We start from the raw sequence: 70,779 nt of genomic DNA on the forward strand, positions 1-70,779 counted from the left end.
TAGAAGTTTAGACTTAGGTATGATCTTAGAAATTATCTAGTTTACTTCTCATTTGAGCTAAGAGAACTGGGAACCACAGAGGTGAAGTGCTGTTCCTCAAGAGCAAGAATGGGATATTGTTCATAGTGAAACTTTCAGCACCTAGTGACACGTACATGGCAAGTGCTCAGTAAAAGTTTGTCAAATGGCTAAATCCATTCCTTGCTACACATAATATAATGCTTTGCATGCAGTAGGCACACCAATACATTTTTATATTGCAATTATTCAACCAGGTGCAAATATAGCCAGAGAGTGGTAAGGCTGGAACCAGACCACAGATGTGTGGGCTTCCTGGTTGGAACTCTCTCTACCCCACCTGATTGTGCCTCTGGAAATGCCTGCAGTCATCTAGTCTCCTTGAAATTGAATGCGGTTTAATCATGGAGTCTACTAAAGCCTACATCCTGTTCTTAGCCATCATCCTTATTCTAGAAAAGAATGATCACTGGATTTGAATGTGCATGGCAAGTTTCAGTGATAAGTTTTCTTGGCATTTGTTTATCAGGAATAAATTAACTTTAGAACTACAAAGAAGCCAAAATCCCTGGGTGTGGCCAGTGCTTCTCTCCCTTGACAACAGCTGACTTCCTAAAGTTTGCTTAGGAAAATAATAAAATCTGTTAACCTTCCTTGAATCCCCATTAACCAGATAGTGAGAAGAGGCCAGTGGAAGGATAAAGAATTGTTCAGAGTCAACAAGCGAACACACAGGTAATTATGAAGTAATTAGAGCTCTATCCACGGAGATAAAGGTCAAATAAACAGTGATCCTTGCAATTACTATGAGTGATTGTATGTAATATAAGAATGCCTCAGAAATCAAAATGATGTTTTATGTTCTATGTACAAGAGGTTAAACACTTGATATTTTTGCTAGAGATATTTTAGTTACAAGGGAAGAGAACCCCCAACTAGCTCAACAGTGAGTCGTTTATTATCTTCACAAGCATCTAGACATAAAGAAGCTAGATATACCAAGGTCAAATGGGTTGTAAGATCTATCAGGAATCAAAGTCACCCTTTGGTCTCTCAAGACCCATCCAGCCTGTCATTCCCGTCCCTGCATCTGTTTCACTCTTCTTCTCTTCCTATTTTACTCCCTTAGTATTCCAGTTTTAAGTTCTCCAGAGAGAAAATGTGGTTGGTCCAGCCACAAAGAGATGTCATTCTTGATCAAAACAGCTGCAGCTGTAGGTAAGATGTGACAGAGTTATCTAATCCCTAGAAGATCAAAGCTCCATCTTTGAGCAGATGCTAGTGAGGGAATAGATTAACTTAGAAGGGACTATGTGCAGAGGTACTGACTGTCATTTCTTTATTACAAAAGCAATGTATATTTGTTTTTAAAATTCAAAAAGCACAACATTGTGGGTAGAAGGTATGACTCTCTGATCACAAACTCAGCTATACAAGAATTACAATTTTGTTTTCCAGGATAATTTTTTTGTCTTAACTTCACAACCCAAGCACCTCACCCATAAAAAAGAATGAAACGTTGTCATTTACAACAACATGGATGGAGCTAGAGAATATTATGCTAAGTGAAATAAGTCAGAGACTTATTTAAATACCATCTGACTTAACTCATAAACATATTTATTTATTTGTGGGAGAAGTTGCATGCAAGTGGAGGGAGGGGGATAGGGAGAGGGAGAGAAATCCTCAAACAGAGTCCCTACTGAGTGTGGAGTCCCATGTGGGAATTGATCCCAAGACCTTGAGATCATGACCTGAGTCAAAAGCAAGAGTCAGCCACTTAACCAACTGAGCCACCTGGGCCCCCTTATATGGGGGCTACGTGGGATTTAAGAAACAAAATGGATGAACACAGGGAGAGCGGGGGAAAAAGAGAGAAGAGGGGGGAACCAAACCATAAGAGACCCTTAACTACAGAGAACAAACTGAGGGTTGATGGAGGGAGGGGAGTGGGGCATGGGCTAAATGAGTGGTGGGTATTAAGGAGGGCACTTGTGATGAGCACTGGGTATCCTATGTAAGTGATGAATCACTAAATTCTACTCTTGAATCCAATATTACCCTATATGTTAACTACCTAGGATTTTTTTTTTAGATTTTATTTATTTATTTATTCATGAGAGACACCGAGAGAGAGAGAGAGAGAGAGAGAGAGAGAGAGGCAGAGACACAGGCAGAGGAAGAAGCAGGCTCCCTGTGGGGAGCCCCATGTGGGACTTGATCCCGGGACCCCAGGATCACACCCTGAGCCGAAGGCAGACACTCAACCACTGAGCCACCCAGGCGTCCCAACTAACTAGAGTTTAAATGAAAACTTGAAACAAACAAGAAGGTTGTCCACTATCCTTCACGAACTTTGTTTTGGAGGGTCCAATGAATTCAATAAGGCAAGTTTTGTAAAGGAAGAGACAGGATAATTACTATTTGACAATAATAATAATGTTTACTTAGAAAACCCTAGAGAAGTAGCCAAATAACTCAGTCAAGTGGCTTGATAAAAGATAAATACATAGACAAAAGTAGCTGATTTATATGTTAGCGATAATAAATTAGAAGATGAAATAGGAAAAATGTGATTCATAAGAGCAAATGGGTTAATGTATGTAAAACACTTAGCGTGGCTACTAGTAGTTAAGAGGTATTAACAAGCTATAAAAATAATATTAAAAAAAGAAAAATTAATAATATTGAGGGGATTCCTGGATGGCTCAGTGGTTTGGCGCCTGCCTTTGGCCCAGGGCGCAATCCTGAAGTCCCAGGATGGAGTCCCACGTGGGGCTCCCTGCATGGAGCCTGCTTCTCCCTCTGCCTGTGTCTCTGCCTCTCTCTCTCTCTCTATCATAAATAAATAAATAAATAAATAAATAAATAAATAAATAAATAAATAAATAAACAAACTTGATTTCAGATTCCTAGAGGCAAAAATACTGAGAAGAAATTTAAATTTAAGATTCTTGATTTTATATATGCAAATAATTATTTTAACTTTTAAATTATTAAAGTATTATACATACAGAACTCTGGTAATCAATGCCCAGATCAAGAAATAGAACAATTTCCTGCTTCTCCAAATCCTCTTGTGTGTTCCCTCCTACCCCTAGTCATCTTCCTCCCAAGGGTATTTCTGACTTCTGACAACACAGATCAGTCTGGTTTCTTTTGCTCAGTAGTGTGTTCCTGAGATTCATCCATATGGCTTGTATGCTTGTAAATTATTCAAATTATTCATATTGCTATATAGTATTTATTTTATGTATGTATGTACCACAGTTTTCCATTCTTCTGTTGATGGCCAATTGAGTAGTTTCCAATTGGACTATTATGACAAGTGCTGCTCTGAACATTGTAATACATGTCTTTTGGTGGACATGTGGACACTTTTCTGTTGCCTACCTACCTATAATAAGAAGGTCATGTGTTTATTCAGCTCCAGCAGATATTGCCATGTAGTTTTTTAGCGATTATACCGATTTACACTCCCAACAGGAACGTATGAGGGTTCTAGTTGGTCTACATACTTGGCAACACTTTTTCATTTGAGCCATTCTGGTGGGTGTGTAGTGATATTGCATTATGTCTTTTTTTAAAAAAGATTTTATTTATTCATGAGAGACACAGAGAGAGAGAGAGAGGCAGAGACACAGGCAGAGGGAGAAGCAGGCTCCATGGAGAGAGCCTGATGTGGGACTCGATCCCAGGACTTTGCTGAAAGCCATTATTTTTTTTTTTGTATATTTTTTTTATTGGAGTTCAATTTGCCAACATATCGAAAAGGATGAAATAAAATTGTGTATAAGTTAAAGTTTATTATTTTCTCTATGTATTCATGATTAGAGACTACTTTTACTTAATTTTAGGTGTTATATGACTAAGAAGTCCAAATATACTATGCACTAAACACCATTCTAATGCTTTTCAAATATTAATTCATGTAAATCTCATAACTACCCTGGGAGAAAGGTACCATTACTCCCATTTCACATATAAGGAAATTGGTATAGGGAAGGTTAGATAATGGGCTCAACATCAGAGAGCTAGCAAGTAGTACCACCAACATTTTAATCAAGGCACAATCATAACTACTACTCTATTCTTATTAAGAATCATGTATCAGGATCCCTGGGTGGTGCAGCGGTTTGGCGCCTGCCTTTGGCCCAGGGCGCGATCCTGGAGACCCGGGATTGAGTCCCACATCAGGCTCCCGGTGCATGGAGCCTGCTTCTCCCTCTGCCTGTGTCTCTGCCTCTCTCTCTCTGTGAGACTATCATAAATAAATAAAAATTAAAAAAAAAAAGAATCATGTATCTCAAAAGTCATTAATTGTTAAACCAATCCAAAATTCCCAGGTGTCCCAGTGCATTATAGTTTAAATTTGCTTTTCCCTCATGACTAATAAATTACCCTGAGCACCTTTTTGTATGTTTATTGGCCGTTGTCATATCCGGCAAAATGTCAATTAAGGACTTTGCTCCTTTTTCTATCAGGTTGTCTCCCTCATTGATTTGTAAACGTTCTTTATATATTCCTATTATGAGTTTTTTTTTTATTAGATACACATATTGAAAAGATCTTACCCCACTCTGGATTGCCTCTTTATGTTCTCAGTGGTGTCTTCTAGTGAACAGAAGTTCTGTTTAAAAAAAATTCTTGACGGTGCCTGGGTGGCTCAGTCGGTGAAGTGTCTGCCTTCAGCTCGGGTCGTGATCCTGGGGTCCTGGAATCAAGCCCTCTGGGTGGCGCAGCGGTTTGGCGCCTGCCTTTGGCCCAGGGCGCGATCCTGGAGACCCGGGATTGAATCCCACATCGGGCTCCCGGTGCATGGAGCCTGCTTCTCCCTCTGCCTGTGTCTCTGCGCCTCTCTCTCTCTCTCTGTGACTATCATAAATAATAAATAAAAACATTTTTTAAAAAAGCCCTGAATGGGGCTCCCTGCTCATTGAGGAGTCTGCTTCTCCCTCTCCCCTCGCTGCTCCCCACTGCTTATGCTCTGTCTCACTTTCTATCAAATAAATACATGAACTCTTTTAAAAAATAAAAATAAAAACAATTCTTGGCTTACTACAAAGTCACAAACATATAACTCTGTTTTCTCCTAACGACACTGCTTTTTTTCAATGTTATGAAGTTATTTTGAGTCCTTTTTCTTCATGATGAAACATACACAGATAATGGAAGTAATGGAAGCATTCTTCTGCTGTGAAGATGGGTGGAATATATAAAAATTCTTTGTTGAACTTTCTTTAAGCAGTCCTCCAGAGCAATTCAAAGAAAAGCAGGAAATGTTTTCATGAGAACACTTTTGTCGAAAGGTCTAGCATGCTTTAAGTGCCCAGCATGCTGGGCCAGCAAGGACATAAATATTTCATCTCTCAGATTTATATCTTGGTTCTTCCAGAGAAACACCATGTATTGTGTTTGTCAAACATGCAAATATCCAAGGGAAGGAACACCCTTCTTCTGCTACCATGATAGGGCGTTGTTCTCAAGCATGTGACAATGCCCTGTGCTTTTCCAGTGTGACTTGGGCATGGTCTGTATGAAGTTCCTTTTTACCCCATACTTCCAGTGTTAAATGAAGAGAGAGTTTTGTGCATTTTCAGCATAATTTTTCAGTTCTTGGATGTTATGATATGCTTTGTCATCCGAATTTTGTCTCCTCTACCAATGGTTTTCATAAGCCATATTTTGATCAGAGTATATCTTTTGATAGCAGTTTCCCAGTCACTTTTTCTTCTCAGTCCCCCGTGGTGGGGATCTGACTTTTCATTCACCCTGGGGCTCTGCGAGGTCAGTCTGGGGCCCAGGGGTGGGGCCTGCCTCTGCTGGTGCCTCCCCGAGTTCACTGGCCACTGGCTGCTGTGGTGGAATGTTACACTATACACCATCCACATGTTTTTCCAAAACTGCATTCACATCAGTCCCATTGTTTTCTGAGAGTCTGAGTCCTTAACCAGCCTGAGCCAGTTCCACATAGAAGGGCATCAGTGCAAGAGCAGAGCTCCAGGGTTCTGCAGGGAGGGTGTGGGAGCATAAATAGCCCCCATAATCTGGTTTCTGCAGCAGCTCCACATTGTGTCAAGCTGATGCTAGAGGCTCAAGTTCCACCGGTTTCAGCCATGCCCCTCCTGGACCCCGCAGGCTCCAGGACAGTGGCTGCCACACAAGTGGGGGACCCCAAACTGCTTTTTAGAGTGGGGGAAATGGTGGGACTCTTGGGTGGCTCAGTGGTTGAGCTTTGATCCCGGGATCCGGGATCCAGGATGAAGTCCTGCATTGGGCTCCCTGCAGGGAACTGGCTTCTCCCTCTTCCTATGTCTCTGCTTCTCTCTCTCTCTCTATGTCTGTGATAGAATAAATAAATAAATCTTTTAAAAAAAAAAGAAAAGAAAGAACTGTAGGAAAAAATAAAGTAGGGAAATGGCAACATACCCAGCCACCAGTTAAGGACAAATGCTTGTTTTGTCATAGGCATGCAGGCCCCAGCAAGTTCCCGGCTCGCCAGAGCATCCTACCTTTCAGTCGACCTGACAGTCTAGTGGCCGTCTGACCTGTTCCTTCAATCCCTGGAGAGTTGCATCATTTACCACTGTTCACAAAATGACCTGTTACCCCACACTGCATCAATTTCATCTCTTTGGAAGTGTTCCGGTTCAGTGCTACTGGTGAACCAGGCAGGGGTGACATGTTCTAACCATCAACATTAGTATTCCACCTGTCTCAGTGTGGCCTGTGCCAAGGTCATGCTCAAGCAAACTTGGGAAGACAGTTTAAAAAATAATAATAAGGGATGCCTAGCTGGCTCAGTCGAGAGAGCATGCGACTCTTTATCCCAGGGTCATGAGTTTGAGCCCCACATTGGGTGTAGAGATTATTATAAAAATAAATAAACTTAAAAAAAAATTAAAGGGGGCACCTGGGTGCCTCAGATGGTTAAGCATCTGCCTTTGGCTCAGGTCATGATCTCAGGGTCCTGGCGTTGAGCCACAACATCTGGCTCCTGGCTCAGTGGGGAATCTGCTTCTTCTCCTCCTCCTCATGCTCTCTCTCTCTCTCTCTCTCGGTATCCCTCTGTCTCAAATGAATAAATAAGATCTTTAAAATAATAAAATAAATTTAAAAAGTAATAGTATTTACTGAGCACATATTAAGGCACTGTGCTAAGAGTTTTATGCATGTTATCTCATTTAATGCTCACAAAATTTTATGAGACAGGAATAATTATTGACCCAGTTTTAGACATGAAGAAACTGATGTTTAGTGAGGTTAAGGAAATTGTCCCCAAGGAACCCAGCCAGTGAGTGTTGGAACTAAGTAAGTGCTAGACCGGGAATTGAAAAGCAGGCCTGTGTATTCAATGCCTGTGTCTCGCTTATTAAGCATGCAAGTGCATCTAATAGTCATGCCGTACAAGCCAGTTTGCTATAGATGGAACAGTTTTTCCTATCATCATGCCAGTAGTGCGAGTGTATTACGTTAATTGAAACTTTACAATTTATTTGCATAGCGTGGCCTAAAGGACTCTTTTTTTTTAATTTTTTATTTATTTATGATAGTCACACAGAGAGAGAGAGAGGCAGAGACATAGGCAGAGGGAGAAGCAGGTTCCATGCACCGGGAGCCCGACGTGGGATTCGATCCCGGGTCTCCAGGATCACGCCCTGGGCCAAAGGCAGACGCCAAACCGCTGTGCCACCCAGGGATCCCTAAAGGACTCTTTTGATCTAGCTCTGCCCTATATCTGCAACCCTCAACCTCCCACTTTGAGTTTTTTTTTTTTTAAGATTCTTATTTATTTATTATGAGAGACAGAGAGAGACAGAGAGGCAGAGACACAGACAGAGGGAGAAGCAGGCTCCATGCAGGGAGCCCAATGTGGGACTCAATCCCAGGTCTCCAGGATTTTGCCCTGGGCTGAAGGCGGCGCTAAACCGCTGAGCCACCCAGGCTGCCCCCCACTTTGGGTTTATACCTAGTAGAACCACACTGCTTCTAGTGCCCCGTGCTGTCCATGGCTTCCTGCCTTGAGACATACTATTATCCTCACCTCAAATGCCCTGTCACCTCTATTACCTGGAAAATTCTTTTGCAATCCAGCCAATACATCCCCTCTTCCAGTAGGCCTCCCCTAATTTTCCTCTGACAATGTCAGCTGTTCCATCCTCTGTACCAGCCTCTGTCCTTTATAGAAAAAATATATTGCCCATTCATTCACTTAACACTAAATACTATTCTTTCCAGGCACTAGGCTAAGTACTGGGAAACCGAGAGTCAAATAACTCTTTTGGAGAAAGCAGACTTCACGCTAAGGCAGGGACATAAACTCACTAACTGCCGGTTGTTCCCACCAGATGACATAAAGTATAGGTTTCGACAGGTTGGGGCAGGCCAGGAGAGGGTAGGCTAGGAGAGGAGTGTGATAGGGCATTCTGATTCAGCCCAAATTTAGGAATCAGAGTTTATCTGTTCATGGAAAACAAGAGCTGGCAACGCAGCTGGGCATTTATTGGAATAAATGTCCGTGATGTGGAACAGGATGGCATCTGTTCAGCATCTTGGACTAATTTTGAGCCCTTGTGGGAGGAGGAGTGAGGACCAACGCTGAGAGAGTTGTTTGAAAAGGAGACTTGGAGCTGGTCTGGGCACAAGCTGTGCTGGCTGTGGAACCAGGGAAAGGCCATTCTCCTCGCTTCCACACAGAACCCGACCCTGCTGCGTTATCGTGAATGGTAGCTTTCAGCACCCTGGCTGGCAGCCGCCTGCGCTGGGGTCCTGGCACCTTCGCAGTGGGCCCTGTGGGCACTGGCAGGGCCAGGGGCCTAACAGCCTGGGATGGCTTCACGAGCAGAGGGAAATGGAGCAAGAAAGGAAGCAGAGGGCGGATGCTGCATGCCGAACCGTGGCTGGCAGATTGGTTCCTCAGCCTGCGGAGACTTACCTGGAGCCTTCCACCTGGCGTTGGGGCAAGAGAGGGAATTCCATTCAGACTACTGGCAATCTTGAATTCTCACCACAAGCTATTGAGTCCTGAAGATATCCGGTTAGCTTTTTTATTTGCCGTTAGAGAGCTGTGTTTCATTCATCTTTATACCCCCGGACCTAACACAAAGCCTGACACAGCAACTGCTGACAAGGTATTTATGGATTTATTTAAATGAGAGAGTTGAAAGGAGTCAGAGAAGGGAGGGGGGGAGCATCCCACCTGATTAAATGTGATGATTTGTTCCTGATCTGATTAAACCCAAAATATGAAACAGAAATGGAATCTGGGCCATGGGATCTGGCCCCTTTTGGTCCTGCCAGCACGTGTGAGAGGGGCTGAGACAAATTCCGTGGCAGTTAGAAAGGAGCTGGCTGCCAAGATGGAGAAGAGGGAACAATTAGTCTTGACCTTCTATAATCCTAAGGTTCCCAAACTTAAGGGGAACCGGAACTACCAAAGGGTAAGGAGGTACCTAATTACAATTAGGTCAGATGGGAGGAAGAGGACTTACTTAAAGGTGGGCCTAGACAGTGTCCTAGAGATAGAGATCACCCTGGGTAGGGACAGACATCCACAGATCAAACCCACACGGGGATGCTTAAGGTAGAGATGAATAAGAGACCCTGGGGATCAAGGGTCTTTCTGGGCAGGCAATATTTCCCTCATCCTTGTAGCCTACTCTCCCCATCAACCAACATCCGAGTGACTCGATGCCACCCCAGAGGCAGCAGCAGCATGTGGATCAGATACACATCTACATCCGAATGCTCTGTGTCAGCCTGTGTGGCTTTGGTCTCCTAATGCTGACCGGCACGTCCTCACTGAACTGGGTGCAGTTCCTGGTGATCAAGAATGGCCTTGAGCTCTACGCAGGACTCTGGATCACATGCAACCATGAGCTGTGCTGGAGCCACACACCCAAGTCACCCTGTGAGTGCCACCAAACTAAACACCGCAGGCCCCACAGTTCCAGAGCTTTCTGCCATATAGGCTCTTCATCTTTCTTCCTCCAAGATCTCTTTGCCCTCACCTCTCCATGAGGAGTGATGGATCTCAGCCAAATTGTGAATATAGCCATGCTTTTCTTTGGTGTTCTCAGTGTACCTTTTCTCCCCACCCCCACCATTTCTTGGTTGTTTCATCTCCCAGATTAGTAGTTTTTTACTTTCTGGGAAGAACTGGTTGGGCCTTTATAAGCTGTCACTGTGAAGCATTGTGATTAGTATTCTAATGTGGCTTGCAGAAATAGAAGTAATTGATCAGAACTGGGAAACAAAGCAAAGTGTCTCAGCCTCTATCAGATTTAACTTTATTTTATTTTTTTTAAGATTTTATTTATTTATTCATGAGAAAGAGAGACAGAGAGAGGCAGAGACACAGGCAGAGGGAAAAGCAGGCTCCATGCAGGGAGCCCGACTTGGGACTCGATTCCGGGTCTCCAGGATCACGCCCTGGGCCAAAGGCGGTGCTAAACCGCTGAGCCACCCGGGCTGCCCCAGATTTAACTTTTAAGGTCAACTTATTCTTTGGCTAATAGTTGAAGAGAATGTAAATGCATGTCAGACAGACGTTATAACAAATGTCAGCTACTTAGAGTAAATTCTTAACGTCAAATTTTATGTGAATTTAGGTAAATTTGAAAATGCAATACAAAGCATTTACAAATAAGTTTCTGGAAAAAAAGTTTCTGGGGCTAGAAGATACCATATGCATGAGTTTTTTTCAATCAGGACCAAGACTTAGAGGAAAGACATAACTACGCTGAACAGTTTCCCCATCATCCACAAAAGATACATTTACACGGAGAAACAGGTATTGTGAAAGAAAGCATGCATGTAATAAAGCATTTATTTCTTTTTCTCAGATAAGCAAGGGCCCCAGATGCTGGAAGTGGGGTTGGGGGTTGCACTGAGGCTCGACCCTAAGCTGGAGCATCTATGGCATATGGAATTAAGGGGCAGGACCCTAACACAGATCTTGGGAAGAAACTAAAACCACAGGCAGGCCGACAATTCAACTGCATCTTCAACTTAAGAGAAAAACTAGGGAAAATATTTGCAACAAATAAGAAAAATAAAAGACTAACAGCCTTAATATTTTTTTAAAAACTTATTAATAAAAAAGGCAAATACCCTTATTTATTATAAATTCTTGATAGTTCACAGAACAGAAACTAAAAGTGTCTAATAAGTGTAAGAAAAAACTATTTTAACCTTAATCAGTCACTAAAGAAAGGCAAACCAAACGAACAGTGAGACAAGATTTTTCAAACATGACATAAGCAGAGTTTTTAAAATGATAATGCACAACGCCAGACACCCTCATATACACTGAGCACCATGTAAATGGGTATAACTAAAGCAATATGATTATGGGTATCCAGAGATTTACACTCACGAATTCCATTTCTAGGGAAATGGAATTAAAGATACAGATATAAAAATTAAACTGCAGTCATATTTATGTAATTGTCTCCAACCTAAAATTCAGGACTTGGGATTATTATTTAAATATTTAGTGAGTCAGAATCTTGGAATTTTGTCACTTAACAGTAGCAAATAGTTTATTTCTTGGGGCCTGGAATTCACCTAAGAGGCCAACTGTTAATGATTTAGAGAAGGTCAACTGAGTCCTCTAAGTATTCAATTATAAGTCAGGTGTCTACCCTATTTCCAATGTTAACTAGTCCTAATTCCAAGACTAGTAAGTAGTTTGCAGTACAGATCTAAAAATGAATTCCTCAAATGTAATGAGTATGTCCAGACCTCATCAACCTGTGACAGTATGTTATTATTGTCCAAATTCAAGAACTTTAAACTTTTTATCTATTTAGTCCCCTTTCCCATGGTACCCCTTGTCATTTCTGAGAGTTTCATGGGGACTCTCTCAGGTGGACTCAAGAATGTGTACGCTCATGTTTCTCTGTCCTGGACTCACATTAGGCCATTGAGCCTCTCTGCTTGGCCTCTGCCTTCACCTCATTCAAGATGACTGAGAGCCTCTCTGCTGTGGCTGTTGCTAACGGAATGGAGAAGGAGTGGGGAGTAGCAGACCCCATCCTTCACTTTTATTGCTAGGTCTCAAGAGTGGAACAGCCCCTTCTGTTAACTCCCCTGTAGCATGGGTGAGATCAGACCATGGTGTAAAGGAATGTGTGGCTGCACAGAGTAACTTGAACTGCCTGGAGGACTGTGGGGAAGAAAAGTAGGTCTTTTAGTCGGAGCACTGGAGCCTCCAGTGGAAGCCACTGCATGAGAAATACAGCCAAGCTGCGTAGGGATGCTTAACTCTGGCACTCTAACTGGGTTACCAGGGAACCTAAATCCTAGGCTGATTTCACAGCCTCCTCTCTAGGGTTCTAGGTCTCCATCCAGGATCTTTTCCATTCCCAAACCACCGCCTCTTTCGTGAGCCTGGAGAGGTTTGTCTCGGCCTTATGTGGCTGGAACGAAGGTGCAGTGGCAACAGCACGGAAGTTTAGATTTGGCTAAATAAGTGAGCTAATCCCTCAGCAGCACCTTCTTCATCTTCTAAATCCATATCCACACCTCACCTCAACTCACTTGGTCTAGCTCCTTCATAATTCAAAGGAGCTAGATCCTTGTGAAGCACTGCCCTCCTATCCTGGCTTTGATTTTTGCTGAAGGACCTGGGGTACAGTGAGAGGAATCCCACTCCCAAGTCTCTTTGGGACCCCTGAGTATCAGGTGCTTAGCTCTTCCTATGGCTGGCTCCTCTCCTATGCTTCTTTCTTCTCATGTCACTTGGCTTCACCCACTGCTTCCTTCCAGGGTGTCAACAGCTGTAAAAGAAAAGAATATCTATTGTTAACTAAGCTTATTTGTTCACAAGAGCAAGGTGACTTCTAGCCCTACCCGTCACTGTCCAAAACTTCCAGGACAAAGTTTTACTTTCATAACAGTAGAACGAGATCCTGCCCACCAATTACAAACTGCCAAGTGGTGAATGTTCAATCCACTGAGAATCATTACTGCTTTCTGGTAGGGTAGTATCCCTTCCAGCCTCGGTCGCTTTTATGTCCCACCTGATGGTGCTCTGAGGTATAGAATCACTGACTGGGATGACCCCAAGAACACTACTAAGGATCTTACCAAACTTTTCAAATGATTTGGACTTCTTCCTCTCCAAATTGAGTCATATCTTCTCTCTTCCAGGCCATTAGCTTCATGGCTTTCAGTAAACTGGGATGTTTGCCTTGCTATTCCTCCAACTGGAGGCCACACCAAATATTACTAAGGAGATCTTCATAAATGTTTGGATATAGGTGACCCATGTGGGCGTTCCTTGTATCTAGGGCACTTCTCTTTTCTTGGACCAAAGCTTCTTACTGACAAGCAGAGCCTCGTCAGGCCTAAGACCTAACGTAGGTCCTAGGATCTTTGAAACTTTGACAAGTAAGCTGCTGCAAAAACTGACATTTAAAAGGTGAAATAGCCTTTGATCTTACAGGAGATGGAGGCTCAAACTCAGCTTTGGGAAGCTTGTTTTGTCTTGTTCAATTATTTAGAAAAAAAAACTATGACGTTAACCAAATGCCATCATTTTATACTATGGGGCTAAGTGTTTAGTTTGGTCAGATAATAAATTGTGTATGACTATGACTAGCAGACTTGCTTCCTTTGGAGGTGAGACTATCCTATGCTGCAAACCTTTGGTTGTTCCTTTGGATTGTGAGTCCTCTTGTTTGTGTAATTTCAGGAGATGAGTCACTAAGACAGAGAAGATTGTAAGAACATGAAGGCAAATCTTCCCATCATGGTGAAAGAAAGACTGGACTGTAACATATCTTAGATAGGACTTGGATATCCATATCTTTGTACATTTTTGTGTTTTATTTCATTTGAACTAGCACAAACTAAAGAGTGAATCTATTTGTAATGATTCAGAAGAATCTCATGGATTCCCAAAGGCAAGAAGTTTGTTGTACCTTGAGAGATCTCAGTCAAAATCAAGCCTGCCACTCTACAATTGCTTTATTTTTTTATTTTAATTTTTATTTTTTTATGATAGTCACACACAGAGAGAGAGAGAGAGGCAGAGACACAGGCAGAGGGAGAAGCAGGCTCCATGCACCGGGAGCCCGATGTGGGATTCGATCCCGGGTCTCCAGGATCGCGCTCTGGGCCAAAGGCAGGCGCCAAACCGCTGCGCCACCCAGGGATCCCTCTACAATTGCTTTATAGTTCATTTTTGTTTCTATTTCATCACTTCTCCTCAGTTTTTCCTATTTATTAGTATGCAAGTACTCAAAAAGTGATATCCCAGTCTAGCTTTGTATCTTCTTGGTTCAAGCAAACAAAAGAGCATCAATAAGTCTTGAATCCAAATTTCCAAGCATAAGAATAAAATTGGTCCAACATGGGTCAGATCTTCCCTCTTCTAATTAGCTCTAATCAAGGGACTACAAGCAAAGGTCCAGGACTATAGGCAAGGGCTGCTAGGTCCTGTGGGGTATTGTGGGCTAAATACCATGAAGGATACCTATCACACTGGGCTTCATGAAGCTCAGTGAGAGCTGATGGTTCTAACTGGCTACACATCCTGCTAATTCTGAATGACCAAGGTTTCAAGAAATACGTTGCTCTTGGGTTATCATGTTTTAATGTGGCTAACTTGTTTGGATCACAGAACAACTCACCTCTGTGGGTAGGCGTGTGGTTTCTCTTCAGAGGCTTTAATATTATTGGTGATGTTAGAAAGTGGTCAGTTCTAGAGAACAAAATAAGACTTAAGAGGCAGATTTTAAACTGGGATAGGCTTTGACATAATTTCTTCTCTCTGGGTTACTTGGAAGCTGAACTGGAATCTCAGGCATGGAAGTGCTTAGAGAATTTTCAGTGGTAGAGATGAGTTGGCCCCTGCTACCTTGAAACAGGAAAAAAGCTGGACTAGGAGGCACCCTCTAAAGGCTATTTTTTTAAAAAATTTTTTATTGGAGTTCAGTTTGCCAACATATAGCATATCACCCAGTGCTCATCCCGTCAAGTGCCCCCCTCAGTGCCCATCATCCAGTCACCCCAACCCCCTGCCCACCTCCCCTTCCACTACCCCTTGTTCGTTTCCCAGAGTTAGGAGTATTTCAGGTTCTGTCTCCCTCTCTGATATTTCCCACTCATTTTCTCTCCTTTCCCCTTTATTCCCTTTCACTATTTTTTATATTCCCCCAAATGAATGAGACCATATAATGTTTGTCCTTCTCCGATTGACTTACTTCACTCAGCATAATACTCTCCAGTTCCATCCACGTCGAAGCAAATGGTATTGAAGAGATTGCAGGATCTGTGGCATCTCAGAAGAGCTATATTTACTTGCAGTTGTGTATTCTTCTTTATTTTTTTTAAGGTTTTAATTTAAATTCCAGTTAGTTAACATACAGCGTTATATTAGTTTCAGGTGTACAATATAGTGATTCAGCACTTCCATACATTACAACAATCGCACTCCTTAATTCCCATCACCTATTTCACCCATCCCCCCACCTACCTCCTCTCTAGTAACCATCAGTTTGTTCTATAGAGTTAAGAGTCCATTTCTTGGTTTGCCTCTTTCTTTCTCTTTTTCTGTTTGCTTGTTTGTCTCTTCAGTTCCACATATGAGTGAAATCATATAGTATTTCTCTTTTCCTGACTGACTTTTTTGCTTAACATGGTACTCTCTAGCTCCATCCATGCAATTGCAGATGGCAAAATTTCATTGTTTTTTATGGCTGAGTAATATTCCACTCTATTTTATATTTACATATATGTATATATAATCTTCTTTATCCATTTATCAGCTGATGGACATGGGCTGCTGCCATAATTTGGCTATTGTAGATAATGCTGCTCTGAACATTGGGGTGCTTATATGTTAAAGAATTGCTGTGGAAGTCAAGGGAAGGATATGTTTTGTAGATGGTAGCAAAAAGTAATGTTTAGCATGCCTCTTCTCTCTTACCAACATCCAATCTGCAGAGAGCAGAGATCTTGAGCCAGGAGATGAGGGAAGAAGCAGTGTTATGGTACTTGGGTAAGGGCTTTAGAGCTAAAGAACATTAAAAGACATCTCCCTGAGCAAATGTGAGGCAGAGCCTTGAGGGACTTTCAGGAAACAAACAAACAAACAAATAGAAGATGTTTTTAGGGTATTAAATTCCTGCAATCCGGTAAACTCAGGCTTGAAATCATAACAATATGGGAGTTTAAGTAGATGGGACTTGATTTTGTAGCCACAGGTTGGCAAAGCGTATGCACGCCAGATATATTTGAAAGAGAAAAAACAAATAGAAACAAACTACAAGTCCAACAACGGTTAAATCATTAAGCAAAATATGTTAATATAGTAAACTGGTAGCCATTAAAAATTGTATTTACAACAGGTAATTTGGGGAAAAAATCTCATCATATAATCTTTTTCTTTTTTAAGACTTTATTATTTATTCATGAGAGACACACAGAGAGGCAAAGACACAGGCAGAGGCAGAAGTAGGCTCCCTGAAGGGAGCCCAGTGTGGGACTCAATCCCAGGACTCCGGGATCATGCCCTGAACTGAAGGCAGTTGCTCAACCACTGAACAAGCCAAGTGCCCTCATCATACAATCTTAAGAAAAAATTCACTTGATACTCAGTATCATATTCGCTATGTACAGAGGATAGAAAAATACTGGAAAGAAATAATATAAAAGGCTAACAGTAGCTGCCTCTGGGTAGGGGAATTGTGGATGATTTTTTCCCCCTGCTTCTTGGTACTTTTCTTGCTTTTCCAATGCTTATATTGAACATGTATTACTTTTAGAATTAGAATTAGGAACAAGGAAATGTTTTAATCTGTGTTGTGATGTTAAAGTCTTATAAGCTAGTTTACAACTGAGTTAAAAGTGTTAATGCATCCAAAACTATCTGTATATTCTCTTCAGTTTTACAATGAAGGCTTTGCCTTCACAGTAAATAAATTCCAACTATCAATGAAAATCTGGGAAATAAGATATTTATATGTGCCCTGGATGCCACATGTCAAGCTCTGCTTCATCCTCCTTAGTCCTCATGCCCTTCTCTAAGACTCTGTTTGGTTTTCTTAAGAGAGGTCCCCCGCTGGACTAACCAAGCCTTCCCTTTCTCATTCTCCTTGGCAGATTACCTTCAGTTTTCCAGGGCTTTCTTCCTCATCTCTGTCTTTGCCACACTTGTTGCCCTTGTCTGGCTCATCAGTTCTTGCCTGTCTAGAAGAGGAAGCATAACCACCAACTTGGATCTGAAGGTATCCATACTCAGCTTCATCTCAGGTACAGACCTGGATTGGCAGGGTACTACCAGGGTGAAATTGTCAAGGGAACCAAGTTGTCCATGGGGCTTTCATCCTCTTTTTCTTGTTCCTTTCCTCTTTTTCACTATCACATCAGGTGGCTAGCTGCCTGCCCTACCTTACCGTATAAAATACACTTCAGCTCATTTAGCCCAGGGGAGATGTAGAGGCCACTTTCTCTTTCCCGTCTTGGTCAATCCCTAAATTTTAATCCTGCCATACATATGGCATCTGGAAGCAGAAGAAGAGTTGGGGATGATGGTCAAGGCAGAGGGAAGATACTGATGGGCTGTAACATCTTTTCTTCTGGTCCTAGCCATCTCCTTGCTCCTCTGCCTCGTCCTATTTCTGGCACAGGTTTACTGGCATGCTAAGGATGCCTTGGAGCCAGATCTCCTCTGGACCTATCATATTAATTGGTGGAGTGACTTCTTATACATGTTTTCTGGTGAGTCAGTCCCCTGCATTATGCTAAAAAGATGGAAGAGGAAGTCACTTCTTGAAAGGGAGATAGAGTCTAGGAGAAATAGAGGCACTAACTGTTCCTATTTAAGAACATTCATATATGGAGAAGTAGCATGGTATGGTGAAGAAAGCATGGATTTTGGAGTCTTGAAGCTTGTATTTAGCAATCTATTCTACCATTAACTGAGGTGTGCATAGGTTGAGAGACTTGTCTAAAGCCACATAGAAAGTCACAGAAATATCATTTGAATCCAGGAGGTTCAAGCTTTGTCCTCACCATGTGAGAAATACTATAATGAAATGGAAGCATTGGAGGGTAAAGCAACTGCTGGGAGAGTGGAGGGTTGGCTTCACTGAAAAGAGGCCTTTAGAACTGAAGAAAGCATGAGTAAAAAATTTAAAAGTCCAAAGACTGTCTACTGAAACTGACCTCAAATTCTTCTCCTCTAGGGATCATCTCCTTCCTCAACTATATGACTTTCAGCTTTCTTTCCCTTGATCGAAATGTCAGTGCAATTCCCATAGAGAAGTCAAGACTGGGGGTTGGTCCAGTGACTACAGTATTACCTGATGAAGATGGTGGAAAGTTAAGCCCTGAAAAGGAATCTCCAACTGAGGAAGTGAAAACAGACTCAAGAATGGAACTGTGATGATAATAGGAAAACCCAACTGCGCTTGTCTTAAAATGGAGGAGAGTCTGAGTTGGAAATGATGGTGCAGATTCTAGGAAACTGTCCTAATATCATGTCAATGTTGCTGAGGGGGAAAGCATTAAAGCTGCTGAAATACCTTTTGTGTGCACTATGTATTATAGTCATAAAGAAAATAATAAAAATTCACTTAAAATTTCTAAGGAAAAATCAGTGGTTAGGGTCATGAATGAAAGAAACTAGCAACAGAAGCAGTGTGTGGATCAGAGATCTCTTTGGGCATCAGAGATCTTACAGATCAGAGTGATTCATGGAGAAAGACATCAACTAATTCTGCTTGAAATTTTCTATTAATGTGTGGCCTTGGGCACACTCAAGGTGGAAGGCACTTGGCCAATATTGTTGTGTCTGAATTTCAGATCACTACTAGCAACTAGTGGAGATAGTACCTACCATCCTAAGCAGCTGAAAGGTGCGGGAGTGGGGGTGGGGTGCCCTGGGGGCATCCGTGAGGTCCCATTTCCTATGAGGATTGGTCATTTGAAACCTTTACAGTCTTATTATGTGAACCCACTGCTTCTCCCTAGGTGGGGAAATATCTTAACCAGGTCTCCAACAGCCTCTCTGAAATTCTACACAAAATCTGTGTATGCACTTTTCTGTGAAGAGGGCCACAGACTCCATCAGATTCTTGATAGGCCTCTGACTCTTTTGATTCCTTAGGCATCAATTTCATTTTCATGAGCCAAATGAGACCAAAGGACTTTCTTCAACCTAAATATATATGTGAACCAAGTTTAAAGATTTTTCTATTTCTACCATTGTAATACTAAGTAAGTGTGGCAGTGGGGGTGGTGGTGATTTCAGGCCATCACCTAAGTATTTTGATGGCTAAAGATCCCATTCAAACCCAAACCAGAGGGATCCCTGGGTGGTGCAGCGGTTTGGCGCCTGCCTTTGGCCCAGGGTGCGATCCTGGAGACCCGGGATTGAATCCTATGTAGGGCTCCTGGTGCATGGAGCCTGCTTCTCCCTCTGCCTATGTCTCTGCCTCTCTCTCTGTGTGACTATCATAAATCAATAATAAAAAAAAAACCCAAACCAGATTCCATGCAGAAAATGCCTGACATTCTTTTTGTCCTTTATTCCTTGTAAAAGCTACCACCACTATTCTATTGGTTGAGGTCCATACTTCTCCTCCGCAAACCTAGCAATGGAATGGACTAAAGTGCCCAGCTTCCGCCCTTGTTGCTCGTAAAGATAAGCTTTTTGGTACTTTGTATTTAATTTAGAGATCTACTGGTAACCTTTGTGGAAAACATCGCAAACATGGAGTAATTATGTAGTTTTTTGTTTTTGTTTTTGTTTTTTTAAGAGGCATTTGAGTGATTCTTACAATTTATGTAGTTTTTATAATCCTGCTCCCTAATTAGGAAGTCCCAAACATTTCCAGGTGGTAACTGAAAGCCTATTAGATCAATATTTTAGTTTTTATTCCTAAGGATAGGACTTTAGCAGCACATGCATGTGTGCACCCATCCATGGGGACACACATACAAACACACACATATATATGCACTTCACTTTGACCCTACCTTAGAAAACTCTTCATGTTGGCTCCTCTTTCTACCAGGGGATCTTAGTTATAGCAAAATGACTGATGCTTCCTTACTTCAAGGGGCTTTATTTCAGAGGCTCCTCAGGCTATTTCTGAGCTTTTGTCTGATTACAAGAACAGATGTGTATTGAAGTCCAGCTCCCCTTCCTCCCACACCTCTCACACACTAGGTATACCCTCACACAATGACTAATGAAGGGCTCATTGAGGTCACAAGCTTTATAATTCAGTTTGAATATTTTAGTTGTAGGACTGACAGGCAGCTAAGTACTGATGACTCTTCAGGGAGTAGAAGTTTTAAGTGGGATAAGAAGGAAGTAGGTCTGAGTGAGAGTGGAAGATGCTAGATTATAAGAAAGTAACCATAAAGGCCTGGGTTATTAGGAGAAAATGGATAGTAATTATAACAAAGTTTTCTACTTTGCTAGCAGGAATGATCTTATAAGAGACATCCTTTCATTGCTCCTTTAGAAGCTGAATGCACTCTTTTCTTCTCTTTTTGCTTGGAGAGAATTCCTTTAAAAGCCTAAGTGAATTTCCAATAAGATATGTCAGTAAATCATCCTTAGATACCTTCCCTCTGCTCCAAATACATTCATTGCATGATAGGTGAAGTAGAGGGGAGAGAGAGAGAGAAAGAGAGAGAGAGAGAGAAGCTGGAAGAGGGAGGGAGGGAGAGAGATGCAAGATTGAGAAGTATAGCCAGGTCAAAACAAATCAAGCATTTTCACAGACCAGAAAAATGACCAAAATACAAGGTTGCGATTTGAGTTCAGGCATAGATTTAATGGGCTCTAAGTCCAAAAGGAGGTGGGAGTGAATAGGAAGATAGCTCCCACAGACTGAAAAGAGTTAAAGTACTTCTTGAGACACAGACTAGAGGTGGGTTCATGGCTCAAACTGGGGACTTATGGAAAGCCATCAAGCTCTAACTGGGGTTACAGTTTACTTGGAACCACATCCTTGAAGAGGTAAGAGGACACAAATACAACCTTGCTTAACCAAGCAGCCCGTTGGTTCATTAACCAGGTCTGTGATATTCCCGACAACATAGCAGAATGGAAAATCTGAAATACCATATTATGAGACCTGACTGTGGATTGGGGCACATGGCCAAAGGAAGGAAATCCCAAAACCATTGGATGGTATGAGCATAAAGGGAAAGAAAAAAACAAAAAAGGCGACAAAAATTTTTTTGTGCCTGCAAATAAGAATTCCAAACATATAAAGAAATGTTCACAAAAAAATTCGAAGTCAACAATCAGAATATGAATTCATTTCAGACTAATCTGTAGTTTAGTATGCTAGACTTTAAATATTCTTAGGATACAGGAAGAAATATATGATAGAATGATAGATTATAAAAAAGACCCCAAACTATGAGACAAAAATAGATGTAAATAAAACAAAAAATGAATGCTCAAATAAAAATGAAATGAAAAAGAACCCATTAGAAATAATAGAAATGAAAAATATAGTAGTCATTAAAATAAAAAAATCAATAAATTAAAAATCTAGATAGTATACTCAACAAATAGAGAAAATATTTTCAGATATATCTGGAGTATTTGCAAAAATTGACCAAAATAATATGTCTGAGAGAAAATTTCAACAATTTTAAAAGTCTATCAGTCAAGTCAGTCCGTGTTTCCTGACTACAATGACATTAAATTAGAATTCAATAAGAATAATAATTTTTAAAAATTCTCTACATACTATCTAAAAAATGCTCCTTAAAAAAAATTATGAGTAAAGAAGGAATCGAAACGGAAATGACAAAATATCTAGAACTGTAAAAGAATTGCTACCATAAAAACCCACAGCTGTATTTATTTAAAACTAAATTAAGAGAATGATATGTGTTAACTATAAATATTTGAAAAAGTCATTCAATTGTCATCTAGGCTCCCATTATTTCTTTTTTTTTTTTAAGATTTTATTTATTTATTTGAGAGAAAGAGCGAGAGAGAGCATGAGCAGAGGGAAAAGCAGGCTCCTCCATGGCAGGGAGCCCGATGTGGGGCTCGATCCCAGGACCCCGGGAATCATGAGCTGAGCTGAAGTCAGATGTTTAATCAACTGAGCCATCCAGGCACCCCTAGGCTCACGTTATTTCTGATGAGAGATCAGATGTAGATCATTGTTCTCTCACATGTAGCTTTACTCCGGCTGCTTTCAAGATTTTATCTTTGGATTCAGCAATTTATGATGTGCTTTTTTTTTATTTCTTTAAGGTTTTCAGATTCATACATCAGAATCATTTGTAAAATTTGGTAAGTTTGCAGCTGCTATTTTTCTCCCCATTCTCACTTTTTCCAGGACTCCAATTTCACCTTTTTTTGTCCAGTTGGAATTTGACATTGTTCATTTTTCGTCAATTTTTTTCTCTCAGTTCTTCAAATTGGTCAATTTTCATTAACTTATATTCAAGTTCACTGACTCTTTTTAAAATTTCTTAATGATAGTCACAGAGAGAGAGAGAGACAGAGACAGAGACAGAGACATAGGCAGAGGGAGAAGCAGGCTCCATGCACCGGGAGCCCGACATGGAATTCGATCCCGGGTCTCCAGGATCGCGCCCTGGGCCAAAGGCAGGCGCCAAACCGCTGCGCCACCTGGGGATCCCTCACTGACTCTTTATCCAACTGCGTCCAATTTGCTATTAAGTCCGTTGTGAATTTTTCATTGTAGTTATTGTATTTTTCAGATCCAGAATTTCCACTTAGTTTTTAAAAATATTTTCTCTATCTTTGTTGAGATCCCATATCTGCTCATTCATTATGGATTTATCTTCTTTTCAGTCCTTATAAAATGTATAAGATTTATTAATAAATCTTTATTATTTATTATTAATTTATTTTTTAAAGATTTCATTTATTTATTCATCAGGGACACAGAGAGAGAGGCAGAGACACAGGCAGGGGAGAGGCAGGCTCCATGTGGGGAGCCCAATGTGGGACTCGATCCCAGGACTCAGGGATCATGACCTGAGCCAAAGGCAGATGCTCAACCACTGAGCCATCCAGGCATCCTTCAGCCCTTATAAAAATTTAAAAAAATATTTTATTTATTTATTCATAATAGACATAGAGAGAGAGAGAGAGAAGCAGGCTCCATGCCGGGAGCCCAACGTCGGACTCGATCCCGGGACTCCAGGGTCAAGCCCTGGGCCAAAGGCAGGCGCTAAACAGCTGAGCCACCCAGGGATCCCCTGCCCTTATAAAAATTTATAATGGCTCCTTTAAAGTCATTTTCTGATCATTATGACACCTGAATCATCTTATTTTCCTCTTTAAGTTTTAGCTATTTTTATATTTTACATTTATTTTTTAAATTCAATTAATTAACATATGATGTATTATTCGTCTCAGAGGTAGAGGTCAGCAATTCACCACTCTTATATAATACTCGGTACTCATTACATCACGTGCCTTCCTTAATATCCATCATCCAGTTACCCCATCCCTCCCACCCAGCTCCCCTCCAACAACCCTGTTTGTTTCCTATAACTAAGAGTCTTATGGTTTGTCTCCCTCTCTGATTTAATCTTGCTTTATTTTTTCCTCTCTTCCCCTATGATCCTCTGTTTTGTTTCTTAAATTCCATATATGAGTGAGATCATATGATAATTATTTCTCTGAATGATTTATTTTGCTTAGCATAATATCTTCTAGTTCTATCCACATCATTGGAAATGGCAAGATTTTACTTTTTTGATGGCTGAGTAGTAGTCCATTGTGTGTGTGTGTGTGTGTGTGTGTGTATCTCACATCTTATTGATTCATGTGTCGATGGCCATCTGGGCTCTTTCCATAGTTTGGCTATTGCGGACATTGCTGCTATAAACATCGGGGTGCAGGTACATGTTTGGATCACTGTGTTTGTATCTTTGGGGTAAATAGTGCAATTGCTGGGTCATAGGGTAGCTCTATTTTCAACTTTCAGAGCAACTTCCATACTGTTTTCCAGAGTGGCTGCACCAGCTTGCATTCCCACCAACAATGTAAGAGGATTCCCCTTTCTCTGCATTCTCGCCAACATCTGCCATTTCCTGACTAGTTAATTTTAGCCATTCTGACTGGTGTGAGGTGGTATCTTATTATGATTTTGATTTGTATTTCCCTGATGCCAAGTGATGTTGAGCATTTACTTATACATCTGTTGGCCATTGTAGGTCTTCTTTGGAGAAATATCTGTTCATGTCTTCTGCCCATTTCTTGGCTGGGTTTTTTGTTTTTTGGGTGTTGAGTTTGGTAAGCTCTTTATAGATTTTGGATACTAGCCCTTTATCTGATAAGACATTTGCAAATATTTTCTCATTCTGTCAGTTGTCTTTTGGTTTTGTTGACTGTTTCCTTTGCTGTACAAAAGCTTTTTATCTTGATGAAGTCCCAATAGTTCATTTTTGTCTTCATTTCCCTTGTCTTTGGAGGCATGTCTAGCAAGAAGTCCCTGAAGCCAAGATCAAATAGGTTGCTGCCTGTGTTCTCTAGATTTTGATGAATTCCAGTCTCACATTTAGGTCTTTCATCCATTTTGAGTCTATTTTTGTGTATGGTGAAAGGAAATGATCGAGTTTCATTCTTCGGCATGTGGCTGTCCAATTTTCCCAGCACCATTTATTGAAGAGATTGTCTTTTTTCCAGTGGATATTCTTTTCTCCTTTGTTGGAGATTAGCTGACCATAGATTTGAGGGTCCATATCTGGGTTCTCTATTCTCTTCCATTGATCTATGTGTCTGTTTTTGTGCTACTATCATACTATCAACCAGCTTTGTAGTATAGCTCAAAGTCCAGAATTGTGATGCTTCTAGCTTCAGTTTTCGTTTTCAACATTCCTCTGGCTATTCGGAGTCTTTTCTGGTTCCATATAGATTTTATGGTTATTTGTTCCAGCTCTGTAAAAAATGTCAATGGTATTTTGATAGAGATTGAATGTGTAGATTGCTTTGGGTAGCATAGACATTTTAACAATACTTGTTCTTCCAATCCATGAGCATAGAACGTTTTTCCATTTTTTTGTGTCTTCCTCGATTTCTTTCATAAGTGTCCTGTAATTTTCAGAATACAGATTCTTTACCTCTTTTGGTTAAGCCTATTCCTAGGTATCCTATGGTTTTTGGTGCCCTCGTAAATGGGATCGATTCCTTAATTTCTCTTTCCTCTCATTGTTAGTGTGTAGAAATGCAACTGTCTCTATGCATTGATTTCAAATCCTGCCACTTTGCTGAAGTCCTGTACAAGGTGTAGCAACTTTTGGGTGAAGTCTTTTGGGTTCTCCACGTAAAATATCATGTCATCTGCAAAGATGAGAGTTTGACTTCTTCTTTGCCAATTTGGATGCCTTTTATTTCTTTTTTGTTGTCTGCTAAGATTGGACTTCTGTGTTTCACAATAATGGTGATAGTGGACATCTCTGCAGTGTTCCTGACCTTAGGGGAAAAGTTGTTAGTTTTTCTCCACTGACAATTGTATTCACTGTGGGCTTTTACGGATGGCTTTCATGATATTGAGGTATGTTTCCTCTATCCCTACATTGTGGAGAGTTTTAATCAAAAAAGGATGCTGTATTTTGTCAAGTGTTTTTTCTGCATCAATTGAGATCATATGGTTCTTGTCCTTTCTGTTATTGATGACAGATCACACTGATTGACTTGCGGATGCTGAACCACTCTGTTAGCCTAAGAATAAATCCCATTTGGTTATGGCGAATAATCCTTTTAATGCACTGTTGGATCCATTGGCTAGTATCTTGGTGAGGATTTTAGCATCCATGTTCATCAGGGATTCTCCTTTTTGGTAGAGTCTTTGTCTGGTTTTGGGATCAAGGTAATGCTAGCCTCATGGAAAGAGTTTGGAAGTTTTCCTTCCATTTCTATTTTTTGGAACAGTTTAAGAAGAATAGGTATTAATTCTTTATTTTTTTATTTTTATTTTTTATTTTTTGGTATTAATTCTTTAAATGTTTGGTAGAATTCCTCTTGGAAGCCATCTGGCCCTGGACTCTTATTTGTTGGGATTTTTTTTAATTACTGCTTCAATTTCCTTGCTGGTTATGGGTCTATTCAGGTTTTCTATTCTTGTTTCAGTTTTGGAGTTTATCAATTTCTAGCAATGCATCCATTTCTTCCAGAGTGCCTAATTTGTTGGCATATAGTTGCTCATATGTTCTTATAATTATATGTATTTCTTTTATGTTGGTTGTGATTCATGATTTTATTCATTTGGGTCTTTTCTTTTCTTTTTGATAGTCTGGCTAGGGGTTTATCAATCATCTAAGCAGAAGATCAACAAGGAAACAAGGACTTTGAATGACACACTGGACCAGATGGACTTAGCAAATATATTCAGAGCATTTTGTCTTAAAGCAACAGAATACAAATTCTTCTCGAGTGCACATGGAAGTCTCCAGAATAGATCACATCTGGGTCACAAATCAGGCCTCAACCAGTACCAAAAGATTGGGATCATTCCCTGAATATTTTCAGACTACAATGTTTTGAAACTTGAACTCAATCACAAGAGGAAATTTGGAAGGAACTCAAATATTTGGAGGTTAAAGAATATTCTACTAAAGAAAGAATGGGTCAACTGGGATATTAAAGAATTTAAAAAATTCATGGAAGCAAATGAAAATGAAGACACAATAGTTCAGAACCTTTGGGATGCAGCAAAGGCGGTCTTAAGAGGGAAGTATATAGTAATACAGGCCTTTCTCAAGAAACAAAAAAAGTTTCAAATACACAAGCTAACCTTACACCTAAAGGAGGTGGAAAAGAACAAGTATAGCCAGATCTAGCAGAAGAGAAATAATAAAGATTAGAGCAGAAATTGGTGAAATAGAAACCAAAAGAACAGTAGAACAGATCAACAGAACTAGGAGCTGCTTCTTTGAAAAAAAATTTTTTTTTAAATTTTTTTTATGATAGGCACACAGTGAGAGAGAGAGAGGCAGAGACACAGGCAGAGGGAGAAGCAGGCTCCATGCACCGGGAGCCTGACGTGGGATTCGATCCCGGATCTCCAGGATCGCGCCCTGGGCCAAAGGCAGGCGCTAAACCACTGCGCCACCCAGGGATCCCTTCTTTGAAAAAATTAATAAGATCAGTAAACCCCTTGCCATTCATTGAATTCTTTGTTTTCTTTTATCAGAATTTTGTATTTTTCCTAATATAGATCTCGTACATATTTTGTTAGCTTCAAAACAAAGTATTTCATTTTGGAGGAAATGATATTATCCTTTTAACTTCGAATTCTACTTATTCATTACTGGTCTATGGGGAAATGATTGACTTTTTGAAAAAGTAATCTCTACACTCAGCATGGGGCTCGAATTCACAACCCCAAGATAAAGAGTTGCATGCTCTACTAACTGAGCTAGCCAGGCACCCCAGAAAATGACTGACTTTTGTATATTAACTTTATATCCTGCAACCTTGTTATAATCACTTCTTGTTTCCAGAATTTTTACTGTTGTCAATTCATTTGGACTTTCTACACAATCATGTAATTTGTAAACAATGACAGCTTTATTTCTTCTTTCCCAGCTTTCTTTTTTAAAGATTTTATTTATTCATGAGAGACACACAGAGATAAAAGTAGAGACATAGGCAGAAGAGAAGCAGGCTCCCTCTGGGGAGCCGGATGCAGGGCTTGATCCTGAGACCTCGTGATCACAACCTCAGGCAGAGGCAGACACTTAACTGCTGAGCCACCCAGGCATCCCTCCTTCCCAACTTTTATACCCAAATGTTTCTTGTCTTGTCTTGTCTTGTCTTGTCTTTATTGCACTCCAGTATGATGTTGAAAATGAGTGGTGAGAGGGGACATTCTCTTCTCGTTCCTAATCTTAGTAGAAAAGTTTCTGTGAAATTCACAAGTGCTACTTAGTTCCCCCTCCTTAAGTGGGACAGAATGGCAGAGTGGGCTGGAGTTGGGTGTTTCCATTCCCCACCCCCCATGAAAGGTTAGAGCAAGCTGGAGCTGAGTATTTCCTTTTCCCAGATTGGTTAAGCTCTGTTAAAACTCCAATAGATTAGGTGTTGGTAAGATAGTTTCTCTTCAGTGAAGGCCTTCCCTTCTCTTCAGGGAAGAATAGAACATGGGATGCCTGGGTGGCTCAGTGGTTGAGCATCTGGCTTCGGCTCAGGGTGTGGTCCTGGAGTTGTGGGATCAATTCCCATATCGGGTTCCCTATGGGGTGCCTGCTTCTCCCTCTACCTATGTCTCTGCCTCTCTCTCTGTATCTCTCCTGGATAAACAAATAAAATCTTTAGAAGGAGGAGGAGGAAGAGGAAGAGGAGGAAATGTTTTGACATGTTGCAAAATGGTTCCCTTTAAAAAAAAAAATGGTTCCCTTTCTCCTCCTTTGCCAGAAGTGTAAGAGGACTTTTTCCTTAATATTTACTGTGAAAACCTGGTCAAGCTGCTGGGGGTAAAATTCACTAAAGTGTATGGACCTCCCTAAGATTGGATACCTTAAGAGTTTGTAATCTCTTAGACTTATCCACACTGAACCTCCAGCAATTCATCAATTACAATTCAGATTTACCTATCCTTGTTCTGGTTCCTGCAGGGATTTGTGCTCTGTTAAGCTGTGATTCTCTGTATTTATCTTTCCATCTCTCCAATTTTGAGAGCCACATTTTGCCTTGCAATTTCATTTCCCTGATGAACCTAAGAAGAGTTGTTAATTTTTCAGTTTGTTTAGCTTTCTACTTTTTGTTATAATGGAGTGATCACCTCCAAGCCCCTTGCATGCTAAACTAGAAACTAAAAGTCCACTCTTTCTTTTTTTAAAATCTTTTAAAATTTTCACTCAATCAATAAGCATTTCCTGAATCATTATTATGTTACAAGCACTGTGCTAGGTATCAAGTATATACAACTGAATAGGATAAGTCCTTGCTGCTGAAGTTCACAGACCAAAAGGAAATAGATGACAATTATAATACTATGTATAAAGGTTATGAAAGAAGTAAGCACAGAGTGCTGCAGGAGCACAAAATCGGGACTGAGAGCTGAATTGAGAGAAGGCTTCCCCAAAAGGTTAGATTGAAATGAATCTTGACTAATGTTAAGCCAGACAAAAATAAAATGGGAAATGTGACAGATACTATGTGCAAGGTAGGTACCTTTGCACCATGTGCAAAGGAACAACCAAGGTGGGTTTTCTTACAACTGCAAGAAAGATAACGTTGTTGAGAGCACAAGGGAACGTGGAGGGAGAGAATGAGCCTAAATGTCACTAGACTTTCTACTTCATGAAAATAAGGACCATGTTCAGCAGGAAACAGATGGCTTGCTCAAACAAGTTAATCTGGGAGAGTTAAGAGACTATTTATATAAAGTCCTCTTTGAACTGAAAAGGATTTGGGGAAACCATCAGTGAAGAGTTATTACCATTCCTAAGCCTCATCACTTAAGTAGAAGGAGCAGTTAACAGAACAAAAAAAGGTGGCTTTATGGAGAAGGCTGCCTGTGAGGAACTCTACTTTAGGTAAAAGAACGCAGACAAACCTCAGTAATCTGGCAAGGAAAGAACCAATGAATAAACACACAGATCTCTGGACACCCAAACTTCTGCCCATGCCTGCCATTAGTTGAATCTAATCAGAAACTGGATGGCAAGGGAACCCATTGATGTAGTCCATATCAGTCAGCCTGTTTGAACAAGGATGTAGAGGGGGATCCAAAGGGACGTGTGAAAGATACCCAACACATCGCTGCACCCTCATACCTACTACCACACCTGGCACAGAGGAGGTGATTGAATGAAATTGGATAGCAAGCAGAAACGTGATCTTCCTGGGTTTAATCAATTCATGCTAACAAGTTAGGATCTTACCTCATAGCAGCGGGGTGCCATCAGAGCATTTTAAGGATAGGAAAGACACATCAGATGTGCATTTAAAAAAAAGATTTTATTTATTTATTCATGAGAGACACACACACACACACAGAGAGGCAGAGACACAGGCAGAGGGAGAAGGAGGCTCCATGCAGGAAGCCTGACGTGGGACTCCATCCTGGGTCTCCAGGATCACGCCCTGGGCTGAAGGCGGCGCTAAACCGCTGGGCCACCTGCACTGCCCCCAGATGTGCATTTTAGAGGCAATTTTGTCGAGAATAAAATGAAGTCTTGTAGCAGAGGTACGAGGTAAAAAGCTGTTATAGCAACCTAGAACAGAGATGACAACAAGATGTTCTAAGAAAGAAGAAACAGAAACACAAGATGGGCTTGAGAACATTAAAGAGTTGGTATTGGGAGATCCCTGGGTGGCTCAGCAGTTTAGCGCCTGCCTTTGGCCCAGGGTGTGATCCTGGAGTCCCAGGATTGAGTCCCGCATCCGGCTTCCTGCATGGAGCCTGCTTCTTCCTCTGCCTGTGTCTCTGCCTCTCTCTCCATGTCTATCATGAATAAATAAATAAAATCTTTTTAAAAAAAGAGTTGGTATTGTCAGGACATGTTGGATTAACTGGCAAGAGATAAGGGCACAAGAAGGAGGGTAGGATGAAGAGAAAAGATGCCTGCATTTCTCAATGACCTCTTGAGTGTGATGTGTCTGTGAGACACCTGGGTTTGGCGGGCAGTTTGCCATAGGTGTCTGGAGCTCGACAAGCACCTGGATAGGAGAAAGGGATTGGACCAGATTGAGCAAATGAGACAGAGACACTGTACACTTCCTGTTAGTTCTGTTTCCTACGGTGGGGGAGGGGTAGGAAGGTGTGTTAGGTTCTATGGCAGTTGAGAAAAGCAGTGAGCCAGAAACTGGGTTGGAAAGAAGGGAAAGAAATGCCATGGCCTTCCACAGTATTTACAATTCTGGCATCCTGGGTTACCCAACATACAGGGTGAGGAAGCCTTTTGTAGGCTAGGTAGTGGTGGGGTCCTTTGGCAGGAAGTAGCTCGTCTATGGCATGGGGAAATTACAAGGTAGGAGAGGCAAAGATCACTCCATCTTTTTTAATTTAACTGGGGACAGGTTAAAAAGGGATATATTTTAAGGGTTGTGGGAGACTCTAGAGCCAGAGGAGAAAAAGAATCTGAAGCATGGAGGGAGGAGGAGTTCCCACCCAGTAGAGGACCCAGGGGTTGTCTTTTCTGTGAGTGGAGATGGAGATGCCTGAGATGACATTCCTTTCATGATGTCCTCCTCCCTTCCCTATCACAGCCAATTCTCCCCTACCGTATGCACCACTTCTCTTCTCTGTCACCATACCAGCTAGAGCTTCTGGAGAAGACTCGAAACTACATTCGCATGTTCTGTGCTGGCCTCTTGGGCTTCATCTTTGTCCTGCTGATCTGCTTGTCCCCTTTGCGTTGGGTGAAGTTCATTGTAATAAAAGACAAGAAGAGGTTCTTTGCAGGGCTCTGGACCGTGTGTCACCATGATCTCTGCTGGAGCCATGTGCCAAGGGCACCCTGTGAGTGCCTTCCAATCCAAGACCCCCTCCTTTGGTAGATTTGCCCAGATCCTCCACAGCTCACCTCTCTCCCTTTCTCCTTCCCACAATTGTGCCCCTTCTTTCCTCCCCTTTTCACAAGCATGTGAGGATAACTCCTCTGAACAGAGGAGATTTACCCAGGTTTGCCTTGACTAGACTTCCCCAGTGACTTAAAAGCCACAAATCCTTAATTATTGAAAGCTAATGTCTAGTAACCTTTGCTTTTTCTTACCTTTGCCCTCAGAACCTCCTAGGAAAAAGAAATATTAGTCATCTGCACCTGAATATGAAAGTTACCTCATAATATACCTCTCAAGGCTATAGTTATAATTTCAACTTTTCACTCATTGTGGAAAAAATTTCTTTCCTTGTTAGAGGAATTCCACATGTCAATGAGGAGATGGAAAGAGGGTCTTTACTGGTGCCTGTGAAGCCACCCACTTGGCGGCTCCTTATTCTGACTCCATTACATGTAAGACATGCCCTAATACTGTCCCCCTTTGTCCCTCAATCCCTTCCCTAGACCCGGTCTACCCTTATTTAAGGGCAGGTCACCTAAGCTTCAGCCAAATTTCTCCTTTTCTGCTTTTCCTGGCAGATTACCTCCAATTCTCCAGGGCCTTCTCTCTCATCTCTGCCCTCATCATCCTCATTATTATTATATGGCTCAGCATCTCTCTCACCAAAGGGCCAGGACACAAAAACTACATAGATCTGGGCATGTCCATCTTCTCTTTCATCTCAGGTACATGATGATGTTGGAAAAGTTTGTCCCTGGAGTTCTTGTATTTCTTCTCTTTCTGTGCCGTTTTCACTTATTTTACTAAGTTGTCCCTGCCTCACGTGAATACTGCTGTCACAGGACGGTGTCTCCTCCCAAAAGGAAGAAAGCTTTTGATAAGCTTTTACTCCTTATGTGGCTCTGCCTCTTAAGGAGGGGACCTTGAAGAGATTATGCTTAGCCCAATGGAAACATCTCTAGGAGTTGTTATCTGATGGACTAGTAGAGGAGATATCATAGGCTGGAGGCCCTCTGGCACCCCCAAAATTACTGTGTAGCTAGCTAGCTACCTGTTCTATTGGTCTTTTCTATAGGCTCCCCTCTGAAAATCTTATTCCAGTCAAAGCAGAAGCCTTTTGCTCTCCCATCTTAGTTGATTGCCATTGGGGTATTCCCATGACCACTGGCGTGTAATAGGCCTCCATGACATCATTGAGATGGTTTGGGCGATAAGGAAGTGCAAAGAGAGGGAAGAAGGTGGAACGGGAGGGATGTCAGAAGGAGGGTTATAATGAGTAGTGATAGCGTACATTCTGATCCCAGGTACCTGCCTATTCCTCTGCCTCATTTTGTTCCTGATGCAAGTGAAATTGTACAGTAAGAACATCTTGGAGCCCCATTTCCTGTTAGTCTACCACCTCAATTGGTGGGGCAGTGTCTTCTACATGATAGCTGGTGAGTTAATGCTCCTGTAAACAATGAAGGCACAGAAAAGGCATTTCTACATGGTTGGTCCCAACGCTCTCTCTTTTGCTTTCTTTTTGTTTAACATATTAGAATATCATAATTTGGAAGGGCTCTACAAGAGTTATTTCCATGTCAATGAACAATTCTTAAGAGCAAGTCCTTCTAATTGATCTAAAACATCTTTTTTTTTTTTAAATTTTATTTATTCATGAGAGACACAGAGGGAGGGGTGCAGAGACACGAGCAGAGGGAGAAGCAGGCTCCATGCAGGGAGCCCCATGTGGGACTCCATCTGGGGTCTCCAGGATCACGCCCTGGGCAGAAGGCGGCACTAAACTTCTGAGCCACCCAGGCTGCCCTAAAACATCTTTTTTATGATACCTGTTCCTACATAGATTGGAGCAAGATTCAGGAAGTAGAGCAAGAAGGCGAAGACATTAACTGAGCTATTCCTTTCAGAACAGTTCTTAAATTCCCCTCTCCTTTAATCATATCAATAGTCTCTCCATCTTTATGGATCTCTAAAATAAAGCTTCAACATGCGACATATGTTCCTCTGTCATATTACCAATATAAAGCAGAGTGGTAACACAGGATTTTGGCCTTTATAACACTTCTCCTTTCATTCTTCTAAGTCATACAATTATTTTTATTCACTAATTAACAGTGGTCTCCAATTCATTGCATCACACACCCTGTTAGTAAAACACTTCTCAGCAAGCATTCCCAAAAAGACATATGTTTATTTATAAAATATGTATACATATTGTCATTAATATATTCATTACATTTAAAATATACTCAAAAATAGAACTGAAAATAAGATTTGCTAAAAATATCAGAAAAAAATCCCTACTATTTTCTTCCTGTGCCCCAATGAATTGGCTTACATACCCCTTGGGAAACACTGTACTGCAGAAAAGCTGGGATCAATGCTTTGAATCCCAGGTTCCTAAAGATAATGAACAGGGTATTCAGAAATGTATTGTATATCAAATTCTATTATAATTAGGTTCAGTGCATCAGGGGTGTTTAATGTCTTAAGATTTTATCTATTACTAATCCACAATGCTGACCCTGATCTTTTCTTTTTTTCTCTAGGGTTCCTCTCTGGACTCAATCACATAAGTTCTCGGGTTACCCCTCCTGATCAAAATCTCCTTGTGATCCCTTTAACAAGAACAAGGATAGGAAATATAGGCTCAGTACAACTGGGGCTAACTGAAACAAATGAAGGTGTTTCTACATGGATGAATCAGGAACCAAAAAGGCAGTCAGGTTCAGTGGTACAACCAAGGGTCCATATAACAGGGACTCAAGCAGAGGTAGGGACTCAGACAGAGCCAGTGACTCAGACGTCAGTAACCCAAAAAGTGCTACAAACTCAGACTGAACCAGAGGTCCAGGCTGAGTCAACGACCCAGATGGAGCCAGAGATAGGAAATGAATCAGTAATAAGAGATGGTTTAACAACTCCAAGGTTCAATACTGAGATAGAATCAATTGATACAGTAGAGCTAAGGCTGGAGGCGGAGATAATTGGGAGTGTGACTGGTGATAAGTTAAGCAATAGCCTCGAGGTTAATGAAAACAGAATGACTGAAGTCAGGGATTATGAAGACAAAGAGTGAGCCGAGAAAAATGGGGATGACAAGACAAAAAAATTAATCTTAGATATAAGGTAGTCAGAGCAGAGATATTAGAAAAAAAAAAAAAAAGCCTAGCAGAAAGGTTTCCCTTTGGGCCTAAAGATGTTTTGTTGGGTCTGTAAGAAGTATGGTAGGAGTATCAGAAGTAATTCTGAGGTAGTAGTAGAATGACTCTGTGGAACCCCCCTGGGTCACACCTCCTTCCCTGAGCAAGTTGATATTATGGGTGAACCATACAAGTCACTTGTATGGTTTACGGCAAAGGCATCAATAATTTAAGGATCATAAGGAAAGCAATGCAAAGCTCATTAAAGGAAGTTTCCATGTTAGTGTTGTGTGCTGTGACTGGGAGAGGCTGGCAAGAGATGACATGCCCAGGCCACCAAGACTTTTCTTGATTTCCATGACCCCACCATGGAACTTCTCAGCAGGTTTGAAAGAGCTTCCAGTTTGGAAATTCAAACTCTCATTTTTGTTCCTTAGTTCCCTAACTCATTAGGCTGACTTTTGGCAAACATTTACCTTTTGGGGGCCCAACATCCCTCATTGACCAAGTAGGCTCTGAGATTTCCTCTAGTGCTTTCTATGGCCACAAATGATAAACAATGGAGAAATTGCTCCTGTTGGCTCAGATAACACTAGATTATTTTAGCAGGTAACTTAGTGTAGTCAGAGGAACCAAATTCAGTTATCTACCTTCAAGCTACTTTTGGCAACTCAATTTTTATTTAGACATCTCATTTTAAAATGTAGGTGAATTCACTGTTCTCAACTCTTAAGAAGAGGTGGAAAGGAAGGGGGAAAAAATCAAAGCAAAAGGACCCAGACAGTGTACCATAGAGACTGAGGGAATTTCATTGAGTCCTTAAATAGTTTCACAGAAGGGACTGTGGTCTTTGAAACCAGAAGCTAGTTTTTTTTTATTAGAAATATTAGTAATTCACCATGAGAAGCCATTCTTAACTCCTTAAACAGTTGAGTACTGTACTACCGCTGGCTGCCTGTGCCTCTAGCTAGTTAATCAAATTTTATGACCCTTAATGTTGTCATCTTTAAAAGTAATTTCAATAAATGATATCATCTCCATCCCACATATTTGACTTTCTGGAACATTAGATAAGGAACCAGGAGAGAGAAGAAGATGGACAGGGTAGAAAGCATTAAAAAATATTTCTCCCAGCAAATATGAATTAATAGATGTTGCCTCAAAGTACAAATTCTCTGGGGATAGTTAAGATTTTGGTCATACCTTTAATATGTATTATTTATGTCAATCAGATAATTACATAACCAAATACAACTAAGCAGATACTTTGACAGGTGAGAGAGGAGAAAGAAGAGTCTTTGCAAAGTGAAAGTCTACGACGGTAAGGAGAATCTTGAGAGCTTTTGTTTAGGACAAAGGCGGTGATTACTGGGGAGGGCAGGGGGAGGCATACTAAAAGAGTAAGAAGTTGATAAGACAAACTAACTTTGCCTCTATTAAAATTTTGTCTAAAACCATGAAAGTATCCAAAGACTGGCTGCTTTGGAAACCTGTATCCTCCATTTTCTTGTATTTATATTCATATTCCCATCATCCATTCATCACAAACTTGTGAAAGATTTATTGAACATTAACAAGTAGTTCACTTTTAGAGGGGGATAGAGACAATAAGAATAAAGGGTAAAAAAAAAATAGGTTTCAGGAATTCTAATGGCACACAAAAGACACAGCCCAGTTTAGTCTAGGGGCTTAATGGAAGGCTACCTGAATTGGTAAAACATGAATGAGCTCAGTCTTAGAAAAATGGTAATAAAGGATTTCATCTAGGAGAAGAATCACTGAACAAGTCTTCAGTGTAAAGCTGACTTTCCCAAAGGTTCTGGAAACAGAGTAACATTACAGCAACACAACAACTTAAAATTGTAGTTCAGTAAACTTGTCCTTAAAAGGTAAAAAGCAAAAACAAAATTTACTCAGCAATTTTTGCTCCTTGGACTCTAGCTTTTTGTCATAAATCCTTGGCTTTTATTTCTCCTTTCTTTCCTTTGTCCTCTCCTTTTGCTGCCCTGCTCTTTTTTAGAGCAATATCCATTTCTTTTCACCTTTTCTTACACAGGAATTTCATCTTTCTTCATACCTTATTCCCAGTATCCCCTCTGGATAACTCTTATGGAGACCCAAGGGCTCAGCTAATTATCTGAAAACATTGTGTTTAAAACTCTTAGGTTTTAGAAAAGGTCGATCCTCCTAGTATTAGAGGAAGGATTTATTTCATTCTCTCAGTTACATTTGCTCTTTGCAGTATTTTGAAAAGCTGTTTTAGGAGTTCCCCTTCTGAGAGTAGATGAAAAGATAAAACAGTATTAAATTGTGATGCTTTTTTTTTTTTTTTCATCCTTCTGTTGTGGGCAATCGCTATAGCTCTTCCACCTGTAGAAGATGTATTTGTTCTACCGTTCTCCTCTTCAAGGAGCCCAGGCCTTCCTGGGTGGCTAAGCTAGCTCAAAGGGCCTGCCTTTGCAGTAGGGTCTAAGGAAGATGCAGTCCTGATGCCTCATTCCAGAGTGTCAGAGTTCCATTATCCTCTTCTGCTTCATTATCCCAACTATCAGAACTAATAAGCAAATTTTAGTTTTACGAATGAATAAAAAAGTAATATAACCAGCATTCAAAAATCAACAGGTAAGTTAAAAATTAGCAATACAGCCAGTAGAAAATGTAACAAGCTTATAACAGAAAATAAGAAAATACGTAAGAATAAACATAAATAAGAAATCTATATGAAGAAAACTAGAACTTTATTGTAAGACAGAACAGAAAATCTACTTAAATAGTAATATACCAGCTAATTAGTCACATTCCAGTTTCCTTTATAGCTAGATGATCGTATTACATATTAGTGGCTGGTGAGACACCAGAGGAAGTATGTTGTGGAGTTATAGAGAGTACGTATTTGCTTTACAGACACTCATGATGCTGCTCCTAGCTTTTTCATTTTGCCTTAGATGCTAGTGTGATGGTTAGAGCTGCAGCAGTCATCTCAGAAACACAAAGCGACAAGCATGAAGTCAAGAGCCAACATTTGAGGATGGCATAGCAGAAATGTAGAAAAAGAGCTTAAGTCCTTAATGACATTGTTGAGCAGGTGAAACAATGCCAAGAATGACCTCCTTCTAGAATTTTTGTTATGTGAGAAATATAAAGCTTTATTTTAAAAGACAATGTTATTTGAGTTTTCTATTACAGGCCACTATATACTTTTCTAGCAAATACGAAGTGTAAGTACTACAAAACAAATATAAAATCAGATGATGGAAGAGAAGGAAAATAAGAAATACTCTACTACTGAGGTATTCATTCTCATAATAGGAAGTCATTAGTCCCATCTACAGAAAATGAGAATTAAAAGTTCTATAAAGTAAAAATAAAATAAAATAAAATAAAAGTTCTATAAAGTAATTATAATTGCATTCAATAGAAAAAATGCAAATTTTCCAACTTACCAGAAGAAATACAAACAGAGCAAGTGAAAGTATACGCCACATTTTGAAAAAAAAGCTGTAACAACATATCTGAAAATAATATGCTCAAAAACCAAATATAACTCATTACTGAATATACATACTTGATATTTAATAAAATAAATGTTTCATATTGGACCACAAAACAAAATCTGAGTGTTATATACAAAATGTATGCCCCAAGCAAAGGGATTCAGAGGATTTTAAAATAGAAATATGAACAATGAACATATAGAAACCAAAATTCAGAAAATAACACTACTTACAATTGCTCAAAGAAAAACTAAATACTTAGGTATAGACCTAACAAAACAGGATCTGTATGCTGAAAATTGTAAGACACTGATGAAAGAAATCAGTGAAAGTCTAAATTGTATAAAGAAATAAATAATAAAATTACCACATTTGTAGATTAGAAAAAAATATAGTAATGATATTCATTCTCCCCAGACTATCTATAGGTTTAAGGTAATTCCTATCAAAACCCCAGCAAGGAGTTTTGGTGACATAGGTAAGCTTGTTCTAAAATTTATGTGGAAAGTCACAGGACCCAGAAAACCTAAAACTGTAAAAGAAAAAGTAGGAGGAATAACTGTACTAAGGCTTGCTTATAGGCAGTGTAGCACAGTGTAGCATTGGTAGAGGAATAGATACCGGAATAGGTCAATGAAACAGAATAGAGATCACACAAAAATACCCGACTAAAGCACAAAGACAGTTTAGTGGAGGAAGGATAGGCTTTTCAACAAATGGTGCGTCCCATAGCTAAAAATATGAACATCAACCTAAATTACATACCTTATTCCAAAAATGAATTCAAAGTAGATCATAGACTGAAATGTAAGCTATAGAGTTCTTAGATAAGACCTCAAAAGCATCAATAAAAGGGATAAATTGGATCCCATGAAAATGAAAAACTTTGTCTCTGTGAAAGACCCTAGAAGAAAAGGAAAAAGAAGAAAAACCTGCTACAGATGACTGGGAGAACATAGTTGCAGGCCATATATCTGACAAAGGACCAGAATCTAGAATATAGAGCTCCCAAAACAATTAAAAAAGAAACACACAAATAGAATAATGCAGTTAACAAATATGCAAGATATATGAACAGGCATTTTACCATACAGGATATACAGGTAGCAAATTAGCACATGAAAAGATATTCAGCATCATTAGACATCAGAAAAAGGTATGTTAAAAATCATGGTGACATATCACTGCCCAGCCATGTAGAATGGCTAAAATAAAACATAATAATACTCCCAAATGCTACTGAGAATGCAGAGAAACCAGGCTACACATTTATTGCTGGTGAGACGGCAAAGTGGTACCACCATTCTGAAAATAGTTTGATAGTTTCTTATAAAGCTAAACATACAGTTATCATATGACCTAGCAATTGTGTTCTAGGGCATTTATCCTAAAGAAATGAAAATTTATATTCACATAAAAACATGCATGTAAGTGGTTGTAGCAGCTTTTTTCATAATAGTCCCAAACTGGAAGAAATGTAAATGTGAATAGTTAAGCTGTGGTCTATAAATACCATGAAATAGGGATCCCTGGGTGGCGCAGCGGTTTGGCGCCTGCCTTTGGCCCAGGGCGCGATCCTGGAGACCCGGGATCGAATCCCACATCGGGCTCCCGGTGCATGGAGCCTGCTTCTCCCTCTGCCTGTGTCTCTGCCTCTCTCTCTCTCTGTGACTATCATAAATTAAAAAAAAAAAAAACCCATGAAATATTATTTGGCAAAAAAAAAAAAAAAAACAAAACAAAACTATTGATATAATAACTTGGATGGATTTCAAGGGAATTCCAGGGGAAAAAAACAAACCCTCAGCTGTAACATACTGAATGATTCCATTTATATAACATTCTTAAACATTTTGGAGGTGGAAAAAAACAGGTGGTTGCCACAGGTGGGAGCAAGGTGAAAGGCTGTTGTGGTTGTTAAAAGACACTGAAGGGATCCTTGTGTCGATGGAACTAATTTGTATCTTGACTGTGGTAGTGAATACATGAACCTAACCTCATGATGAAATTGAATAGAACTAAAAATGATAAAGCTTCTAGAAGAAAATATAAAAGAATATCTCCACGAACTCAGAATATGCAAAGAGATCTTAAACAGGAAACACACACACATAAATAACACTAATTGTAAAAGAAAAATGGATACACTGGATTTCATTAAAATTAAGAACTCCTGTTCATCAAAAGATATCACTATGAAAGTAAAAAGCCAAGGCAGTTCAGGAATCATTTGGATTTCATTTTCTGTGAGCCATCTGTAATTATATGGATTGTTTTTTCACGTTCTTGATGGTACTGTTTACAGCACAAAAGTTGTTAATCTTACTCTAGTTCATTTTTCTTTTTTTCAAGATTTTATTCATTCATGAGAGGCACAGAGAGAGAGGCAGAGACAGAGGCAGAGGGGAGAGGCAGACTACTCACAGGAGCCCAATGCAGAACTCGATCCGGGACTCTAGGATCATGCCCTGAGCCAAAGGCAGACATTCAACCACTGAACCACCCAGGTGTCCCTTTTTTTTTTTTTAAGATTTATTTATTTGAGAGGGAGAGAGTGCATGAGTGGGTGGAAGGGGCAGCCGGAGAGAGAGAATCCCAAGCAGACTCCACATCGAGCTCAGAGCCCAACAGGGGGCTCAATCTCCCAGTCCATGAGCAGAAACCAAGAGTGTGACACCCAACTGACTGAGCCACCCAGGCATCCCTCAAATATTGAACTTCTTTTGTTAAATTTATACCTAAGGATTTTATTCTTTTAGATACTGTTGTAAATGGAATGTGTTCATTAATTTCGTCTTGGAGCCCAAGAGATGCATTGCTCAGAAGAACTAGTGACAATTTTTGGCAGCCAATCTAGCACCAGTTCCTGGATGCATATTTAGTTATCTTGGGATCAGATTTTGTTTTTTATTTTTATTTATTTTTTATTTATTAATTAATGAGAGACACACACAGAGAGAGAGGCAGAGACACAGGCAGAGAGAGAAGCAGGCCCCATTCCGGGAGCCTGACATGGGACTCGATCCCAGGTCTCCAGGATCAGGCCCTGGGCTGAAGGCGGCGCTAAACCGCTGGGCCACCCGGGCTGCACAGATTTTTGTTTTTATAGATCAGTTTAAAAACACAAGTTAATAATCCATTACGGGGAAAGAGCATTGCCCTAGAAGTTAGGCAATTGTAATTCTAGTGCCAACTCTCTTGTTGGTCACTTAGGGAACACGCAAGTCCATTTTCTCTGTGGAGCTGCAGTTTCTCCTTTTGTAAAATAAGGGACTGGGGCACCTGGGTGGGCCCTGTTGGTCATGATCCAAGGGTCCTGGGATCCAGGGGAGCCCTGTGCATGTCTGGCTCCCTGCTCAGTGAGGAGTCTGCTTCTCCCTTCCCCTCTGCCCCTCCCTCTGCTCATGAGCACTCAAATAAATAATATCCTTTAAAAAATTTTTAAAAATAGGGGATCCCTGGGTGGCTCAGCAGTTTAGCGCCTGCCTTCGGCGCAGGTGTGATCCTGGATACCTGGGATCGAGTCCCATGTTGGTCCCCCTGCATGGAGCCTGCTTCTCCCTCTGCCTGTGTCTGCCTCTGTCTCTCATGAATAAATAAGTAAAAATTTTTTTTTTAGTTTTTTATTTATTTATGATAGTCACACAGAGAGAGAGAGAGGCAGAGACACAGGCAGAGGGAGAAGCAGGCTCCATGCACTGGGAGCCCGACGTGGGATTCGATCCCGGGTCTCCAGGATTGCGCCCTGGGCCAAAGGCAGGCGCTAAACCGCTGCGCCACCCAGGGATCCCCAATAAATAAAATCTCTTAAAAAACTTTTTAAAAATAACTGAAATGAGGGGACTTCTTAAGTCCCTGCCAGCTCTAAACCTAGTCAGTTCTACTTGTTTGAACATTCAGGGGATCCAAAGGCATATTATGAAGATTCTAATTTCCAATTCTCTCCACTGTTTAAGAGAGATTATGCATGTGGAGCTCTATTATCTCAGAAGAAAAGTTCTAGGTGCGTCCATAGAACTCGTGGGAGCGGTATCACTCTGATGGTCACTTGGAACAAATCTCTCTAGAAAAAGTGGTGACAAAAGCCATAAACATATGGACAAAAGCCTCTTTGTTTACCAAAGTTAAATGGTTGTGCCAGCAGCTACCCCCAAGATGGTTTTGGCTCTGACTCTAGGTTTGGTAGGATATTGCAAACTCCCCGCACTCAAGCCAGCTTTCTAAGAGTATAAAGAATTTTATAACTTTTTATAACTATCGGTTGTGGACGATTTGTCTTAGAGTGATTCTTAGTTCAGTGCATTTACTGTCCAATGTCTTGACCTCCTTCCTTCCATGCAACTGTCAATTTCTCCTGTGCCTCAGTTTCCCATAAGAAGCCTAATTCATCTTCCTAATCCCTTGCTATTTCTACCCACTTCCGCTTTCAGCTCCTTGCTTCAGTTGCCCTGGGCAGACAAGCATCCAACACTGGCTTTTTCTCTTGCTTGGCTCAGGAAACGTGGTCTTGGAAGCCTTATTCCTATTAAGACTCAAAGGTTCACAATTCCACCACAGCCCAGATTTCGACAGAGATCTTGATCCATAATTTCTTTAAAATTCCTGTATGATCCCATTTTCTTCTGGTTATCTTTCTCTAACTCAAGCCTAGTATATTCCCTAATCCATAGTTTCTCTCTCCACCCCATTCCCTCTTCCCTCTCCATTTCCACACACAAATTCAACTACTTTGACTCCCTTCTACAATGTTTCAGTCACATTCTTGCCTAGCAGTGTTACCATTTAAAAACTTCACTTGCACTGAATAATAAATAGCTACTGTTTATCTAGAGCTGACTCCATGCCGTTTTATAATAATAGATGTTATTCAGTGTTTTGCATATAATATCTCAATTTTTACACACTCCTGCGAAGTAATTTCTATCAATTTCTCCACTTTCCAGATGAGAATCAGAAAGATTAAGTGACCTACCAAAGATTACATAACTAGTTAGGTGGTGACCCAGGACCTGAAATCGCTTAAAAAAAATTTTTTTTTAAAATTTTTATTTATTTATGATAGTCACAGAGGGAGAAAGAGAGAGAGGCAGAGACGTAGGCAGAGGGAGAGGGAGAAGCAGGCTCCATGCACCGGAAGCCCGGTGTGAGATTCGATCCCAGGTCTCCAGGATCGTGCCCTGGGCCAAAGGCAGGCGCCAAACCGCTGCGCCACCCAGGGATCCCCACTTAAAAGAATTTTTAAATTCCATATAACTAACATACAGTGTTATATAAGTTTCAGGTGTCCAATATCGTGATTCAACACTTCCATACAATACCTGGTGCTCATCACAAGTGCCTGCCTTACTCCTCATCACCTATTTCCCACTCCCCCACCTCCTGGTAATCATCAGTTTGTTCTCTAGAGTCAAGAGTCCGCAGGGGCTCCTGGGTGGCTCAGTCAGTTAAGTGTCTGCCTTTTGCTCAGGTCATGATTCCAGAGTCCTGAGGTCTAAGCCCTGCATTGGGGCTCCCTGCTCAGTGGGGAGCCTGCTTCTCCTTTTCCACTTGCTGTTCTCCCTGCTTTTACTCTCTTGCTCTCTCTCAAGTAAATAAATACAATCTTTTAAAAAAGAGTCTGTTTTTGTCTTTTTTTCTTTGTTAAACCAAACACTTTGATTCCAGAGCCTCCACTATATTGCTTCCCATAAAAATATGGCTTAAAATGAGGGGTGGTGGCTCAGCGGTTGAGCGTCTGCCTTTGGCTCAGGGCGTGATCCCGCTCCCTGGATCAAGTCCCACGTCGGGCTCCCTGCGAGGAGCCTGCTTCTCTCTCTGCCTGTGTGTCTCTTGAGAATAAATAAAATATTTTTTAAAAAATATGGCTTAAAATAAAAAGCAGTAGATTAAGAAGAGATGAGGGTTTTATCACTGTAGACCGATCATGATCTTTCTGATTCCTCATTCTAAAATAAAGGGATTGAAGTAGAGATAACTAGTATCTCATTTCATATTATTCAATGATCCTGTTGTATGAAAAATGTATTTTTGGATTTTATTTTTTTTTGACATTGCATGGAAAAGTTTAAGAATTTCACTCTGCTCTCCCGTATCTTCATATTTATTCCCAAACTAACTTACATGCTAACAGTGAAATACAGCCATGTGTTCTAGTTCTATTTCTATAAAACAAAATGGGTAGGATAAAACTTTAGAAAATTTCAAATCTCATCCCTATTTATTTTAAGACCTGATCTCTCCATAGTGAAAAGGGATGTCTAAAGGTGGAAAATTATTGTGGTTTTGCCCATGAAATCAGTGTTTCTTTGGTACATATCATATAGTTTCCACAGCTATAACAGTCAGTTATTACATGTTGATCCTTGAAACATCGATCTATTTTATCATTTTTTTTTCTGATTCCATGTTCCTATTTATTTCTTGAATTCATTTTCTCTAATGTTTATCAAGTCTAAGTCCAAATCACTTTTAACAATTAAGATTGAATTAGGGGCGCCTGGCTGGCTCAGTCAGCAGAGCATGTGACTCTTGATGTGCAGGTCGTGAGTTTAAGCCCCATAGGGTATATAGCTTACTTAAAAAAAAAAATCAGAAGAATTGAAATTAAATTAGAAAATGTTTCTTTTCTTTTTTTTTTTTTTTAGAAAATGTTTCTTAAGATTGTATTTATTTATTTATTTATGGGAGACACACAGAGAGAGGTAGAGACACAGGCAGAGGGAGAGGGAGAAGCAGGCTCCCTACTGGGGAGCCCAATGAGAGACTTGATCCCAGGACCCAAGCCAGGATTATGACCTGAGCCAAAGGCAGACACTCAACCACTGAGCCACTCAGATGTCCCTGAATTAGAAATTTTAATGACTCCAGAACTAAAATTCTTTATTCCTTTAAGCTGAAATATGTTGAGATCATCAAGTCAAGAAGAGAGAGCAAATGGGGATAAAAGAGTAACGCCCTTTCACAAATAGGCACACTTCCACAAACTGAAAACAGGTCTTTCAATGTCTGCGTGTCTTCAGTCCCTTTATAAGAATTTAAGGGTGGGGGCGCCTGGTGGCTCAGTCAGTTAAGTGTCTGCCTTTGGCTCAGGTCATGCATGATCTCAGGGTCCTGGGATTGAGGTACCCCCCCACTCTGCCCTGCATCCATCCAGCTCTCTGCTAGGCGGGAAGTCTGCTTCTTTCCCCTGACTCCCATGGTACTCTCTCTCTCTTTCTCTCAAGTAAATAAACAAAATCTTTTTTTTTTAAGACCACTTATTGCAGGAGTATTAAAACAGGTAAATAAAAATTCCTTTAACTGAAATATGATGGTTGCATAACTTGGTAAACCTATTAAAAATAATTGAGTCATACACTTAAAATGGGTGAATTTTATGATAGGTAAATAAAATGTTATAGCATGCACATTAAAAATCCTCTTATCTTGCTTTCTTTCTGCCCATACAAATGTAAATACACCATATGATCATCCTCTAATACTGATTTTAACTTTTTTACACCTCACATATCCAGATATCAAGACCATCTTTACAGATCAAATATTTTCATACAGTATCATTTTAAAGGTTTAAATTGTTTTTAATTTTATATTATAATTTGTTTAGCCAATGTTCATTCCCTGAACATTTTTGTAGCTACATTTTGATACAGATTTCCCTGGGTTAAGTTACTAGAAAAAATGTTACTGGATCAAAGGATATGATCATTTTAAGATTTTTCTTGCTTATAAACTGCCCTCTAGAAAAGCTGTACTAACTTGTACTCTTCCAAGTCATCCTTCTGTTTCTATTTCTCTCCCGTCACAACTCAGTTTTAGAATTTTATAAAATCTCTACCATTTTGACAGGTGAAAATTGTATATTGTAATTAATTTCCATTTCATTTACTAATAAAATTGCTTTTTTGGTTATTTATTGGATATTTGTATTTGCATTTATATCTCTGTCATCTCCCCAAACACACTAGATATGTGTTATATGTCTTAGTAATTCATGAGATTTTCATACATTAAATAACACTTTGTCATACATGTTGTGAAGATTTCCCCCATTTTGTCTTTTTTTTTTTGTCTGTCTTTTATTCATGATTTTGCTTTTACAGAAGGAAGCATTAAATTATGTAGTCATATGTATTAGTCTGTTGCTTTGCCATTGGTACTATCCTTGATAAAGTTTTTCCTACTTCCAGATTAAATATTCACAGCATTTCTTTTTTTTTTTAAAGATTTTATTTATTTATTCATGATAGTCACAGAGAGAGAGAGAGAGAGAGAGAGAGAGAGAGAGAGGCAGAGACACAGGCAGAGGGAGAAGCAGGCTCCATGTAGGGAGCCCGACGCGGGATTCGATCCTGGGTCTCCAGGATCGCACCCTGGGCCAAAGGCAGGCGCCAAACCACTGCGCCACCCAGGGATCCCATTCACAGCATTTCTTGTACTAATTTTATATTTTCTTTCCTTATATTTAAATATTTATCTGGATTTTATTTTGATATATGACATAAGATTAGGATCTAACTTAGTAGAAAGAACATTTTAACGGGGAAACTAGTTAGATCTTTACCATATTTGTTGTATATCTTCTAAGTACAGAAAACTGTGTTGTATATGTATTCTATAGTCATAAATATGACAGGAATAGTCTCTGCTCTTATGTAACTAAACTCAGAAAGGGCAGACATACAAGTTTGGTGAGTGAGTGCTTCAAAGAAGTGCTAAATTCTACGGTCGTGTATAGTAGGTGGAATCTAATCAGTTATGCTGGCACCTATTGAACTATTGAAAGGAGATCTTTTGAAGTTGAAGGAGAATTAAAAAAAAAAAACAGTAACAACAAACACATATTATCCCAGAGTATCTGTGGGTCAGAATCTGGGTGTGGTTGGGCACCTGGGTGGCTCAGAGGTTGAGTGTCTGCCTTTGGATCCCTGGATTCTGGGATCGAATCCTGCATCAGGCCCCTCACAGGGAGCCTACTTCTCCCTCTGCCTATGTCTCTGCCTCTCTCTGTGTGTCTCTCATAAGATAAAATCTTTTAAAAAGCCCCAAATTAAAAAAGAAAAATCTGGGTGTGGTTTAGCTGGGTCCTCTGTCTCAGGATCTCTCACAAGGATGGAACAAGGTGTTGACCAGGGCTCCAGCTTCACTGGAATGCTTGACTGCATGCAGGAAGATTCACGTTCAAGTGTGCTTACATGGTTGTTGGCAGGATTTAGCTCCTTGTGGTACTTTTGAACCAAGGTTTTCAGTTCCTTGCTGAGGATTCAGTTCCTCAGCTGGCTGGAGGCCTCCTTCAGTTCCCTGACATATAAGGCTAGGAGGGTTCAGTTTTGTCCTGGGGTGAGCACTTCAGCTTTGATAACCTGGTTTGTAAAGAGGTGTCTGTGTGGTGTAAAAATTAGCATGGCATTTGTATTCCTAACTTGTAACTGAGGACTAAAATGAATGTGAGCACATTGTGAATTTTCAGGTTGGTATACATTGAGTCTGTATATAAATTAATAGGTGAGTGAATTAAGCATTCACAAAGAATGAATTACATATTGAAGAGAACAAACATGTAATTCTGAAAAGTTTATGATGACTAGAGTGAGTAGAAGTTGAAATGATTTATGAACTTGAGTTTCTCTTTCAACCACATCCTGGGTATAGCTTCAAATTATTTTTCATTCTCTCCCTCCATTCCCATCACATAGACTGTACTGTGAATATACTCCCCTGGAGTTGTACAGTGTGGCAGCCCTGAACTCAGCCACACAGGCATGGATATATCCAGTTATTGGATTTTTAAAATCTACTGCTGTGCATTTTATTTTTAGCTCAGGAAATGTAATTTTAAAATTATATTTAATCTTTGGCAGATATTTACAAAAATTCTGAAAATAGAATTTGACTGCCAATCTTAGTCTTTGAAAGTGATAGTGTTAGCCTCGTGCATACATCCTCAACAAGGCCAATACTGACCCTAAGGGGGCAAAAATTGGTTCTGGGTGTGTGTGTGTGAAAAAAGGAATATTTTTACATATAAAGCACAGATACACAGTCTATCTGTGGTAGTAAAATTTCATAGGGGGTAAGTGACTAAGATGGAAAGGTTTAAAAACATTCCTTAGGAGCTGATAATGAAAAAAAGGTTGAGAAATACTACTCTTGTGTTAAGTTAAAAGACAGCTGGTAGATGAGCTGTCTTGCAATAGATTATTTCCTGTATCACTTCCTGTATTAGAATGTAAGTTTCTTAAGCGTAGGATGTATAACCTGTTTTGTATTTTCAATAACACCTACTACAACAGTTTATTTTCAGTTGCATTCAGTAAATGTATACTTAATTAATATGGAACACATCTTACCCTCCTTGTACCCAATCTTGTGCCCCATAAAACCTAAATGCAATGATCAAAATTAGTTCATTTTTAAAAAATTTTTATTTATTTATGATAGTCACACAGAGAGAGAGAGAGGCAGAGACACAGGCAGAGGGAGAAGCAGGCTCCATGCACCAGGAGCCCGACGTGGAATTCGATCCTGGTTCTCCAGGATCGCGCCCTGGGCCAAAGGCAGGCGCTAGACCGCTGCACCACCCAGGGATCCCCAAAATTAGTTTAGTAAAAGCAAGCAACATAATATAGTCTCCCTCACAAAAATCCTAGGAAAATAATGACAAACTATTAAAAGAGTGAAAAATCTTAGCATAGCAGGAGAAGCACAGACTCTGGAAACAGAAAGACAAATCAGGACTTGATTTCTAGCTCTACCATTTGAAAGTTGTGGAGTCTTTAGTGAAGTTACCTGAGGAGGAAGGAGAAAGAGGACCAAAAAGAATGGGAGAAGGGAAATAAATATAGAAAGAGTACAGAGATGGGACGCCTGGGTGGCTCAGCAGTTGAGCGTGCCTTTGGCCCAGGGCATGATCCAAGATCCAGGATCGAGTCCCACATAAGGCTCCTGGCAGGGAGCCTGCTTCTCCCTCGGCCTGTGTCTCTGCCTCTCTCTCTCTTTCTTTCTCTCTCTGTCTCTCATGGATAAATAAAATCTTTAAAGAAAGAAAGAGTACAGAGAAGAGACAAGGGCATTGCTGAAAGTCTTATATACACCCCAAATTGTAGGTATATTGACCTGCTGGCAGTTCCCCAAACAGGTCATGGCTCCAATATGCCATATTCTTTCACACTGATATATACATACATACTTCTTATTTCCAGAACATTATTTTTCCACCAATATTCAGCTCAAGCCACACCCTCCTTAGAAGGCCCTCCATGACACCCTTGTCTGCCTCCTACACTGAGATGCCTATCTTCTTGCTCCCCTAACATTCAGAACATACCTTATTATGATGTTTATCATATTGTAATGTAATTAATGTTTTACATGTCTGTTTCCCTCACTAGTCTGTGAACATCTCGGGAAATGGTTTTATCTTCTTATTCTCAAATCTAGCACAGTGCCTAACATATTTGGCGAATGAACAATGGGCTTGTTGAATTAACTAGTAAAATACAGGCATGCAAGAGGAGCACAGCAACATTTTCAGCAATTTGATATATAAGGGCCTGTACTCTTCAAAGCCATTGCTTTACAATTGAATAAATTCTACTTCAGAAACCAATATTGCATTGTATGCTCACTAACTAAAATTTAAATAAAAAAAATACAATTGACTGGATAATTATCTTTGTATACATTCTCAGGTCTAAAAGAAAACATTTTCTCTGTCCAGTAATCATAAATGCAACAAGTATTTCACATTGTCAGTTGATACAATCCAAAGAGGAAAATCTTACTGTTACTCCTTTTTTTTTTTAGATGGGGAAACAGGCTCTTAAGTGGTTATGTAACTTGCCTAAGATCATATACTTAATAAGTGAGGATCTTGTTCTGGAGCCTCTCTATAATCAATCACACTATAGTGTCTCTCAAAGTTAGCCAGGTGAGACTATTCACTTCAGTACAACATTGTTCTGTCCGATCCTTTCCACCTGCAACCTCCTACACACACTCACCTATAAGAAAACAAAGGCTCATGATCATACATGTACTTTGTTATTGTTCAGCCAAAAAATGTGTCTGCATATACCTGGCTTTGCTTAATGTAAAAAAATACCAGCTAATAACCATGAAATAACCCTTTGGGACTATTCTCTTTTAACATTTAGACAGAATGTAATGATTTTAATTATTTTATTGACCTTTGACATTCTTTAAGATGGGAATTCTGTTCATTGCTTCAGCAGCTGAGTGTGTTAAACCACACATGCAACAATTTTCGTGAAAGCAAAATGTGAAGCAGCGTATAAAGACTTCTGGATGAGAAGTCATGTACCACAAGCCCTCCATTACTTCCTTATTGGTGATGTCTGTGAGGGTATAGTTGGGAAGAAAGAATTGACAAACCGGTTCCTGCCACATTGTGAAATAACCATAAGGAGTGGCATCTGGTTCCTGGAGCTAGAAGAGGTGACTATGCCTTTTAAATCATGGTTACTGTCTCAACACAACAGATGAAAAAAAAAAACAAAAGCAAAAACAAAAAAAACAAACCAAGAGGGGAAACCCCCACACACGAAAAAGTTTTAAAACTGAAAAGCTTTTTCATTTCTGAAAGCTTTGGGGTCAGGTGGGCCTCTCAGGTGCCACTGTTCTGGGGTACCCTCGGTCACTCCAATCTTCAGGTCCTTGAGGCATTTCCATTTCCCTTTTGCTCCCTGCTGCAGTCCTTTACCGATTCATAACCTGGCTGCATTGTATTAGTTGCATCCAATCTGCTGACTGCCAACAGCAATCCTCTTTTGCCATGAAGTGTGAGAAGCTAAGCTAGTTCTGGGGATGTGAGAGGTGATGTGGGCATTTGCCCTGGAGAAACTCTAGATCAGGAGAGCTGTGGAAGACATGTACGTGGGCCCCCTCCTCCTCTTCCAAACAACTTTCATGTTTTTTTTTTTTAATTTTATTATTATTTTTTTAACTTTCATGTTTTCATGGAGACCTGGAAGAATGAACAGATAAGAACATGAACATCAACGTTGACATAACATCGACAAGATTCAACACATTTGCGGTAAGAAGACAGTAAATGTCTATTGGTCTACAGCTTTGGTTTATATTAATTCATTCCAACATTATAAAAAACCTGGAAGTTTATTAGGAATGGGAGCTAAATAGACTACTCGTGTTCTAGGCATCAAGTGCCTAGTTTGGAATGACTTGGAAAAAAAGCAGTCTCTCAGCATGTGGATTAGGTGCTGGTAAAGACCGGCTAGGAAGGATGTCAGGCAGAGGGAACAGCAGATGCAAAGGCATTAAGGTATGAGAAAGTCTGGCATACAGTGCTTTCTTAGAACACCCCAGTCTAGGACGTTTGTCTCCTTTAACCAAACCCCTTTAGCTTTTACCACCTGTACCATTCTTCTTGGCTTGTGATTTCTTGTTGATGCAGTTACCATTTTTTATGGCTAACATTTTCATTTAAATCTCTTCTCCCTAAGTAATTTGATTTCTTAGGTGGCAGCCTTTCTTTCTTTCTTTCTTTCTTTCCTTCCTTCCTTCCTTCCTTCTTTCCTTTCTTTCTTTCTTTCTTTTTCTTCTTTCTTTCTTTCTTTCTTTCTTTCTTTCTTTCTTTCTTTCTTTCTTTCTTTCTTTCTTTCTTTCTTTCTTTCTTTCTTCTTCTTTTTTTATCTCTCCTGAATGCCATTGAAAGGTGCTTTGCACTTGGTAAACACTACTAAATATTGATTCGTTGACCAAAAAAAAGTCATGACTTAGATATTTTAAGTTTTCATTAAAAACGCTAAGATTGTATCTACAAGAATAAAGCAGGACTATGTAAACGGAGGATAACACATTTACTTATTCGCTATTCTATTTTTATGACCTATTTCCAAGTAGGAACAAACATTGCATACAGTCAACATTTATGCTGCCAATCTGGATAACTGTAGGCTTAATAGCAGTTATTCCATTATAACAAATACAGAGGTGTGTTTTAGAACAGGAATAAGATCTGATTACAATTACAGAATTGCATGGTAAAAATAGTGGACTTCAACTCTGAAAATCTGGATGAATCAAAACTCTGCATCCATTGTGAACTTTATTTTTATGATTTTTCATCTTTGAGCCTTTTCCCTTATTAAACAAAGTTAAGAATTCCAACTTCACAAGATCTTAAGGAGTAAATGAAAAACATACACACATCTACTCTGGCATAGAGATGCAATAATATGTTTGTTCACTTTCTGCCCATTATTTGTCCATTTATTCAAATACATCCATAAGCCAACACAACAAACTACAAATAGTACAAACCACAGAGCATTTCTTTTGAAAACTTATGTTATAAACCTACTTTTTTTTTTCAAGTGGCTAAGTCATCAGGACAAACATGCTTCCTTTTGGGGGGATGATCATTTGCTATTTTTTGCTGGAGTATAGGTACACATTTAGGCCAAATTAACATGTTTTGCAATTACAGGGAACACAGACACCATGGTACATTTTGTACATTTGTCTAATTGCATGAGGGCATGTATTCTGCTTCTAGTTCCAGCATTTTCTTACCACCTGTTGTAGATAATTACTTAAAAAAAATCTTAAGTTTAATAATAAGTCCTTAGACCCTGTATTCTGGAAGAAAGATAAGGTAGAGAAAGGGTTGCAGTCAGGAATCTCAGGTTCTGTTTCGGTCATTAATATCTCTACCAGACTTCTAATGAAGCATATAACCTCAGTTTCTCTAAGCCTTGTTTCTATCAAAAAGAAATGGTATGATATGGGGCACCTGAGTGGGTCAGTTGTTTAAGCATCTGCCTTCAGCTCAGGTCACGATCCCAGCATCCTGGGATTGAGTCCCATGTCCGGCTTTCCTGTTCAACGAGGAGCCTGCTTCTCCCTCTGCTCCTCTCTCTGCTTGTGTGCTTTCTCTCTCTCTCTCTCAAATAAATAAATAAAATCTTAAAAAAAAACAAAAAAAGAAATGGTGGGTTGCCTGGGTGGCTCAGTTGGTTGGGTGTCTGCCTTTGGCTGGGGCCATGGTCCTGGAGTCCTGGGATTGAGCCCTGCATTGGGCTCCCTGCTCAGCAAGGAATCTGTTTCTCCATCTGCCCTTCACCTCGCTTTTGGTGGCTCTCTCTCTCAGATAAATAAATAAATTTAAAAATCATTTATTTATATATATATTTTTAAGATTTTATTTATTTATTCATGAGAGGTACACACAGAGAGAGGCAGAGACATAGGCAGAGGGAGAAGCAGGCTCCTTGCAGGGAGCCCAATTTGGGATTCGATCCCAGGATCACGCCCTGAGCCAAAGGCAGAGACGCTCAACCGCTGAGCCACCCAGGTGTCCCATAAATAAGATCTTAATAAAAAAACTGGTATAAGATCTACCTCTCAACAATGATGTAATGCTTAGCTGTGACTTATTAATAAGTACACAGACAAGATGTTTTTAAAGAAATCTAAAGTACTCAATTAGTTTATTAGTATCTCTCTGCACTTTTGCTAAAATTTAATCTTGAATTTATATTAAAATTAAAACTTAATTTTTTTTAACCTCCTGCCTGGTAAAACACAAGGAAAACAAACATTTTTTTAAATGCAAAAAATGCTGCATTAAAACAAATTTTATAAACAACATGACAAAAAGTAATTTCTTTCCATTTAGTTTTGGAAATAGTGTTTTAATTATATTATGGAAAAATTTTTGGTGAGGTGCCAAGTAAGGTGACCAATCATCCCAGTTTGCTTTAGATTTCCCAGTTTTAGCACTGAAAATTCCACATCCCAGGAAACCCCTGTTCTGTACCAGCTGGGATTGGTTCACCCTAGTTCTCTGTCATTAGTAGAGGCCATAGCTTATAGCTCTGTATATCTGCCCTTAGAAAAATTCCAGGACTATTTTAATTTCTATGTATCTGAAAAGCATTTTCATATTCTATTTGAATTTCATTCAATACCATTTGGTGAGCATATTTATGGAGTTTTGCTCTGTCAGTGGATATTTAATAAATGTATACTAATATCTTTTTTTTTATATACTAATATCTTTTGACCTTATCCGGACAAGGGGGTAATGGGAATACTTAATTAACAATAGCAATTCTTTTGGCATCAAGAAAATACTAACTTGTCTGTTCTTTTTTCAAGGACCTTTTCCTGCTATTTACAGATTACTGTACTTCTACTTGGTAAACACCATAGCTGAGAAAGCAGTACCCCAGCAAATACCTTTTTTTTTTTTTTTCAAATACCTTTAAGATCAAGTCACTTAAAAAAAACATTGTATGTGGGTCATCTCTTGGACAATTTGGGGCCAGAGAGAAGTTGTTACACTGGTTTCCTTAAATAGCACTACAACCTAACCTGATTCCAAGATAATTTCCAAAATATCAATGGAATGAGTGTTGCTGATAATCTGGTTATGAAGGTTTAGCCATGAATAAGAGGCCCCAAGATTCAGAAGCCCTATGATGTTGCCCATGATATTGACCAAAAAAGAAGTTATGCGGCTATGGAAAAGATTTCTGAGAAAAAAGCCGACCAATATTCTTTCTTAGAAAATCAGGATGATTGAGGACATGTGCATATTTACATAATTCAAAAAAACCAATTAAAAGGTTATAAATCCAACTTGGCTATAGTTTTCCCGCAAGGTGCAAGGTGATTATGACACTTTTTTAAAGTTCTAATTTTAAAGTTCTAATTTCGTGACACTTAATATTTGTCAAGTGCTTTAAATGCATTATTCATTTGATACTCACAAATAATCTTATGAGAATAGGAATCATAATCCTCCACAGTCAAGCTCAGAGAGGTTCAGTAATTTGGTTAAGGTTATAGACAGCAAGGGAGGGGCACAAGCACATTTAGGTCTGTTTCCTCCAAAGCCTAAACTCTTAACCTTTAGCCTATGCTGCTTGTCAACATTGTTGACATAAACTCTGAAAATTCTATCTTCAGCCCTACCTCCCCTGACCTTCTGTCTTGTACACTAGTAGATATAACTGCTTATTCAATGTCTCTATGTGCCTAACAAGCACTTCAAATTTAACATGTTTCAGTAAATGGCACCTCCATTCACCCAGTTACTCAAGCCCCAGACCTAATAGGCATCCTTGATTCCTCTATCAACCCCACAGTCAAGCCATCAACAAATCTATTTGCTTTACTTTCAAATTATACCTGAAACTACTTCTCATCATCTCTACTGTCACAACTCTGGTCCAAGCCATTATTATTATTCACCTGGACTACTGAGATAGCCTCAGAATTGGTCTCTGCTTTCATAGTCCATTCTCCACAAGGCAGCCATGGTTCTTATTTTCTTCTGGCCATAGTTATTTTTTAAAACGTGTATTATATTGTGTCGTTCTTCTGTTTAAAACCTGTTAAAGTTAAAACCCATTAATAATGCCTCCCTTTAGGCAGCCCAGGTGGCTCAGAGGTTTGGCGCCTGCCTTCAGCCCAGGGCCTGATCCTGGAGAACGGGGATAAGTCCCACGTCGGGCTCCCTGCATGGAGCCTGCTTCTCCCTCTGTGTCTCTGCCTCTCTCTCTGTGTGTCTCTCATGAATAAATAAATAAAATCTTAAAAAAATAATGCCTCCCTTTGCAATAATGTAAACTTCTCTTTTACCCCCTGCCTTCACAGGCCTTCTCTGACTTTATCATTTAACTCTTTTTTTGCTCAGCATGTTTGTCACATTGATCCTTATGATTTGTCTGTGATGTAAAGTTATCTACTTCGAGAGGATTTGGAAAGACAGCAGTGAGGGTTTGAGAAAACTGGTGAAGGTTTGCAAGTTGTCTAGAGAGGGAGGACAATTCAAAAAAAAATAACAGGATTGCTAAATGGTGTTGATGGTTCAGTTGTGCTGGATGATTGGAATTTAATGATAAAATATGTAATTATGCAAATTTATCCAGTAGTGGTCAGCTGCTCCAGTACCAAAGGGAACTATAAGGATGGTAGGATTCATCCAAGGTAGGGTAAGATGAAAAGAAAAATGAGGCAGAGGAGTTGAGGGTACTGACAAGTGTTACTAAACTTCCCCCCCTACACATGTAACAATGGGGATGGGGTAGAGAGAAGGGTTGCTAGTGTCCTCAGCTTACTCCAGCTGTGGCAACAACCTGGATTTGCTAAGTAGAAACAGAATCAAAGGACCAAGACCTACCAGCACTGATGTTAAAAGCTTTAAATTACAAATCCTGATTATTTTAGTAAATCTGATTAAACATTTACAAAATGGACAAATTAGTAGACACTTATTTACATTTTAAAGGAATTTTTCGACTTAAAAAATCAATTTCCAATGGGTATCTTTCGTTTTAACAATAAGATTTATCAGTGAGTTAGGGACTCAGGTTTTGTTTTGTTTTTCTTTTTTTTAAAGATTTTATTTTTTTATTCGTGAGAGACACACAGAGACCGGGGTGTGTCTCTGTGGGACACACCGGGGATCCGGGGACCCCGGGGTCACGCCCTGAGCTGAAGGCAGGCGCCAAACCTCTGAGCCACCCAGGTGTCCAGGGATTTAGATTTTTAAAAATGTCCAGTCTGCCCAATCCTTGAGAGTATCGCAAGAGAGTGCTTTCTCAGGCCTGCCTCTTCCTCCTTCAGGACACTTCTCTGGTTCTCCTGTCTTTCTTACAAAGATTTAAGTCCACTCTTAGAATTGCATAAAACACTCTTACTGGGATCCCTGGGTGGCTCAGCGTTTTAGCACCTGCCTTCGGCCCAGGGCTTGACCCTGGAGACCCAGGATCGAGTCCCACGTCGGGCTCCCTGCATGGAGCCTGCTCCTTCCTCTGCCTGTGTCTCTGCCTCTCTCTCTGTGTGTGTCTCTCATCAATCAATAAATAAAATCTTTTTATTTTTATTTTTTATTTTTTTAATAAATAAAATCTTAAAAAACAAACAAACAAACCACTCTTACTGTGCTGGTCCCTAACTTGCCTGTTGTTTTCCCCTTTACCCCCCTCCCTGCACTATAAGCTGCTGCAACGAAACTACTTTACCCCTGCTGTGCTTTTGCTTCTGTTATTCTCTCAGGCCAGATCCTCCTCCTACCTCCCCGGTTAAACTCCTGGCCGCCAATCGACACGCAGAAGACACAACAACACCTTTCTAGATAAGAGGCCAGCACTGCCTCGCTGCTGCATTCGGTCCGTGCAGTTACTTCCATTCCTGCTTGTCTTGGGTTACATTGCGATGCATTTTATACACTGTGTAGCACCTGGTCTGTGTCATGCATTATAAAGCGTTTCCACGATTGACGTTCTAGGTCACCCCGCCGCTGAAGCAGGGCGCGTTCCGTGGCCTCGGTCAAGCCCCTTTCCCTCTGGAGCCTCAGACACGCGAGGGCCGCGTCCTGTGGCTCCGCGAAGAAGGCAGAGGGAATGGCTGAGCCCTCGCACGGCGCTCGGTTAAGGAAAGCCCCGACTGTTTACATCGCTTAGGGTCCTGGATAGGCAGGTGCCTACTGCGATGAGGTCAGGAAACCCTCCTCTGAGATGACGTCACTGTCAGCGACTTCAGAGCCCCCGCTCGCTCATCCGTACGGGTGCACGGAAGCAGAACTACTCAGAAAGGGGGGGGGGGAGTGGGGTGGGGGTTCACCTGTCCCAGGTCACAGGTTGCGCATGAAACCGATTTCCATTTAGCAGCTCGGGCAACGGCAATTTTAGCTCAACAGCCGCGGACTTCCCCGAAGGACTCCGGGGCGGGCGGGCGGGCGGGCAGCGTCTGTGGCGCGGCTGGATTCAGCGAGCCGGGCTGGACCCCTCCCGCCTGCGGCAAAACCCGCCACCCGGCCCGGGGGCCTTCTCAGGAGCACGCCCCGCCCCCCGCCCCGCCCTCGGGGGCGGCCGCGGCCGGAACCGGGCCGGCGATTCCCGCGGCGCCGCGCTCCCGGGGCCAGGCCGGGCCGTGGGGTCTCCCCGCTCGCCACGCAGGGGCGGCGGGGCGGGGCGCGGTGACGCCAAGAGGAGTGACGCGACGACGCAGCGCGACGCGGTGACGCACGCCCCTTTGTTGGCTCAGTAGCGGTAGCAGCGGCCGTGGAGGTGGCGCTGGGGACTGTTTTCTCTCGGAGGCCGGAGCGGAGCCGCGTCTGACTGAGGCGGGCGGCGAGCAGCCCCCTCGCTCCGTCCCTCCCGCCTCCGCGCCCTCCCCGCCGCCGCCGCCGCCGCCGCCCGCCGCCCGCCGCCCGCCGCCCGCCGCCGCGCCCGGGGAGGAGCCGCGGCCCGCGGGGCCGGAGCCAGGCCTGCGTCCGGACCTCAGCCGGAGCCGGAGCGAGAGCCGGGGCCTCGGCGTCCCCGCCCTCTCCCCGCCTCAGGGCCGCGTCCGCCGGGCCCTCGCGCGTCGCGCCATGGACTCGGACGAGGGCTACAACTACGAGTTCGACGAGGACGAGGAGTGCAGCGAGGAGGACAGCGGCGCCGAGGAGGAGGAGGACGAGGACGACGATGAGCCGGACGACGACAACCTGGACCTGGGCGAGGTGGAGCTGGTGGAGCCCGGGCTGGGCGTCGGCGGGGAGCGGGACGGACTGCTGTGCGGGGAGACGGGCGGCGGCGGCGGCAGCGCGCTGGGGCCCGGCGGCGGCGGCGGCGGCGGCGGCGGCGGCGGGCCGGGGCACGAGCAGGAGGAGGACTACCGCTACGAGGTGCTCACGGCCGAGCAGATTCTGCAGCACATGGTGGAATGTATCCGGGAGGTCAACGAGGTCATCCAGGTGAGGGTGCCCGCCGCGCTGGCTTGACCCGACCGGGGAGCGGACCCGGCGGCCCGCGGGGCAGGCCCGGGCCTGGTGCGCAGCCCAGCCCGCCGCCTCCCGGGCCTGTCTCCCCCGCCGCCTCTGCTGGGCACGGAGGGTGTCGAAAGCAGACATTCGCCGGTTCGCCGGGCGTGGGGAGGTGCGCTGGGGGCGGCGCTTTCCGGGTCCTGCGATGGCGGAGGCCTCGGGCCGCCCAGCGCTCGTCCTGCGGGCTGGAGGGCGATCCCTGCGGGTCCCCGGGCCCGGTGTCCTTCCCCCGGCCGGAGGAGCGCCCACAGGGGCGGGGCGGGCCGGGCCGGGCCGGGCCGGGCCGGGCCGGAGGGCGGGGGTGGAGGAGAGCAGGAAAACGCGGCCCCTACGGGGGTTACCCCGGCCTTCCAAGTCTCGCTTGAGCACTTTTGGAAGGGGTTGGAGTAGGCCTAAGAGCCGCTTGGTGTACGGTTGCCCCAAGTGGGCACCAGTTAATAAAGAAATGGATCTGCTTGGCAGTCTTAAGTGCCTACTTAAAGGTGGGGGAAGGGAACTGTTTCTCGGAAGAGGTGCTGATGGGCCTTCTTTTACGATGGTGAGGCTTCTGCTCTTCTCTCTCTCTCTCTCTCTCTTTTTTTAAATGCCTTCGCTGTTTGTTTGGGACCTAATGCTACTTTTTCCAGGGGTAGCGTGTCACTTACTCGAAGCCGTCGGGAGAGTCCCTGCAGATTGCATACCCAGCCTTGCGGCTAAAACAAAACGCAGCGTACTGTCTGATATTAGGCTCTATTGTGAGTTAGAAAGTAGGGGCTTTCTGCTTCTGAACTCCTTTCTTGATAATTTTTTTTTTTTTTTCGAATTTCTTGGAGAGTTAGGCTTGGTCCAAGTTGATGACCACAACTCACGTAACATCGTGAGTCCGGTTTTGCATTTCTCAGCTTGAGGAAGTCCAAAGTTTACATTTGGTTGGGGGGATTGGGGGAGGAATCCAGTTATGATGAGGGATACAACTGTAGAATGAAAATGACGTCTTGATTCAGTGCAACTTTTAGAAAACACTAGTTACATGTGAGGAAACTATATACAGAAGCTAGTTACTATTAGCTTCTTGTATGTCAGTCATTCCTTTTTTTTTTTTTTTCTTAAAAATCAGTTGACTAATATTCACTGGCAAATTGGCAGTAGTATGTCACTGCCTACTTGTTCAGTTGGGATGATTAACAGATTTTTACAGTATTGTCTAGTAAGCAGCACTTCCAATTGTGCCATCTATTTAGGCTCCTCTGAATAATAGTAAAAAAAAAAAAAAGTAAATGGTAAATAATAGTAAAAAAAAAAAAAAACCTGTGATATATAGTGGTACTAGTAGACCGTGGACGTCTCAAACTTTCATATGGATACTGCAGTCTGAGGAGGAAATTGAAGGGACATAGAAGGAAGATTAAGTTTATTGTTCTTTTTTTTTGGATTCTAAAAGTATGACAGTTCTTAAGCCACTAAGTTGAGACTTTTTTTTGAGGAAACTTTATTAAAAGAATTGAGAGTAAACCTTGAATTCTCTTTCCGTTTATTTACCACTACAGTATGTAAAATCTGATCTTTTCACACTTACCTAGTTTTTTGACGTTAATTAGGTTTTAAAAATTCGTGGATAATGAATTTATTTGACTTACTGTTTGTTTTCATGTAGTAAATCTCATCCAACTTTCTCAGCTCTTAGGTGTATCTTAAGCACTGAGGCTAAACCTTAAAATTCCTTATGTCACTTCTGGAACGGAGATGTAGCTAATGCATATGACATCATTCTTTCTTTGTTAGTTTAGAGGAGAGAGAATAAATGCAGATGAACTGAACTATTTAAGAAACACAAAATACCAGGGGTTTATTTAGGTGTCCATGCCTGATTTTTGAAAACTGTCTTTTTTTCTAGCTGACTTCTTGTTAAGGATGCTCTTAAATGGAATTCCTGAATATATAAATATTTATTCCTTGTTAAGTTTCCTATTTCGAAGTATCAGTAAATCCAAGAATAGGATCTATCCCAGGTCACTTTTTTCCAAATGGTGTGCTTACTAGATCTAAACTAGGCCTTGGTTATGGTGTGGTTTTTTTATGTGCGTAGATTTAAGCTTCAAAAGTGACACTGAAAAAAAAAGTGGCACTGGTAATACATGCATACTGTAAGAAAAAACTGACTAGGCAAGAAAAAAAAAAAAACGAGATCGACACCAAGAGAGATACACAAAATTTGAGCTGTAGTTTTCTTTCTAGACCTCTGGGTGAGCTATACATATATTTTAATAACGACAGGATCATACTATATATATTCTCTTTTATGTTTTCAGTAGAAAAAAGCAGATTACAAAAACAGAAGGAATCTCAACTTTTCTTGTTAATAACTCTTTCCATTTCCAGTGTTTACAGGATTATAAATCTAAACTATTTAATCCATTATTATTACCCCCCCCCCCCCCATTTTTTTTTCTAGTTTCTGGCTTTTATAAACTTCATTGGGAATATCCTCATAGATCTTTGAATGTTTTATTATGTTTTTTAGGATAAATTGAGTTGCTGAGTGAAATGATGTGCTTTTTTCGAGGCATTTGATATATATGACCTACGACATTGCTTTCAGAAAGGTTATATTTTCCCTCACCCATCAGTGCTTGATTGGGATAATACAATCATTTCAAAAATTGATTCTTAAAAGATGAGGTAGAACTTTTAACGTGTTTCTTGGATGTTGGTATTTCTTTTATAAATTGCCCTTTGATTTTGCTCATTTTGCGACCTTTTCGGGATTTTTATCTATTAAAAGACCCCCTTAGTATTGAGGTTTTAAATATCAGTTGTCTAGGTTTTTCAATGAAAAAAACTTAATATTTGTTTAATGTGGCAGTAAGTTTTAAGTTTATCACATTAAAAACCCTTGCTTTACTTCACATTAGAGAGCTGTTTGTTAATTCTAAAAAAACTTAAATCCCCTGCTCCCCAGTGCTGCCATTCTATATGAAATCAAGTGTGTTATTAGTGAATTTGAAAATAAATATGCGGGAGAAAAAAGATCGAAATGTGAAAAGATTGCCAGATTAGTTTTTCTTTGGGAAGTTGATTACTACTTTGGGGAGAGTGGATCTGGGCAACACTAGATTGATACTGTTATCTGTAGTTGTCTGCAGGTTAGTTTTAGCCTTCAAATGAGTTAACACTTTTTCTTTTAGAAGACTCTTGGTTTTCTAGCTTTCTATAACTCTCTTTTTATAGTTTGTTTAATTTGGTCTTGTTATATTTAAATCCTTGTGGCTACCTAGATTATCTTGTGAATTTTCAAGAAAAGGTCAGGGATTTTCTTTAACCTACACCAATGTTAGAGACGTACTTAAAGCCCTTACTGTACCACCACTATTTACTTAACTCGTATTATTAAACAGTGGCTTTCTAATGTAATTGCCTTAGTAGCTCAGGAATTTATTAAACACTACCCAATTCTGCAATTGAGGGGCATCTAAACTTGCTATTTTGTGTTTCCACAACATTATTCAACAAATGCTGGTTGTGCTCTTGTATGTATGCCAGTCACCATGTTAAGTAGATAGAGGGCGTGGTTCTTGCCTAAGGAGCATATAGAGGTGGGGAACATAGAGGTCCTTGGGCTTCGTTCCCAGAGATTGTTGTTCATTAGTTAAGTCTGTGTTGGAGCCTGAGCATTTATATATTTTTAGCCATTGCAATGATAGTTCTCAACCACTGGAATAATCCTAGTTCACCTACTGTCATGATTTTTGACTCAGGGAGAATGAATAGAGTGAGAAGGGCAGTAGTAAGCCTTAGGAATAGCACTCTTAAAGGATGTGCTGCAGAAGAGGAGCATGGGCTGGATGTGAGTGGTCACAGAGGAGTTCTAAAGAAGCGGGTGGGTGTCTAGCATAAGATTTATTATGCTAAATAACCTTTTAAAGAACAGATATCTCATCCTTACAGGGGAAATTTTCTGTTTGCTGTTGATTTGTAATCTTTAATTTTATTTCATCTATTTATTTAAATAAAAGACTTTAGGAACTTCTAAGGTGAGGTTTCAAGCATAAATTGAGAGGCAGTAAAATATCAGCTCAGGAGTCCGTTCTAGCTCTGGCTTTTCCTCCAAATGGCAAGTTTTGTTTACATCCCTGAACCTTCAATTTCTGTTTTGCTTTTTTTTTTTTTTTCCCAGTCTGGGAAGTAGTTAAGACAGTTGAACTACTAGATTGGCCTTTTTCTTACATCGATGTTTTGTTTATCTAACATCCTTTTAAAAACTTAGTTAATTGGAGATGCTCATTGTTTCCAAGAAATGAGTTGAAGTGTGCAAATCAGAATGAACTTAAATTGATTAATTTATTTGGGTAGGGAGTAGCAGAGGGAAAGGAAGGGGAGAGAGTATGTATCTTGAAGTTGTTAAAGGTGTTTGGTATGGTTTATTCCTTTTGAACTTCTATTTTTTTCCCCACCGGCTCTCCTTGAACTTATTTGAGCCACAAGTTTTATATTAATTCTTCTTAAATTGCTTATGGCACTAGTCCTGTGAATCAAACTCTGTGGATGGGGTCCAGCAGTCTGTTTGAATGAGCATTCCAGGTGATGCTGATGTCAGCTAAAGTTTGAGAACCACTGATCTAGGGGACCCTACCCTGGGTGGCTCAGCGGTTTAGTGCCTGCCTTCGACCCAGGGCGTGATCCTGGAGACCTAGGATCGAGTCCTACATCAGACTCCCTGCATGGAACCTGCTTCTCCCTGTGTCTCTGCCTCTCTCTCTTTCTCTGTCTCTCATGAATAAATAAATAAAATCTTTAAAAAAAAAAAAGAGAGAGAACCACTGATCTAGTTGAAATTTAACAGTATTTCTGTGTTATCACTAGTGATAAATTATGACAGAAGTGGGTTAATGGTGGAAGGTAAGTTGTTTAAGAAACCAATAAAAGGAAAATTTCAAGAGCTTGGACAACACTTGCTGGGCTAATGAGTTGGAGGAGATTTGTCATTGTTACTGTGATCCTTCAGATAAAGTGGTCTTTACTCAGTTAACTATTTCAAACATGCAAACCAAACTAGGCATCTTACATTCTAGGTTGGAGCACTTGGTTTTCCTTCCACCCTTCCTCACCCCCTGGGTTTCATTTTTTTTTTTTTTTTGACAAAAATATTTGAGTTTATTTAATATGTTGGAAAAAATATAAGGCTTTGGGTACTGTAAGTGCTCCTCAATACTGTACCAAATGTTGAAGAGAATATGAGAAGACATTCTCAAGGAGTCGGTGATCTCTTTGAATTTAGACACTCAAAACTATTAGGTTAGTAAGTAGTTTAATCAAGTGCTAAGTGAATAGTAATAGGTATTCATGGAAGAGAAATCTGTGGGTCTTATCTGAAAGATGGCTAGGATTTGGATAGATAGGAAAGAAGAGAAAGCCATTTTAAGAAATTGAATGAAATGAGAACAAGGAAGGTGTCCAGATGACAGGGAGGTCCACTAAAGTTAGAACAATTTGTAAATTGTGGATGATAACGTTGCAGACGCGGGGAGGTTTAATACTCTGAAAAAAGGTAGGCAGAAGCCATCAGGTTATATTCCTCTATTGTGGGTTTGACCTGTGGTATCTGTATGTGTTAATTATCTTTAACCCTGAATTTCCCCCAAACTTAGTGACTTAAAAACAACATTTATGATTCTGGGTGCAGCTGAGTTGGGTGCTTCTGGCTCAGTATCTCTTATTTCTGTTAAGGCTGCAACCAAGATATCAGCTGAATTGAAGTTTTCAAGGCTTGACAAGGATAACTCCTGTGGCTATTGTCAGGCCTCAGATTTTCACTGGCTGGTTGTTGGCAGACACACAAGTTCCTTGCCAGAAAGTGGCTTATAGCAGTTTCTTTCCCTTGGAATAAGGAGTCTGAGAGCCCCTAAGACAGAAGCCAGTCTTTTTATAATTTCATCTCAGTTGACATCCCATCACTTTGTGTCCTGCTTGTTATAAGTGATTAACTGTATCCACACACTCAAGAGGAGGAGATTACACGAAAGTGTGAAGACTAAGAGGTGGGATCCTGGGGGCCATTGTAAAGGCTCTACTGTCATATAGATATTTGGCTTAGTCAAGAGGTGAATGACAACCATTGTATAATGCTTATTTCTTCAGTTAACTTATATACAAATGAGAGGCATAGTAGTTTGGGTTTTTTATTTTGGATTAGCTATAATTATTTGTGTTTGATTTTGCAGAGTATTATTGTAACCTTAAATGATAAGCCTTCCTAATTACTTTTCAAAGGCTAAGATTAAAAGAATAGTGTGCAGTCTCATAGAATTGGCAGGAATTTGAGATTCTTCAAATTTAACTTTAGCTACGTAGTGGAATCACCTGGGGATTTTTTCACAATTTTAGTTGCAGTTGCAAGAAATAATGCAATAGCGATCCTGTATACCCTTTGCTGATTTTTCTACAATGATACCATCTTGCAAAACTATAGCATAATGTCACAACCAGTATATTGACATTGATGCGGTCTTACCTTTCTTTTCTTGAGTTTTTTTTTTTTTTTTAATGCAGGCACTCAGGCCCCACATCAGACTTAAAATGGGTCTCTGAATGTTTGGACCAGGCATTGTCATTAAAGAAAAATTCTCCCTGGGGGCACCTGGGTGGCTTAGTGGTCAAGTGTCTGTCTTCCTTTGGCTTGGGTCATGGTCCTGGGGCCTTGGGATTGGGATTGAGATTGGGATTGGGATGAGTCCCACATCAGGCACTCTGCCTGCCTAGTCTCTGCCTTTCTCTCTGTATCTCTCATAAATAAATAAGTAAAATCATAAAAAATAAACTAAAAAAAAGTTTTCCCTGGATTATTTTAATGCACACTCAGGGTTGAGAGCCCCTATTTTTGTCCATTGTCTCTAAGAATCCTCTCTGTTACATTCTAATCTCTGCTCAACTACAAATAAGTGACTGAACAATTTTGTGATGTAGCTCATTTCAAATTTAACTAGATTTAAAAAATATATTTTATTTGAGAAAGAGCGAGTGAGCACATGCAGAGGGAGCAGCAGAGGGAGAGGGAGAAGAAGCCCGTTCCCTGCGTAGCAGGGAGCCAGATGTGGAGCTCCAGGAGCCCTCTTGATTTTTTTTTTTTTTAATGGAATCAAAATCTGCTATTATAACTTTCACCCATTGTTCATAGGGTTGCTCTTTGGATAAATTTTTTGTGTTTGTGTTTTTATTTTATTTTTTTTATTTTTTGTGTTTGTGTTTTTAAACATAATTATTGTCTTGGAAGCATTTCTTCTTGAAGTTGATCAGACCCACTTCTTTGTTCAAACAACGACCCTCTTCTTTGTTCATACAACAGTGAATCTATATTTTTGATAATGTACGTTGCCTGCTTTTCTATTTTCTATTAGACGCTTTCTTTTAATAGGGATAGTATCACAGGCCATAACTTTGCCAAGACCTCAACAATAGGTAGGTCATCTTTTGTATGTTATACTATAATTATGTAACTTTGTTGAATATCTTAATTACTCCTATTAGATGATGGGATAAATATAAGAATGAGAATTTATTTAGGCTGAAATTTTATGATCACTTGAGAAAATGATCTATAATCAGAGGCTTCTAACCTGGGATGGCTGTATCCTTTGGGGCTTGTGGAGATAGTAGTGGCAGTTTTTGCTCTTTTCTCCTCTCAGTGTTTAAAAAAACCTAACATTTTAAAATAGAGCAAGACAATACTGCTCAAGTGAATTAAAATGTGGGCCATTTTTGAGTCTTCAATTCTAAAAGAATAGCAAGTGTTAACAGAGTCAGTAGATTTCTACAGTTGTGTAAGAATCTGAATTTTTGCTTTATTCCTAAGTTTTCATTTAATCAGTGATTGGGGGTCATTTGGCTTTACCTTGAATAATGTCTTATTTCTTTCATTCTTTTTAAAAATTTTATTTATTTATTCATGAGAGAGAGAGAGGGACAGAGATCTAGGCAGAGGGAGAAGCAGGCTCCCTGCGGGGAGTCCGATGTAGGACTCCATCCTGGATCCTGGGATCATGCCCTGAGCTGAAGGCAGACGCTCAACCACTGAGCCACCCAGACGTCCCTCCCTAATGTCTCGTTTCTTTTTTTTTTTTTTTTTTTTTTTTTTTTTCTAATGTCTCGTTTCTTGATGTATCTTGGTGCATAGTAGATACCCGGTTGGTATTTGAATTAAACTGATGGGTAGTTTGTATCTCAGAAGGCAGTTTAAGAAGTTCTTACTGAAATAGCAGCTGCTCTGGCAGATTAACTTTTCAGAGTTCTACTTTTTTTCATTAAAAAAAAAATGAGAATGCTGATATAATGGTCAAAAGGTTGTGAGGATTTGAATGAGAAATACCAAATAGTGTACTGGAAGTTTTTCCATGTAATTTTTTTTCTTAATGTAAACATCATTCAATAGCATTTTTCATTTTTGTTATGTTCCATTTAAAGGAAGTGTCAGAAGTGACCTGACACTTAATACATTTTGGCAAAAAGTACAGCAGATAATGAAGTATTAGGTAACATTTCCTTATTACTAAGACATTTGTTTAGACAAAGCTAAGAATAGCTATAATCCCAGACACTTCTCCCCAGGCTTATTTTGCGATCTCCTTTGAAACTGTCATACTTCTGATTCAAATATTAACAGGCTCCAATTACTTGGTAGTATATTCTTTCTCTTAATCACAATTGTACATTTTTAAAGGGATTAAGTATAAGCTAGAGACTGAGAAAGAAGTATTTTCTGATTCTTAGCAAGTATTTACAGTAGAAACCTGTGGCCAGCTAACCTTGACATTTGTAACATTTTGGACAGGTATTTCTGAAAGCCATTTGAAACCCAAATTTACTGCATTCTCTTCTCAAGGCTCTTCTTTCTTTGACTAACTTAACTGTTAACTGTTCTTGGAATTTGACAGTCACCCTTAGTTTTTTTTTTTTCCCCCTGCATTTCCCATATCCAGTGCTTAGCCCTGATCAAGTTATATCTGAAATTTACATTCTTTCTTTCTTTCTTTTTTTTTTTTTTCCATTAACTAATCCTAATCTGGGGCCTCTTTTTATTTCGCCTCATTGTCTCCAGGCTTCCAGTCTATGTCATACTACCAAATACAAATATAATAGTCATTTTCCTGCTAAAAAAAACCTTCATTGTCCACCCCTCACCCCACCCTCTACTATTATTAAGTCTAGTCCAGATTCCTTAATATGGCATTCATGGCTTCCTCATCTTGGTGTCAGCTGATTTTTTCAGTGTCAGCTGCTGCTGTTCCTGATTCTCCAATCACCCCTAAGTGCACCACTCAAAATTTCTTTCTGTTCATTGCTCTGTGTTGGGGTTATAATTTCTTAATACGAAATACACAGTTGTGTTTTCTTAAATTTGGTCATGCTCCTCCCTCTTGTGGAGATCTTTCTCCTCTCAACTGCCTGATAAACTCCTATTCACATGCTGCCCAGCTATTACCATATCTCTTACCAGGTCCCTCTTCTCTACCTTTCTAGTGCTTCCTTATCTTTGTTTGCATAGCACTTCATATGGATGTTGGCATAGCCTACATGAGGTTGTAATATAGCCATCCCAATACCTAAGTCTCTCCAGCTAGCTAGTAGATAGGAGGGTTTTGATTATAAGAGCTGCATCTTCTGCCATCCATAGTGTATGGCACCCTAACAATCTTGGCCATAATAGAAACTCAGTAAATAATTGAAGTTTTTGTCCTTGCCTAGTAAATGCTTGCTTCCTCAGTTTCCTTATCATAAACCAAAGGGAGCCAGATTTTCTTCTGGTGCTAATAAGTTAGTTTATGATTGGTAGGTAATGCCACAGTGATAATGTAAGAAGCAAGAAAAAGTGTTTAAATTCTAAGACGACAAGCTTTTTAAGTCCTCTGAATATAGTGACACTTTTAAGGTTTATTATTTGCAGATAGTTCCTGGCACTTTATAAAACTGACAGTGATGTAAAAACAATTTTGAGTCACTGTAATGGTGTAATTCTCCAAGTGTGGTCCTTGAGAGCAAAACTATTATGATAATATTAAGACGTTTGCCCTATGTAATGTGCTGACCTTTGTACTGATGATGCAGAAAGCAGTGAGTAGGTAAAACCATGGGAATCCTAGCACAGATCAAATCGGGCACTGATGATGAGTAATCATTGTATTCTTCGCCTCTACACACAGTAAGAAGTACCATTTTCACTTGTTCTGGAGGAAGTAGTATTAAGTTACTAGTTTTATTATATATCTTATCCCTTTAAGTACACATCTTTTTCATAGCTTAGGTGGTAAATTAGGCTTAGGTGGAGATATGCATGAAGCACTTGGGCATACTAAAAGTTAGGTTGTCTTGATGATAAACATTTATGCAGCTTGATTTGTGAGTGGAATAAGCTGCTTGTTTGATGGAACCATTTTTTTCTTGAGGAATGACTTACTGGTTGTCATTTAGACAAAATGGCAAACATGGTGACTGTTTCTCCAAATGAATGAAATATACCTGTTATTTCAAGGAAACCTGCTTACAGTGTATTGCCAGTGATAACATTTTTAAGTGAAAATTAGAATTTTGGAAAACTTCTATTTGCCACTGTGAGACTGACTGCTTCCTAATACTTAAAAACTTCTGATGAAATATTATGTAATAAAATCTATCAGTATTTGGAAGATTTGTGTAACTTAACCAATATTTTCCAAATGTCCAGTTTTCCATTGACCAATTATAATAATTCTTTATCATATATTGGTAAATGATCCATTCAAAGTACAAGGTAGAATACCAGATTTTATTTTTTAAAAGATTTTATTTATACAGAGAGAGAGAGAGAGACGCAGAGACACAGGCAGAGGGAGAAGCAGGCTCCACGCAGGTAGCCCGATGTGTGGGACTTGATCCTGGGTCTCCAGGATGATGCCCTGGGCCAAAGGCAGGCGCTAAACCTCTGAGCCAGCTGGGCTGCCCTGAATACCAGATTTTAATATAAGAATATGAAAAGTTCTTTGACATGGTTTCCGATTTTACCAACAACCTTTAAGAAACAACCACTTTTTGGGGCACCTGGGTGGCTCAGCTGGTTGAGTGTCTGACTTCAGCTCAGGTCATGATCCCAGGATCCTGGGATGGAGCCCCGAGTTGGGTTCCCTGCTCAGCAGAGAGCCTGCTGCTCCCTCTCCATCTGCCACTTCCCTGCTTGTGCATGTGTGTGCTTTTGAATTTTGGTGTAATATCAAAAAGAATATCCATAATTAACTGAAAAGCCTATGAAAGTGCTCCTTTTTAAATTTTTTTAAAAGATTTTATTTTATTTTTAAAGATTTATTTATTTATTTATGATAGAGAGAGGCAGAGACACAGGAGGAGGGAGAAGCAGGCTCCATACTGGGAGCCCGAGGTAGGACTCGATCCCGGGACTCCAGGATCTCGCCCTGGGCCAAAGGCAGGTGCCAAACCGCCGAGCCACCCAGGGATCCCCTAAAGATTTTATTTTTTTGAAGTAATCTCTACACCCAGTGTGGGGCTTGAACTTAAAACCCCAAACCTAAGAATTGTAGGTCCTATCTACAGAGCTAGCCAGGAGCCCCAAGTGCTCCTCTTTTTTTACTTATTTTTATGGAGCCACATTTCCTTTATTCTTCAAATAAAACAATGTATCAAAGAGTAGTGCCTAGGTGCTGCAATCAGTTGAGTGTCTCTGACTCTTGGTTTCGGCTCAGGTCATAAACTCAGGGTTGTGAGATCCAGCCCTGCTTTGGGCTCCGTGCTCAGGGCAGAATTTGCTTGGGATTCTCTCTCCCTCTGCCCCTCCTGCTTCTGCTCTCTTTCTAAAATAATAAAATAAATCTTAAAAAACAA

The 70,779-nt window shown here is 40.5% G+C and overlaps 3 protein-coding genes, 2 long non-coding RNA genes and 1 pseudogene across 14 annotated transcripts in view; 4 read left to right on the forward strand and 2 right to left on the reverse strand.

Moving 5' to 3' along the window:
• Nucleotides 1–5,163: 5,163 nt before the first annotated feature.
• On the reverse strand, nt 5,164–6,702 carry LOC140622775 (NADH dehydrogenase (ubiquinone) complex I, assembly factor 6-like; annotated as a pseudogene).
• Nucleotides 6,703–8,726: 2,024 nt separating this feature from the next.
• On the forward strand, nt 8,727–18,555 carry TMEM202 (transmembrane protein 202). Of its 3 annotated transcripts, none has more exons than XM_072809521.1 (5): nt 8,727–9,149; nt 9,673–9,928; nt 17,131–17,280; nt 17,617–17,748; nt 18,216–18,555. In XM_072809521.1, the coding sequence occupies exons 1-5, from the start codon at nt 8,742–8,744 to the stop codon at nt 18,413–18,415; spliced, it is 1,146 nt and encodes a 381-aa protein (XP_072665622.1). In that variant the 5' UTR covers nt 8,727–8,741; the 3' UTR covers nt 18,416–18,555. The 3 variants fall into 3 exon arrangements, with proteins under 3 accessions (XP_072665622.1, XP_072665624.1, XP_072665623.1); XM_072809522.1 differs by lacking the exon at nt 8,727–9,149 and adding an exon at nt 9,300–9,458; XM_072809523.1 differs by lacking the exons at nt 17,131–17,280; nt 17,617–17,748.
• A 12,174-nt stretch (nt 18,556–30,729) lies between these two features.
• On the forward strand, nt 30,730–36,289 carry LOC140623243 (transmembrane protein 202-like). 6 transcript variants are annotated; one of them, XR_012022916.1, is made up of 6 exons: nt 30,730–30,887; nt 31,208–31,460; nt 31,859–31,953; nt 32,080–32,226; nt 32,806–32,937; nt 34,051–36,289. XR_012022916.1 is itself a non-coding variant. In XM_072809517.1 (5 exons), exons 1-5 carry the CDS (start codon nt 30,774–30,776, stop codon nt 34,578–34,580), a joined length of 1,176 nt encoding a protein of 391 aa, XP_072665618.1. In that variant the 5' UTR covers nt 30,731–30,773; the 3' UTR covers nt 34,581–36,289. The 6 variants fall into 6 exon arrangements, 3 of the variants coding, with proteins under 3 accessions (XP_072665618.1, XP_072665620.1, XP_072665619.1); XM_072809517.1 differs by lacking the exon at nt 31,859–31,953 and having other exon boundaries at nt 30,731–30,887; XR_012022917.1 differs by lacking the exon at nt 31,208–31,460 and having other exon boundaries at nt 30,790–30,887; nt 31,857–31,953.
• A 14,012-nt stretch (nt 36,290–50,301) lies between these two features.
• Nucleotides 50,302–58,097, reverse strand: LOC140623249 (uncharacterized). Of its 3 annotated transcripts, none has more exons than XR_012022919.1 (3): nt 57,756–58,097; nt 55,380–55,519; nt 50,302–51,123 (listed from the first exon to the last, which is right to left on the reverse strand). It is a non-coding gene; the product is annotated as an uncharacterized lncRNA (long non-coding RNA). The 3 variants fall into 3 exon arrangements; XR_012022921.1 differs by lacking the exon at nt 57,756–58,097 and adding an exon at nt 57,207–57,745; XR_012022920.1 differs by lacking the exon at nt 57,756–58,097 and adding an exon at nt 57,155–57,745.
• Nucleotides 51,119–57,054, forward strand: LOC140623251 (uncharacterized). The gene is made up of 2 exons (XR_012022923.1): nt 51,119–51,195; nt 54,282–57,054. It is a non-coding gene; the product is annotated as an uncharacterized lncRNA (long non-coding RNA).
• Nucleotides 58,098–58,391: 294 nt separating the features above from the next.
• The window catches only part of ARIH1 (ariadne RBR E3 ubiquitin protein ligase 1), a 117,538-nt gene continuing 105,150 nt past the window's right edge, over nt 58,392–70,779 (forward strand). The window contains exon 1 of the mRNA XM_072809526.1: nt 58,392–58,872. Within this exon, the coding sequence (XP_072665627.1) occupies nt 58,507–58,872 (366 nt within the window). The 5' untranslated portion in view covers nt 58,392–58,506. The remainder of the gene's footprint in view (nt 58,873–70,779) is intronic.

Source organism: Canis lupus, chromosome 32, assembly GCF_048164855.1.
Source record: "Canis lupus baileyi chromosome 32, mCanLup2.hap1, whole genome shotgun sequence".
In the NCBI taxonomy this organism is placed as follows: domain Eukaryota; kingdom Metazoa; phylum Chordata; class Mammalia; order Carnivora; family Canidae; genus Canis; species Canis lupus.

Excerpts from the sequence above, each read along its gene's own strand:
- LOC140623243 (XM_072809517.1), top strand. The coding sequence starts at position 30,774 with ATGGCAGTTGAGAAAAGCAGTGAGCCAGAAACTGGGTTGGAAAGAAGG. Across the intron at positions 31,461-32,079 it reads CCATGTGCCAAGGGCACCCT|ATTACCTCCAATTCTCCAGG; the intron begins GTGAGTGCCTTC and ends TTTTCCTGGCAG. Across the intron at positions 32,938-34,050 it reads TGTCTTCTACATGATAGCTG|GGTTCCTCTCTGGACTCAAT; the intron begins GTGAGTTAATGC and ends TTTTTTCTCTAG.
- TMEM202 (XM_072809521.1), top strand. The coding sequence starts at position 8,742 with ATGGTAGCTTTCAGCACCCTGGCTGGCAGCCGCCTGCGCTGGGGTCCT. Across the intron at positions 9,929-17,130 it reads CCACACACCCAAGTCACCCT|ATTACCTTCAGTTTTCCAGG; the intron begins GTGAGTGCCACC and ends TCTCCTTGGCAG. Across the intron at positions 17,281-17,616 it reads CATACTCAGCTTCATCTCAG|CCATCTCCTTGCTCCTCTGC; the intron begins GTACAGACCTGG and ends TTCTGGTCCTAG.